The sequence below is a fragment of the Dendropsophus ebraccatus genome, chromosome 9, assembly GCF_027789765.1.
Source record: "Dendropsophus ebraccatus isolate aDenEbr1 chromosome 9, aDenEbr1.pat, whole genome shotgun sequence".
Lineage (NCBI taxonomy): Eukaryota > Metazoa > Chordata > Amphibia > Anura > Hylidae > Dendropsophus > Dendropsophus ebraccatus.
In genome coordinates, this window is record NC_091462.1 from 28,597,616 (window position 1) to 28,669,704 (window position 72,089).

The following is a 72,089-nucleotide window of genomic DNA, read 5'->3' on the forward strand; positions in this document are numbered from 1 at the left end:
GCCGCACAGTTACATAGTCTGAACCTGGCCTTAAACATATAGCCTGTAAATGAAAACAAAACAGAAAAATAATTTACTGTGCTATTATGTTAAAGAACAAGTTATATCTAAGGTCAGTGTCAGTCAAGGTAAATGCATTAATTTAAAATAAAAAAAAAAAAAACTGTACAATGGGCTCAAAATGACAAATTTCTTGACTTTTTGGTATGTTTAGCTATTCAGTTCCTCTTACTTTAATAGAAAATAATTTACATGTTTAGATAGCAAATAACAATTCATTTCCAGACCTTCACTTTTCAAGGCGTCTTTCTAGCTTGTCACTCATCTACAGCATAACGCATTCAGCCATTAAAATATAACATATTATTAGTTTCTTATCATAAAGATATTTCTTTTTGCTATTTTTTATTCTTAAGCAACTATCCATATACATAAAAAAAATCTGCTATTCATACTATGCTCTTTGAGGACACCCAACAGGCTCATGTTTCCCGTTTTCTCTAGCTTACCTTACAGATTTGCTGTGTAGACAGGGTCAGCCGTCATTTGATTATCTTTGGGGGTAGGGATTTAATGACAGGTGACAGCTCAACACAACTGTACTGCCGAAGGTGTAGATTTATTATAAAGGTGTAGCGTCGCCCAACTTGTTTCTTGTTTCCCAACTTGTTTTCTTGCACCACCGCAGTGGCTTTCACCTATTATTTAGGCTCTTGCCTGGAGTTGCTGCTGGATTACAGTTACCGTTTGGTAGTAGTAGAACAAGCTGGTTTTAGCAATGCTTTTACCTGTCTCAAGTATTTTCACTGACTAGTACCTTTCTCGTCAACTAATAAGAGTAGCTTTTTTACCCTACAAATTTCTGTATATGATGAGCATCATCAGGTTATAAGAGTAAAATGTCATGGCCTGGCACAGTCATTGTTTCTAAAGACAATCACTGTTTCTACTGCCAAAGTAGGCCGCCCTGCTATCATGATTGGGCCAGAACCAGGCCATGGCAGTTTACGCCTATACCCCTGATGAAACTCAGCTACCTTTGTCAGTCCTATAGACTGCCTCAGAGATCCTAGCCACTTTGTGGTCCTGTCAGTCCAGCTCTGGACAGGTACTTTCCTCACCATGGTATGGTCACCCAATGCCTCTAGTCTGGTAAGACATTTCAAGGCTTGTCTCACAGTGGCTTTAAACTGGCCCCCTGCTTTGGATAATATACAGTTGGTCCCTATAGCACTACACATGGTCACTGTTACTGCTCTACTGTCCTCCTAGCTCTCCTATCGGTCCCTTCCTATGCCTCAACGCCATGATGCAACACTCAATACCATGCATTGGTAACACAACGTGTAGACCAGGCATATAAAGCAGAGAGGACAACTTCACAAGGACAGAAAGCGGGGACAGAAACAAGTAGGAGAGATCAAGACAATACCATAAGGAGGAAAATAATGAACTGGAATACATAGGGTCCACCAGTACACAATATAATTGTGTATTAGTTTTATAGCTCTGTGCATGGTGTGAATGGTGTAACAGTTAAACACTCCAATCTCAATGCTCATCAGGGTTCAGCACCAAACCTGGTTTAGAAGCCAAAAATTCTCAGAAGGTCTGGGGGGGTTAACTTAGAACAGAATGTGATGGACTAAACATACATCTCAGTCCATCTCTTATATAGGAACTATGTCTGATTAAATATCATTAATAAAATAACTAGATATGAGAAAACTTTTCAAGGTCCGTTTGGCAGGTTCGACAAGCTTTGAGGCAAAAATTCAGTTCCGTCCAAACAGAACTTTAAATTAATTGCACTAAAAAAGCTAAACAACTGCAGGCATTTAGTTTTTAGTGTGGTTCAGCAAGTTCACTTATCTCTACTTACCTGTCTATGCTCCGCGGGTCTTCAATGTGCACCACAACCACCTTCAGCCCGCTTAGCCAATCACTAACTGAGACGGGATAGTGCTGCGGCCAGTTATTGGCTGAGCAGACTGTCACTGTCATCTCAAGAGGACATTGGGGGAGTGCAGACAGGTGAGCATACCCTTTTTTTGTTTCCTATATGAGTACTTTATTGTATGACCTCAATCTTTGCAAACTCTTTCCAAAGTTTGCAGAAGTTTTCATGAGATTTGGTTTGCTTATCTCTAGCAATAACCCAAAAAGTTTGGTACCAGCAGGAGGATAAAATGGCAGGTTTGCCCGTTTTTGTTTTTTTGTTTTTTTGTCGGGTTGTGTCATGTTTAGAGATGAACGAACCTGGAGCATGCTCGAGTCCATCTGAACCCGAACTTTCGGCATTTGATTAGCGGTGGCTGCTGAAGTTGGATAAAGCCCTAAGGCTATGTGGAAATCATGGATATAGTCATTGGCTGTATCCATGTTTTCCAGACAACCTTAGAGCTTTATCCAAGTTCAGCAGCCCCAGCTAATCAAATACTGAATGTTCGGGTTCGGATCGACTCGAACCCGAACCCGGTTCGCTCATCTCTAGTCATGTTGTGTAGCACACCTTTAGTACATATGTCGTATTACTAAACAACAGAAAAAAAATTATAAAAACCTGACAATTTGCTGCCAAAAACACATAAGTAAATCAACATCAATGGGCCTCATTTATTTACAATTTCGATCTTAAGCCGTTATGTGGTCGGTTGTGTCTGTTTTTCATGTGTCAAATTCATTAATGTCCTTAGTAAATCTGGAACGTTTTTTAGAGGACAAAACTAAAACCCGACCATCCCGCCACACTAGATGTGGCTGGTTTTTAGAAAAAAATGTCAAAAAATGATAGTTTGTTTAATAAATCTGTTGGTTGTGGTGGGTTTTATAGGACACCCCCATGACAAGCCCACAACATGCCCACTTTGCGGGTTTTTGGACAAAAATTAGGGGGGGGGGGTTAGTTTTTTTGTTGTGTTGTGTTGCACACATTTAAGAAAATGTGTCAGAACACAAAACCAACAGGGAAAATGGACAAAAACTCAAAAATTTGCTGCTGGGAATGTTAGTAAATCAGCCCAAATGTGTTCAATATATTTAAATACACTTTCAGGCTATGTTCACACTGCGTATAAATCCGTCCGTAGTTCGTACGCCGCCGTACATGTGCGGCCGAAACTACGGGTGTGGAAAAAATCGACATGCGGCCGGATGCGTACGAACCGCGAACATACGCCCGTAGTGCAGTAATGCTTCCCTAGCTTGTTTCGAAGCGATCTGAGGCAGGTCATTTACTTAGAAATCTTCGCCCAGCCCCGTAAACCACACAGATCCTTTTGGATCGAAAAATCAAGTTCAATTTGACTGAAATAAGTACTTCGTACGGGACCGCATGGAAATCCACGGCCGTTAGTTTCAACATTTCCGTCCTCAAACAATGGTCTTGTTAATTTTTCACGGCGCCGTATACGATCCAGCCGTAAGCTCATACGTAGTGTGCACTGTGAGGGCTTATATCGTATACTTTCAAGCGAACGCATCAACCTCAAAACTACGTGCGTATATTCGCGGTTCGCACTTCGGACAAATTCATACGCAGTGTGAACATAGCCGCAGGGTATAAACACACACACCGTATACGCAGCGTATTTACTGCTGCAATACGCAGCAGATACGCAACAAATACACAGCAGATTAAATCTACATAACTGAACACAGCATCAAATCTGCACCATCAAATCTGCTGCAGATCTGCTGCAGATCTGCTGCGTATCTGCTGCATATACGGTGTGTGTGTTTGTACCCTAAGGCTATGTTCCTACTTCCCATGCTGCTGTTAAATGACGGTCTGCTCTCATAGTGACAACATGGCTTCAAATGTATACATCATCCTTAGGCTTCAGTAACTAAGGTTGTGCCCTTCTTTTGTTACTGAGGCCTAAACAATTTAACATACCTTGAATAATCATCACAGGTATGATGTGAACACAGCCTTACAAATGTTACAGCACAAGGCCATGGTATAACACCAGCCGTTCTGTGACCTGGCCGGGTCACAGAACGGCCAGTGTTACTAAAGATCGTCCCGGCCGGTACTGCAGATCTTAATTTCTGATTAAGTGGAATGCGGGCGCACCTGTGTGCGGCCACATCCCAATTCAGCGCTGCACACAAGGGAGCGTGCAGCTGGGGCAGCACGCTGTATTGTGCGAACTGACATGTCTTCAATGAATAGAGGCCGCAGAAAACTGACAGGTCAGTTTTTCGTGCAACTGGATGGAATCCCATCCGGAGCATATACAATGGGGGAGATTTATTAAAGGGTGTTAAATTTAGACTGGTGCAAACTGGGCACAGCAACCAATTACAGCTCAGCTCAACTTCCAGCTCTGGTGAAAGGAAAGAGGAGCTGTGATTGGTTGCTGTGGCCAGTTTGCACCAGTCTAAATTTTACACCCTTTGATAAATCTCCCTCTATGTGTATACACTCCCCTGGGATTTCATTCATTCCAATACAATGTATGTTTAGCAAATTGCAACAACCGCCGTGATTTATGCTAGACATAGGTTGTGTGAACATGGCCCAAAACTGTTACATTTCCAAACTTAAATGTAGAAAACTTTTTTACAATTTCTTAGTGTGCCCATTTGTAGCAAGGAATACTGTAGCTATCATGCCCAGGAAAGATACTTCCAGTTCTCCCCGGTTTATCATAGGTCAGCTAACTGGTCAGGCTGCAGGCTGAGAAAATAAATACATTCCAAGTGCTTGGACAGGTTTAAGGAAGATTTGGTAACAATTTTGCACTGAGCACATTTCCCTCTCTTTCCGTTTTCTGCTTGAAGATATAACTGCAGACACCATGCATCCCCTTCAGCTGTGTAAGATGTTAATACATTCTACAGAATTGTCCAATATTAAGACTTAACCATTAAGGATAGTTCTCCAATATTTATGTCAGTACAGGTTAAACACATGACAACAGAAAGACATAAGCACACCAGTCATACATAAGTAGCAGGATTTAACTCATATTACAAACCAGCTTGATAACACAAGAAGCCGTACTTATTTTTGAGCACAAGTAAACTTAGGTTCAGCTGATCTTACCATCTCAGACATCTTGGCAGGGATAGTGTATGTTAAAACTCTTGTCTATTAGCTAAGATTAAAGTCCTTCTGTAAAGACCATTGTTATTCAGCCAGAGTTTGTGGTATAAGGATATACCATATGCACAGTGGCACTGTGTTGGTTGCCAGTACTGAAGAAAAGGCACATATTGCACCCCTAACCTGGTGAATGTAAAGTGATTGGGGGTGCACACAGTATATGCATCACAGTTCGTTTATTTGTTTGTTTGTTTGACATTGCCATTGTATACTTGGGATCATGTACAAATTATGTTTATTTTGATAAGTCTCATGTTGACACTTCTAACCTTCTAAGCCCAAGGGAAAGGCAATCATTTAGCCATGGTTCCCTAGAGGTTTCTCTCAAAGGGTGTTTTTCCTCACTTGCGCGATGGAGAATAACTCTTTGTTAGTGAAGGTTTTGTGTGTTTAGCACCATTTTTCATAGCTTGCTTATACAAGTACTCTAGCGAGAATTTAAAAAGGTAATAAAGTGCACTAAACTTTCTAATTCACATATTTGATAAACTGAAAATTTTATGAAAATGAACAGGGGCAGGGGGGAATATAATAAACAATCACTACTCTCCCTGTGCCTTTTGCAGCACTGACTTACTGTTCCAGGACCCTGCTGGACTTCGGGTTTTCCTTCAGCTGGAATGTCACAACCGGTTGATGGAGTGCCTGCTCAGCCAGTCCCAGCCCATGACATGGCACTTCAGGGGCATGAGGAGAGTTAAGTAGTGATTGTTTATTATGTTTTCCCCTTCCCCAGTCAGCTGAGAAATTTTTTAAATCACTAGACTTCTTGAACATGTAACTTTTACTGTATGCTGAAAAAAAATTCACCCCTTAAATATTAGGAGGGTGACAATAAAAATGTACCCTCAAAATGCATAATTGTCCCTTATGCAACTTATTCAATGGAAAAATATATATTATGGAGGGAATGGACAGTAAGGGAAAAAAAAATGGAATATGCAAGGCAGCGAGGGGAAATGAATTTACCCTTTTCCTTTTTGTAATGTAAAGTGATTCTGTTATTCTTATTGTTATTATTATTATTATTAGTTGTTGTAACAGTAAATAATATATCAATTACACAGATATACACCCCATATCATGAGTTTGTTTGTTTTTTAATCAGAAACAGCGCCACCTTTTTCTATAGGTTATTGCTGGTATTACACCTCAAGTACCTTCTAGTGGATGGTGTTGAGCTGCAATGCCACACAATGCTGTTGGAAATAACAGATAATTTTTTACTTTAGATATTGGTCCTTTTTTTAATATTATTACTCACTGTTATTATTAGTAGTACTACTGTATCTGACTTAACTTATTATATTGTACAATATAAGTCAGTATAAGTCGAATGTTTACGGAATGTTTTATTTCCACGTTCTTGGGGCCCACAGATATCCTGCGCAGAGGAATATAAAGCCGGATATAACCATACAGCAAGAATTGTACAATTTATTCTATTTATATATCTTTTCCATAAACAGCCTATTTAGATGTAAAAAAAAAAAAAGTTCTGGCCATTATTTGTGCTGTACAGAAAACTGCAGCAGTAATTAAGACTGAAGTTTTATGAAAGCCATATTGCCAAGTATTAACCATAATGATAGCTGTAATAAAGTGATTGCATGTTCAATCTCAACAGTACAAAGTAATCAACACAGAGTCCGTTCTAATTGTAATTTTCCCTGTGGCATTTTCTATTGCAAAGATTATTCTGAAAATGATTCTAGTGATATGAAAATGGTCTGTCTTCTTGGAGGAGGTTGTAATTTTCATAGCGGTAAGTAATTATATTATCTTGAGAAGCATGTGTGCATCTTGAATACCCATAGAAGATAAGCAGGACACACTGTAAGCAGAATAATGGGATGAATGGGTCATTTAGCAAAGATATATGATCAAATATTGAAAAAAAAAAATTTAAGCATACATATGTATGCCTCAGAGCTGCGTCTCCACTAAATGGTGCCTAAAGCTCAGGTTCACCTTTGGGAGACATAACCATTCCTTAAAGGGGTTGTTTCATTAGAAAACCCCCATTTCTTATTTCCTATGGGGGCTACTCGGGGCATTCATTTATAAGTTGGCAAATAGAGCCATTAGAAAGAGCAAAATTTATTTATTTTTCTATAGTGGCCACCTGCAGCTTTCCCTGAACACCAGGTGGGATAATACCTGTCAAGTTATAGGACTGGAGGACATGGAACAGGTGAGGCTCTAGGATACAAACGCTAGGTCAAGGGACACTCTGGTACTGAGGTTCTATCGCAGGCAAGGAAGGACACACAGAGGAGGATATTTATAGAGGCTGGAGTCCCAGCCCCAGACCTCTATACAAAGCTGACTGGCAGTGACGGCCGCCAGTCAGTAAGTGAAAATACATTACATCCAGGCCGATCAGCCGGGTCACAGAAGCTGTGGCAACAACAAAAGCGATGCCTCCACGTCCCTAGCAACTGGCCGTGCTAGTTGACAGGGATGCCAGCGGCACTCCTTGCCACCAGCCCTACTCTCCAGTGTATGCTTCGGCTTACGCATATGGGAGGCCCACCGTACGCTCTGGCGGTGCTGAGAGAGGATAATGACGACTGGCTCATGACAATGCCATTTAAATCCAAGTTCCACTGATCTGATTTCTACATTGCAAAAAATAAACATAATGACATCATTTCTTTCAAGTAGAATAGTAGAATATTCTAAAGTTAAGTATTGGGTATTCTAGATGAGATTTTTTTCTATTGAACAGGGCTAATCCATGGCCAAATCAACAGCATACAAGATAAAATTCCATAAGAGAAATTTAAGGTTATGGCTCAGTATTTTTCAGCTGAAGATTTCCATATTTTTTTGATGGAAGAACTTGTTGTGCAAACATCGCTGTAGCATACAGATATGACGCATGCCGATGCCATCATGGTAGTCCTACACTGCATTATCCCAGCGCTGGGACAGGTGTAAAAGTATGCTACTAAAATTGACAATTTAAAACTCAAAGGCACAAATCATGTCACACTTTTGGTGCCATTTTTGGTGCAAATTTGCAATTTTCCTGAGGGTAAGTAAGCACATACACTGTTTATGAATTATTACTGTATCAACTGTATTATCAGCTAGGTATCCTAAAGCAGTAATATCACCAGTCCGAAAAAAGTAACTTATCCTTGAAATAGGTTGTTCCACTATGAATACTCCCATGGGAATGAATTGGCTGTCACATATGCGCAGTTCCTCTGAATTTATCGTCTACAACAGCGCTGAGGATCTGAGCGTGGTACTCACCTATCTTCAACAGTCAAATAGCCAGTAAAAGAAGCAGCTGTGCAAGTGCGACCAACACTCCATTCTGAAGCATGAACCTTGTTCTCAAGATTTTAGAAGGTCAGAACACCAGCAATCATACACTTACCCTCTATCTACTCAATAAGGGGTAATGGTGGGAAAAATCTTCAAACTAAGGGCCAATATTTCAGAGCAAGCTAACGCCGACATGTCAGGTCAGTACTCACTTGCTCCTTATTCCCCGCTCACTGTTGGTGCTATTACATACACTGGTAACGAGCGGAAGGCCGTGGAAAGCAGCGGGAGGGCTACCCATAGGAGAGAGCGGTGGTCTCCTGCTGCCACTCCTATTACACGGAGCTACGACTAGAACAGACTGTTTCTACTGCTATTGGAATTTTAGGTCATGGTTTAAATCAACGATCAGCCGACATTATGCATGTCTACTGATTATTGATTTAAAACATGACCTACTACACAAAACAATTATCAGTCAGAACGGCCAGTAATCAACCAAGTACAGCTGATAATCGCTTCGTGTAATAGTACCTTAAAGGGGTAGTGCGGCGCTAAGAAATTATTCACAAAATAACACACATTACAAAGTTATACAACTTTGTAATGTATGTTATGTATGTGAATCGCCCCCTTCCCCGTGTTCCCTCACCCCCGCATGTGGACCCGGAAGTTTAGTGTACCATACATACCTGACGCGCGGGAGGCCGGCCGAATTGCTGCAGCCGCCCCTGATGCCGGCCCCCATCTGCCGCGTCATCAGCTGCTCTGCCGCGATTGGCTGAGCACAGTTATGCTCAGCCAATCGCGGCTGAGCAGCCAATGACGTGGCAGAGGGGGGCCGGCATCAGGGATGGCTGCAGCGATTCGGCCGGCCTCCCGAAGATTACGTAGTTGACAGAAGATGGGGGCGGGGACAACGCGAGTCAGGTATGTATGGTACACTACACTTCCGGGTACACCTGCGGGGGTGGGGGAACACGGGGAAGGGGGCGATTCACATACATAACATACATTACAAAGTTGTTTTGTGTTTTGTGAATAATTTCTTAGCGCCGCACTACCCCTTTAATTTTCCTACAGTAGACTTAGCAAGAACCTAATGCCCCCTGCATTGTTAAGCCTTTCTATGTTGCTATTCAGGATATAAGCCCATTCTTTTTTTTCCTTCTAGAGGTTTTTCATGTTTCCATCATCTCATATGGCTTATACATAGCAGCAGTTCACACAGTCAATCACCACTCCATTGAAACTCAACCTTACAGTAGTATGGTTGAATGGGGGACTTTGGACTCCCATTCTATTGATCGGTGGGGATATGAGCAATGGGTCCTCAAGGATTTATACTAGCCCACAGCCATAATTAAGGGCCAGTAGAGCCTGAAATGCGTTGGCCACTGGTGGTCTTGTTTTTATCCCTTCTATGTCACTTTTTATGTCAAGTTTAATTTTTACTGGATATGTTGGATCTCTTTTCGGTGTTATTACACATTTATCAGCTATCCTGTGGATAGATGATATATCTATATGCTGGGGAAAATCTAGGTCTGAAATATCAATTCTGATTCTCCTAATCTTTTCATTTCAAGAAAAGAAGTACTAGTGTATGGTAATGGTTTCTGCCTTGTTACTCTTCCAAGAATCCCATTGTATCCAAACCCATTTCTTACTGTGGAGTCATGAGCATTGACCTTAGCTAAGGCTAGAGGTCGGCAGCTCTTTGGAGATAATGGCTCTCACCGTGGTTCGATGGAGTTCCAGAGTCCTAGAAATTGCTTTGTAACCCCTACTATGCTGTTAAGTTTCACAATATTTGTCTCATTTCATTTGGACCTGAAACAAACAGCCCAAACCTCAGTGTGTGATCTTATAGATTAAAACTTTTGCTATTACTACTTTAGATGGAAAACCAGTTTGAGGGGGCAGTTACTCTTTGACATACATGATATGAGTGTTGGACAACTTACTTATGTCAATATGATAACATGATAGCCTTAAAGACAAGTGCATCTTCTATCTTGTAGAATACATAGTTTATACTGTTATTCATTCATAAAAGACTAGATTGGTGGCTATCAAACCATAATTTCAGCTCTTGCTTTTGTCGAGAGAAGCAAAGACAGAGAAAACCATCTCCACTTCTATCAGTAGTCCATTTATCAGGTAAGGGTCAGTGGGCTGGAGGTGACCCTCAGAGTTCTTTAGGCTTCATAGCAATTGCAATGACCTTGTCTATTATAACCCAACTAATTACGATGCTAAATCAAGTAATAATGTTTCTTCAGTGATGTTGCGTGAAGCCCTAACCTTTTATCTACATTTACATTTCAATGCTTCAAGCAGAACATTATTGTATACTACACTGTATTCATAAGTATAGTTGCTAACATAACATGATTAATGGAAGCAATCCATAAATACAGTGGGATGGTCCAAGGGAATTTGCATTTTCTACGGCTTTTCTTTAACTTATAAGCAACTGGTTTACGTCAATGGTAATCTGCATCCTATATGTAAAGTATTTAATAATGCAATGTGCAGGCTTTTATTTGCATATAGATACTGAAAGCAAATGAAAAATTCCTCAAGACTAGCTAATATTTCTTAATCAACAGTAATATATAAGGAAACTATTATCTGAATGATCACTGACACGTCTAACAACTTTTCTCCATTTGCTAGTCTATGTGATTCTTAACATGTTTGTAAAGCACTACATTTATCAAAATTGACTCACTTCACCCCCAGACTACAAAAAACTCAAGTCTTGACTACCTGACAACTCACTTCCATTATATCTTCTGTCCACTACTTGTTGTTACTCTTACTCTGTCTCTAGTAACAGAAAGATCAAGACAGGAAAGGGTCTTAGCTGCTGCTGTCTGCAGGAGAAAGAGGTGCTGCACTTTGAAAATACATGCTAAGTCTGTTTGCCTTTACCAGAGGGTCCACATTGTCACTGAAAGGTAATAATAGTATATGGTAATAATAATAATAATAATTCTTTATTTATATAGTACCAACATACTCTGCAGCGCTGTTGATCATTCACAATGGTCTCCTTCCTATGGGGGAATCAATCTAAACTCCAAATTGACCTACCAGTATGTTTTTAAATGTGGTAGGAAACCAGAGTACCTTGAAAAAACTCACACGAAAATGGGAAAAACATGCAAACTACATGCAGATGTTGTCCTTGCTGCGATTTGAACCTAAGCCCCATTGCTGCAAAGCAACTGTACTGACCACAGAGGTCTCTCTCTTAGTGTTGAGCGCACTTGTCAAACTGTTCGGGTTCAGCAATAGTCCCCAAACTTGAACGCTCATCGTAGGAATCCCGGCCGGAGCGTATACTATGTCCAATCTAGCGTATATTTTATATGAATCACTGTCGTTGGTCCAAATTGCAACAACAACTGTGATTTATGCAAAACATATGTTGTGTGAACATAGACATACACTGTATCCATGCTTTCCTGGTATTTATTTTCTGCAGCCATGGGGAATCAAATGCAGAGCATTTGGGTCCAGAGAATGCTGCCAAACCCAAACAGGTTGACAAGTCCGCTCAACAACACTCACTACCATAAGGTTCTGGGCAGCTGCCACTTGTGCTTTTTGTCCCTACTATTTTATCTATAGAGTGCTGCCTGCAATCTCCCCATCCCATTTGTATCGGCAGCAGTTTGGTGCTTATTATAACCGGTTGCTCTTCTGACAATGTTTCTTTAATTTTTGCTCACATGGCACCTTGCAAAGCCAGTGCAACAGTAACCCCTTTTTGCCCAACATGCTATCTATAATAAAGTACTTTGTAAATTATGTCCCAGCACAGTGCCAGCCTGCTAATATGTCACATAAAATACAAATAGGCTCACTTTCGTGCATCCTAAAATCTCTATCATGGTACCGATGCTTATACATGTAAACCACTTCTATGTTGGCTGATACTGTGTCTGAGAAGAGAAGAAGAAGAAGAGAAGAAGAGAAGAGAAGAAGTCACGTAGAGGTTTAGGTAGAATTTGGGACCTCTGTGCAAAGCAATTCTATATGTCCAATCTGGAGTTACACCTGAAACACCATGGGCCTTTTCTACCCAGGAATACATGGTATGACCCAGACTATCATACATTCCCAACTTCTAAACCCTGCTATGGGTCAGCCAACCCAAAGCTTTTCAAAGTCCCTGGTTGTCAACCAGGAAAGATAAAATATTTCACTGGTAACATCTAAAAATACCTGGCCAAAGACACATGTCACCAGGGAAGATGAAAAGCCTTCTACAAGAAACCAATTTAAAAAATCCTCATCGTGAGGGGACAGTGCTTGACACAAGGATCCTTTCTTTGGTTTGAGTCTTCTCACACATTTCAGGTATAACAAAGTGTATCAGTTTTGACAGAGAGTTAGATAATCCAGTTGTCCATCAGCTTATCGCTGGTTTCTCATGAAGTTGACTTCTCATGAAAAAAGTGGTTTTCCAGGGGAAAAAAAAATCCCTTGGCTTACTCCCAGCCCAACCCAATTTAATCAACAAGAGCTGTGTATGGGCAGCCGGAACCAGGTGAGTAAGTGAGAGAAGAGGTGAGTATACAGTATTTATTTTTTTATTTTGGTCCTGCCCCACTCACTAGAACTAGAAAACCCCTTTAATCTTCTTTCCTTCTCAAACAGGCCTACACATCCCTGTACAATGTCCCTTTAAGACTCCATCATCTCTGCGAAATTCAAACATTTTCCTAAGGACGTCAATGTGAATCTTTAAATGAGACCTGACCCTGAGATAGACAGAGAGGAAAACTGGATTCTAATTAAAGAATTATCTTGGTCACCCCACACCTGATGAGAAAAAATACTTACAAATTAAAGCGTTGGTTTGGTTAATACACGGATGGTCCCTTTCTCGAGGTTTGGGAATTAAGTTCCCACGAGGATTCGGAATCGGCTCTCCAGTCTACTTCAGAGTCATCTCATTAAGCAGACTGAACACATTACACCGTTCCGTATTAAAGATCGAAAATTACAATTGAAAGAAAACTAAGGCCGGTAGAGATGTCACAAGTCCGGCAGGATAAAGTATGTTAGGGAGGAGAGGGTGGTCAGCTGTGTCGACTTCAATTTAAATGGGGTTTCTCTGCAATATCTTAGCCGCCTTATTTGCATCTCACCCCTTTTGAAAAGTCTCATTATGCTTTCAAAAGTCTTTTCAGGCTCCTTTATATTAATTATAGAAATCATTAGAATAAAAAGTTAACATAATGGTTTTAAGAACAAGCTTCACAAGCGGAATATGTGCATATTTAATCCTCTGCGCTGATGAATTTTTAATCATTGTTCAAGTCCAGGTTTTTTATCTTAAAGCCTAACTTGATAACAAACCTAGCAATTGGTAGAACTAATTGGTACAGAATAAGTAAATAATTTATACAATTAGAAAAAAAAGTATGGCTGTTTAAAAGGTGTGCATAGAGCGGGCCTTTAATGATGGCAGAAGCAGCCTAGAGCAGGCAATGGACGCTGCTTTATGGTACGCTGCTGACATCCAGAGGCCGATGTTATACATGCTCCACTCTATTCTGTTTACAGATGATGCTAGCTGGGAGAAATTCTGAAAATCGCTTTCCCTTAAATTAGCATTAATTGGAATTCGTTTGCATTTGCTGTGTGCATCTTTAATAAGGGACAAAGGCTGCGGAACATGATAATATTTCCTAGTTTGTATGGTAGAGGAGGTACAATGGGGATTAAACTGCATGAAAGCAGTACAGTAATGATACTACTAGCCGGAAATTATTATAAAAATGCTGGCAAACATGTTCAGAAATGTGTGTGTATAGCACTGGAAAATTCTCCTAATCTGGCATCTAATAGTCAAGAAATTGTGATAATCCGCCACTTGTTTTGCAAGATAATGAAGTCCCAGAAGCAAAAATGGTGACACTTTATTTTAGCTTTTTATGCTTTTGTTGTTTTCCTGGAAGTTATCAATATCAATTATCGGATACATGTTCGATAGCAGTATCAATATTTTGGAATATTTGATACTTAAAGTAAATGTGCCACCAGGTACATTGCTTTGTTTTTGTTTTTTTATATTAACAGACCTCTATGAGATGTCAAAGTTAGCTGAGCAGTGTATATGGCTATCTTTGCCAACTCCATGTGCAGCTTGTCGCTCCATTCACAACATAGATTCAGGGCTTCATTCTTGAAATCATAGGGAGCCCCAGCGGTTGGACCACACACAATCCTATGGATTGGGAATAGGTGTTTTCACTTGGGATACCCCTATAACAAAAGGCATGTTTAAAATATTCAGCAGGGGTCCCCAGGTCCAGGAATGGGGTTGTGGAGGGTTTAGTGCCAGTCCACAGCTCCGGAGTGGCCCCCCCAAGAGTGTAATCCAGGGCAGTGCGCATCTTCCGTAGACCTACATGATGTCATTTCATCACTCACCACCTGTAGGAGAAGTCCTGTTTCAGCACTGCTCCAGCACAGACTGCAGTAGACCTTGCCAGTGCTGGAGCGGAGGAAAGATGGGATGTTTATTATATTTTTTGTTTGGCTATTTTGGGGGTGAAAGTGGGGTACCTGAGAGGGGGTGTTTAACTAAAACACTAGGGGCATCTGGTGGTGTGGAAGACAATGGCAGTGGCATCATGCGGGGTTATATACAATGCCAGGGGCATCATGGGGGGGTTATATACAATACCAGGGACATCATGGGAGGGTGAACTACAATATTACGGGCAGTGGGGGTTGGCACAATACTTTGCCTTGCCCTGGGCGCTGCCAGATCATGCTACACCCCTAATGGAGCCTCAGCGTACAGAGCTGCTACTTAGCACACACACACACAATGTGTTCTGCCAGCAGGCGAGCCTATCTTCATTCTACTTACAATCATTCTCCATCCTGATCCCTCCTTTCAACTGTCCCGAGCCATGGCTGCACAAAACACAAACATTGCAAGAAGCATCCAATGTTCATTGACTCATGCACTGTTCCGCTTTCAGCTGTCATGTGCGCAACAAGACAAAAGTGAATGGAGACATTGCTGGGCGGGCACAGCGCACACGGACAGTTGCCATTGGCTGGTGCGGAGGCGCCACACTTCTCCACAGCAAACAATAAGAGCCAGGACAACAGTGTCATACATGTTCAGCTCTTATTCCCCTCCTACTAGCTGTATTTTCCCTGCTAGTTAGGAGGGAAGGAGCGCACAGTAAGCCCTTGACTGGTCTCCCATCACTTCTAGATAGGACTCTCTCAGCAAGGAAACAAGGCCAGTGCTTCTACTGATTCAGGAGACAAGGCCAGTGCACCCACTGATTCTAAATGTATGGTGACTTGAGTGACAATAACATTATAAATGCCATCATTAAATGATAAAGTATGTACTAAACTTCAACCCCCTCCATAACCCTGCCCTCCATAAACCCATCCCCCATATGACCAAAGCCCCACTGGGCCATGGAAGAATGATTTTTTTTCTGAAGTCCCTGTGGCAAAAAAAGGTTGGGAACCCCTGATATAGAGGAAGCACATGTGGCTTCTATAGTACCCTCAAGAGTAGGAAGCCAGCATGGGTAAGTTTTATCCTTTTAACTACTAGGTGACAAGACCTGTAACTTTACTTTAGGAAGTGACCCAAGGTAATAGAAAATAAAGAGGGGTGCTGTAATCCCACCTCTCTGGACATCCTCTGAATGAGGAATCATGAACAGAGAGGCAGGATTACAGTGCAGAGGGAAGTGATTACAGCCCAGAGAGTAGTTGTCGGAGAGACACTGGCCACATGCCTAGTTATCGCTGATTTTCATACAGCAACAACATATAACAACATTCTTGGGGAGATGGAGGCAAAGGGAAACAAGCAGTTTATTCCTATGTATTTTTACGCCCCTATTGATTTCAACAAATTCACAGCAAATCTGAGCATGTAAAAATAAACCCTGTACCACCCCAACCGCTGGTACAGTTACGTTGCCGCACTCAATCCATGTCCAGTCCCAGGGTACAACTATCTCCTGGGGTCAACTTTTTCATTAAAATGTTCCTTAATCCGGCAGTGCCTAGAGCATCCATGCCCCCTTGGCCTGCACTGCCTCTCTTTTCTTGCTGCACCCTTCTTCTTATTAGCTACAGTGAAGTCATAGGGCATGTGTACTCTAGGCCCAACCTTATTAGCACAGTGCTGCCAGATTAAAAGATCATTTTTATAAAGAAGACAGCACCAGGAGTAGGTTGGGGGGGGGGGGGGGGCTACAGATTTGCTTTAAAGCAATTGGCACCGTTTCCGTTGGTGGGTGACAATACATTAAGGACAAATTACAGGAAATTCCTCAGATGTGTATATATGACTGACACACAACATAATGCACAGTGAAAGGACCATAAAGCAGCAAACATTACAATAATAAACACAATATGGTTTTATTTTATCACCTTTAGATAATTTTATTAGAGTATTTGTACATACATTTTCAGCACTGATTCTCGATATGTATCACCGGAGTATAATGATAGATACTCATGTATATGACTTGCGGCCACTTTGGGGGTTCACCCTTTATTACATTCTGGACAGAAGAAAAATATTTTGTGTTTTTACTCATGACACTGGCTTTTTCTTAAATCTTTTTGGCACCATGTATTTACAATGACAGTAATGTCCCAATACAGTGATTTCTATTTACAGTAGATCATGAACACGGTTAGAAAGTAACCCGGGTGCAGTAGTGCTTCAGGGTGCAGGGCAAGATTCCCTTGTTCAGCTGATGGAACTCAACAAGTTGTGTGAGATCTGTAAACCTTGTGTGTCCCTCATCTAAAGTATAAAACAGCTCTCCTCCATCTTCAATCTGTTGGGAAAAACACCATAGTTAGGAACTTCATAAGTGAGTGCCTTAAAGGGTACTACATTCTTCTTTCCAAGTCCTAGCTATTAATCTACGATAGCACATCTAAAAATGAAGAAACTCAATATAGAATCATGGAAAAAAATCTCCTATGTCTCCGTGGTAACAGACTACAGGAAAGACATTTGTAGTCTGGTCCATTAGACCAGGTCTTCTTATGGCTGGTGCGAGATCTAAAAATTTAGATCCATGCCAACACTGCCCAATAGCTTTCTCCCACTCATAGATAGTGGGCCATGTTGCTAGGGATTAGGATTAAACTGTGCTTGCAATAACTAATCTTTATAATAGCAAATCAGGAGCCATAACCATAAATACAAGTCTGCTAGTAAGGGAAATGAATTTACCAATCCAAGGATATAAAGTACAGAAGGCTGAAGACATGACTTACTGGAAGAATCTGGAAATGCTTTATCTTCTGTCCATAACACAAAGAAAGGACAAATGATTTTGGAGTACTTTGGCTGTCCCGGACCAAAAATACTCTAAAAAATTAAATATCAAGTGGTTAATACACAATAGGGATCATTATTCTTGAAGCAACTCAGACCACTCTGACCCCAATGAGCGTTAGGCTGTCAAGGCCACTGTCTATATTGGACCTGGTGATCCCATGATTGTAAGGTGCCCCACAGTCTGGCATTACAGATGGGATTTTCGCAGACTCAGGTCAGCCCTTCTGATGACTAATGTCATCACAAAGCATTGCCAAAAGTTACAGTGGAAAAAATGGTTTACATAATGGGTGACATTTATTAAGACTGGTGTACTCGAACACCGGTCTTAAATTAGGCCCCATACCCTTTTTCCCAGCCAAATTCTCCAAAAGGCAAATGCCTCTTACTGAATCCAGCCGGCCGTGACATACGCCCCAGGCATAATGCCCCCATTATGTTAAATAATCTAAAAAAAAAAATCTTAGTAAAAAAAAAAATCAATTCAAGAAATAAAATACCATACACTGTATAATAAGATACAAATTTAGAGAAAAAAAACACAACCCACACCAACACATCCCATTGCTATAGCCATTCACTGAAAGGCTATGTATGTCAGTACAACTAAAGCCAACAAGGAAACTTTCCAATCCACAGCCAGAGAGTACAGGTTTCGTATTCCCCCTCCATTTGTAGAAATATGTCTCTGAAATTAATCTTTAGTAATATTTATCATGAAAAAAAAATGCAATGGATCGGCGTATTCCGCTATCCCCCGAAAGAAGTGACATGTCACCTCTTTCAGCGGATAGCGAAATACGCAGGCCCATAGAATGGTGTCTATGGAGCCGGCGGAAAGGCGCGCGGTCGTGCGTGCAGACAGCCGACGGAATTCCACGGATATTATCCACGAGGATTCCTCAGTATGAACCCACCCTATCAAAATAAGTTACATAGGCCAAAAAAATCTAAACATTATTCCCTTTAAATCATCATATACACAAAAGCACAAAAAAAATGTTTGGTCATTAAGGGGTTAATCAGAAGCAATTATTGTGATTCATTAGGATCCGTTGTTGACTCTCATATTAAATTCACTTGTTATTAACTAAAAGCATCAAGAGTTTTACTTGAACAGTGGTTTCCAATTTTTTGTTTTTGTTTTTTCAATTTTTTTTAGCACTCTTACACAAGTCAATGCAAAATTAGTATTTCAGGAAATAGAAAAATAGAAATAAAGTTTTTACGCACAGTGTTTTTCTAATTTGTGCTATTTAAAAGAATTTGCATGCCATGCTTTTAAGGACCTTTTTTTTAAAGTGTTACTCGAGATACAAGACCGTCTTTCAATAGCACTACACGGCATTTTGAAAGTTTTAAAAGAATTGGATGGGGTTTATAAATAGAACTTCTTTCGCTTAGAAGTGGAAGGAGATAATACTGAAAAGTATGATTATGCTTTCAGTGAAACTTCAATGACTAAAGTATTGATTCATCTCTATAGGTCCAAGCTGTCAAGTTTGTGTAGTACACCAGCTGGCTTCCACTGCATAAGAGCTGAACTTCAAAACGTCTCTCTGATCCCGAAATGAAAACATTAACTCAGACCATTTCCTTACAAATTTTACAGTATATTATCCAACAGCAAGGCTTAACAAAAGATATGCCTATTTCTGGGAGAAGTGGTAAAAAATAACTTTTATCTATGTTTTGCCAAGTGTTCAGTAAACTGTATAACATGAAAATATGATTGTCAAAAATGGTCAAGGGTAAACAGCGTAATTTGTTCCCCACTTTGCAAAAACATGTACAAATCACCTTGCCGTCTGTTTATCACTTTATTTTGTGTATGCAAATTGCCGATGACGCCCCCCTTCCCCCCCATGACACCGTAGTCCTTTACAGATCCCTCCATTGGTGGAAACCTTGGTTAATTACCAGTTGGGCCAACACTCAAAAATTCTTCTACTACCTAAAACCATTTAATGGGTCCACCTTCCTGATTTGAGGATAAGAGGTTAATATTTAGCATTTAGCCAAGCATTTGGTCAGTATTTTTAGCCAAATCCAGGAGTGAGAACAATATAAAAAAAAAAAACTATAGAAATATTGATTAAAGTACTATGGGGGACATTTATGAGGGTCCTGCCCGAGGCATATGCTAGGGAGAAGAGAAGACGCACATTCACCCCTTCTCCTTGGTGTATGCCTGCCATATCCCCCGCTCGCCCGATGGACGGGTGGGGGGGGGACAGCAAGGCAGAGAAGAGGCGTGACCTTCTCCCGCACCTCATTTACCTTGCAGACGTATATCATGATATAAATCTACACCTGCTATAAGGTTTGTGCAGCCAGCCAGCCGGATTCACTAAGAGGCAAGCGGCTCTTAGTGAATCCAGCCATGGAAAAGGGATGGGGCTTAATTTAAGACAGGCATACGCCATACGATACGCCGGTCTTGATAAATCCTCCCCTATGTACTTTGTCTCCTTTTAGTGAAGCTCAATGTACACATGTACCTTCACAAACCTGGCGGATCCTCACGCGACTCAATGACTCAGACATAAATGCAGCTTCACAGACCTAATTGACATTAATGGGGTCTGTCAGATTTCTTGCTTGCTATGTTTTTTACTTTCATCGGTAATAAACCCTCCAACGCAAAGGTGATCATAGCGTAAGACAGTGTCTTCCAACTTTTCCCACCTTGAGGAACTCTTTGGAGAAAAATGTTACCTTGGGGCACCCCTAACAAACCTCACAGGTTTGAATTGAGGCGTCCACTTTCCCTTTTTTTCTTCATCCGGCTGAGACCTTCATTATTATATCTTCCAGCTGCAATTTATCTTTTCAGGACCTGACAGACAAATATCTTAGGTTCCGCACTTTTCCAGCAACTTCTTTCTTATTTTCGCTCCTGTAGAGTCCCAGACAATAGTAATTATGCAGTTTGGTGCAGTAAAGTGAATTGGCATGTGGCCTTCCCTCTGTATGTACTCATATGAGTAATATGCTGTGCCGCCATATAGTAATAATTCCCTCTGCTGTGCACCCCAACATAGTACCAATGCCCCCACTGTTCCCCATACAGTTATAATGCCCTCTGCTGTGCCCCCATTTAGTAATAATGCCCTCTGCTGTGCCCCATATAGTAATAATGCCTTCTGCTGTGCACCCCCACATAGTTCTAATGCCCCCACTGTTCCCCATATAGTATTAATGTCCCCTGCTGTGTTCCTATACAATAATAATGCCCCTGCTGTACCCCATAAAGTAATAGTGCCCCTGCTGTGCCCCACATATAGTAATAATGCCTCTTTCTGTCCCCCCATATAGTAATAATACCCTCTGCTATGCACCCCCACATACTTATAATGCCCCCTGCTGTGCACTCCACCACAAAATGATAATCTCCCTTGCTGTGCATAGTACCTCATATGGTAATGATGCCTCCTGCTGTAAAACTCCATATAATAATAATGCCCCCAGTGTGCCCTATATAATAATAATACCCCACTGTTCACTCCCCCACATAGTAATAATCTCCTTTGCTGTGCATAGTACCCCTATATGGTAATAATGCCTCCTGCTGTGAACCTCCATATAGTAACAATATCCCCTACTGTACACCTCCCACATAGTGGTAATGCCCCCTGCTGTACACCTCCCACATAGTAATAATGCCTCCTGCTGTACACCTCCCACATAGAGATAATGCCCCTTGCTGTGCACCTCCATACATAGTGATAATGCCCCCTGCTGTACACCTCCCACATAGTGACAATGCTCCCTGCTGTACACCTCCCACATAGTGATAATGCCTCCAGCTGTACACCTCCCACATAGTGATAATGCCCTCTGCTGTGCACCCCCATACATAGTGATAAGCCCCCTGCTTAGTTTGGTTGCCAAGCAACCCTATATAGTAATAATGGCCCCCTGTGGTGCTCAAACACAAAAAGAAAACTCATACTCACCCACTTTGTCATGAAGCGGGTCTTCCTCTCCTCTGACATTCAGCCTGTGAGACAAGGGACCGAGATCCTAAAGCAGACGCAATTATGTCATATTATTGTGTCTGCGGGGACGATTACATTCCATCATCTTGTAAGCTACAGCCTATGACAATGAATGGAGGAGCAGGACGCCTACAGCTCCTGCTCCTCCTTTCCCTTTAATGAACTGAACATTACAGTGAGCCGGGCATCCCTAGTGACATTGTCATCATACCCACAGGAATGTCGCGCCACTGTGTTTGGGAACGGCTGGCGCATGATGACATAGCAATGATGTAGAATAAGGAAACCCACACATTCCAGGACCCATTAGTTTCCCATCTGCAGTAGACCAGCTTCTTAAAGGGGTTCTCCAGGTTTTTTTTTTCTTTCAAATCAACCGGTTTCAGAAAGTTATATTGATTTGTAAATTACTTCTATTTAAAAATCTCCAGTCTCCCAGTACTTATCAGCTGCTGTATCTCCCTGCAGGGAGTAGTGGATTCTTTCCAGTCTGACACAGTGCTCTCTGCTGCCATCTCTGTCCATGTCAGGAACTGTCCAGACCAGTAGCAAATCCACATAGAAAACCTCTCCTGCTCTGGACAGTTCCTGTTTTAAGTAAATTACAAATCTATACAACTCCAGAAGACAAAGGGCAATGCCGCACTTGCTTATTTCTCCACGTTACTTTATTAAGCCATGTTCACAGAAGACAATACAAATGGTACAAAGTAGGAAACTGATGGGCTTTGATGAAGCGCAACTAAGCGTGAAACGTTTGTTGTCTACTTTGTACCATTTGTATCGTCTTCTGTGAACATGGCTTAATAAAGAAACGAGGAGAAATAAGCAAGTGCCGCATTGCCCTTTGTCTTCTGGAGTGGATATGGATTCTGTTTTGCTGAGGGCGCAGACCACTGCTAACACCACAGAGGTGTCCTGTGAGATTTTTGGTAGCGGTGATCTCCTGCATATTGGTGAGTAGATAATGCCGATACCCATTCCTTTTGAAAAAATCTATACAATTTTCTGAAACCAGCTGATTTAAAAGAAAAACATTTTCGCCGGAGTACCCCTTTAAACTTATTTTTGACCCTGTTGGTAATATAAATATGATAAATTATAGTAGCCAGTGTCAGTGAAGTTCATCCCGGCGGTACTGCAGTACCAGCCGGATAAACTTCATTTGTTTTTAATTGAGATGCAGGCGCATTTCAGTGTGCCCGCAATCCAATTACCAATATCTGTCAATGTAAAGGGCTTCCAGAGCCCTTCGTTCACCATATTAACCCCTTAAGGTCAAAGCCAATTTTCGTTTTTGCACTTTTCCTTTTTCCACTTTATGTTTATAAGTCCATAGCGCTTGCATTTTTTCACCTAGAGACGTATATGAGCGCTTATTTTTTGCGAAACCAATTGTACTTTGCAATGACAGGCATTATTTTTCCATAACATATGCTGCGAAACCGGAAAAAAATCATTTGCGCTGTCAAATTGAAAAAAAAAAGGAATTTGTTTTGATTTCGGGGAGTTTTGCATTTACGCCATTTGCCCTATGGTAAAACTGACTGGTTATGCATGTTCCTCAAGTCGTTACGATTACAACGATATGTAACATGTATAACTTATATTGTATCTGATGGCTTGTAAAAAATTCAAACCATTGTTAACAGATATATGTTCCTTAAAATCGCTCTATTCCCAGGCTTATAGCGCTTTTATCCTTTGCCCTATGGGTCTGTGTGAGGAGTCATTTTTTGCGCCATGATGTGTTCTTTCTATCGGTACCTTGATTGCACATATGCGACTTTTTGATCGCTTTTTATTAAATTTTTTCTGGATTTGATGCGACCAAAAATGCGCAATGTTGCACTTTTGAATTTTTTTGCGCTTACACCGTTTACCGTGTGAGATCAGGAATGTGATTAATTAATAGTTCGGGCAATTACACGCGTGGCGATACCAAACATGTTTGTTTGTTTATTTATTTATTTATATTTATAAAATGGGAAAAGGGGGGTGATTTGGACTTTTAATAGGGGAGGGGATTTTTTATTAATAAAAAAACATTTTTACTTTTATTTTTACTTTAACTAGAAGTCCCCCTAGAGATCAATGCTGTGTATATATACAGCAAAGATCGATGAGATCGGTCATAGATTGCTATTGCCGAGCCGGGATCAGCGTCATTCCGACGCTGAGGCCCGGCACGGGCAGAAGAACAGATCTCCCCCCCGCGATCGAATCACGAGGGCGAGATCTGTCCCACTAGACCCCAGGGACGTGAGGTCTGAAGCCTCTAAGTGCAGCTGTCAGGGACCCGCGCCGGCTAATAGAGGCACTGCCCGGCTGCACATGTAAGCCGGGATCAGCGCCCCCCACGGCACCATGACATATCAGATACGTCATGGGTCGCTAAGGGGTTAACACAGAATGATAGTCGTTATGCTACGTTTATACGAAGTGATAATTTGCCCAATCGATCATTTAACGATTTTGAAGAAAAGATTTAATTTTTATAACCATCAGCGTTTAGACAAATAAATCGTTAGAAAAATCGTAAGGAAATTCGTAAGAAACATCGTTAATGCGATCGTTTTTAAGATCGCTTAAGCCCATCTTTTACATAGGGTGAATCTTTGAAAGACTGTTTACACGAAGCGATCTGCGAATTTTTAGCGAACAATGAACGACGATTTGAGAACATGTTGAAAGATCAAAATGAATGATTTTTCGCTCATCGTTTGACCGTTTGCTGTGTTTACACGGAACGATTATCGTTTAAATGCGATCGTTATTGCGAAAATTCAAACAATAATCGTTCCGTGTAAACGCAGCATTAGTTACAATCGTTACTGCGATCATTTACTCCATCTGATCCTAGCAAAAGAAGGAACGTTGTGAAATTACACTGATTAGTGATTAGTGAACGAATGCAGAACTACAGCGAACAATTGAAAAACGATTAACAATGATTTCAGATATAAATCAATGATCAACGGCACACAAATGATTTTTCAATCGATGTCTTCAATTACATAGAACTATTATTGTTTAAATTCGAACAACATAACGATTTAACACGCGTTAATCGTCCCATGTAATAGGGCCCTAACAGCGCCATAAAGTAAAAACACAGACTACAGCTTTGCTCCGTGCATGAAACACAATGTCATCCCTTATCCTAACCTCCTCATATAAAATAACATACCCATTTACAAGTCCTTGCTGATGTATCAGTTTCTGTGCTTCGTCTCTTGATGTTTTATGGTGGAACCAGGGTTGTGACATATGGACTGCTGTATATCATAATAAAAATATTAGTATAGTAGTCATCAATAGGCAGGTAACCAGTCAAATCAGTAACCAAACATTATATCGTATGTAAAAATCTATACTTTATCAAATGTAACTTAAAGGGTTGTCCCAAAATTGACAGCAGTCAGCTATTGCTGAAAGGGGAAGCAGAGGACCCCTAGAGACCAAACACTTACTATCTTTTAGTTTAGTGTCTATATTAGGAAAATAAAATTTAAGGGATTTTGAACATTAAAAAAAAAAAAAAATGACTGCTTCCTTGGTCTGTGCTCAGCAAAGAAAACTAAATGTGAGATAGTGGTCACATGATCTCTGTCTCCTGAGGGGGAGGAGGCATAGGTAATTTGCATCAAACACATAACCAAACTCTGTTGCAACTGGTGTTCTAGATGTATTTTTAGTCTTGGTTGTATGCATATTACACACTTTACTTTTTATTATCTGAAGTCATTTAAAGCTACGTTTTATACTGAGGGAGTACGCTTAGGGTGTAAGTGGGCCCTTTGTGCCCTTTTGAGCAGTGTAATTAAAATAATATTAGAAGCCAGTATTGTTAACCTACTTACCTATGTTCAGCTTTGATGTTTGAGAAGATGTAGGGATACCGTGGACATTTATCCGACCGCAGCTTTTCCTCTGCATAAAATAGAATGCACATTGTAGAATTAATTTTACTTTTTATTATTTTATTTTTGCCAATGTTTTTCTTTTGTTTTTTTACTGAAACAACACCTGTGCCTAATATTGTGGCAGGAATCCTCTATCTGAGTATCATAGTGGCACTTCTGTAAAGACTTCAGAAGAGAAGGATTTAGGGGTAGTGATTTCTTACAGCATTAAAATAAGTCACCAGTGCAACCAGGTGGTAGGAAAAGCTTATTGTATGTTGGGCTGTATATATATATTAGTATGCTGGGCTGTATATATAATGGTATGCTGGGCTGTATATATAATGGTATGCTGGGCTGTATAGCTAGAGGTATAACAGCCCAGGTAGGTATAGAGGTAGGAAGAGGGAAATTGTGATCCTGCTGTAAAGAGCTCTAGTGAGACCACATCTGGAATACTGTGTCCAGTTCTGGAGACCTCACCTAAAAAGGATATTGATATAATAGAACAGGTCCAGAGATGAGCTACAAAAATGGTGGAGGGTGTCAGGTATAAAACATAACATAACAAGAAAGATTTAAGGATTTGAATCTGATTAGTCTGTAGGAAAGAAGAAAAAGTGGGCGGGGGGGGGGCATGATGGAAACCTTTAAGTATGTTAATGGATTAAGGGTTCAGGAGGGAATGTTTTTAATAAATAAAAAAAAAAACTGAATACAAGAATAAGGGGACACAATCTGAGTTTAGTTGGGGGAAAGATCAGAAACAACATTAAAATTACTTTACTGGAAGAGTAGTAGATGCCTTTAACAAATGCCCAGCAGATTGGTTGGTACATCTACAATAACAGAATGCAAACCTGCCTGGTATATACATATGTCTATCCTAAGATAATAAAAAGGGAAATACTAAAAGGGCAGACTAGATGGACCAGGTAGGCTTTTTCTGCTGGCAATCTTCTGTTTTTATGGATCAGCCCCATTCACTTAATAATTATTGTTATTATTATTATTATTAGACCACCCTGTGCAGGCCATGCCCCTCCCTTGCTCCACCACCCACCCAGTACAGGGAGCTCTTAAGCCAAAGCAATGCTCTTAAACCAAGTCAAAAATATTTCAAAACGCCCTCAATCCAAGTTACTGTTGGACCAGGGTACCACTGTATATATACAGTATATATATAAATAGTAAGCAGCCAGTGTGCAGTGTAGCTATCATACACACCCTCCATAAGAGTCCTTCCTGTACAGCAATAGACAATGCTTCAGTGGGATTTTCGATGACTCTGGTTTTATGGCCTGAGAAGTCCATTGCCACAAGTGAGTTTTCTGATATGCTTCTCTACAAATACAAAGAACTATGTTAGCGATTATCTCCAGTCATAATAATTTACTATTCCAGTATCACAAGATTAGACTCCATAACAAAGTAAAAACCAGGCTCTGAATCAGTGAGTAATATCCTACCATCATCGATTCACTACCACCTATGAGCCTATACTGAGTTTTACATGTATATTTTTATGAACTATACAAAGGAAACATTGTAGTTTATAGGAGGCACTACTCTATGAGGGGTTGCGTATGGGTCTCTAATGTGATAGCACCTGTGTGTTCCCGAACAACGTTCAGTTAGTAAATATAGGGTATTCTCATCTTATAATGTTACTGCACATTGCTAAGATATGGGTTACTGTTAAAGATAAGCGAACCTCGACTGTGCGCCAGTTAATTACTAATGGCTGAAGAACTTGGATGCAGCCCTAATTCTGCCTGGAAAACATGGATACAGTCATAGGCCATAGTCTGTATCCATGTTTTCATGACATCCCTAGGGCTGCGTCTATCTTTTCCACCCACTGGTAATCAAATGCTTTGGCTTGGACGAACCCGAGTGTTCTTAAAGCGACTCTGTACCCACAATCTGCCCCCCCCCCCCAAACCATATGTACCTTTGGATAGCTGCTTTTAATCCAAGATCTGTCCTGGGGTCCGTTCGGCAGGTGATGCAGTTATTGTCCTAAAAAATAACTTTTAAACTGGCAGCCCCGTGCCTAACGGCCGTGGCCTGGAATATCTGTGCCCTAACTTTGCACCAACACTCTGTCCCTCCTCCCCACCCTTTTCATCATTAGGATTGCCCCTAGAACATTCTCTCCAGTCTGAACATTCCACAGGTGCCTTAACGATCCAGCCCATGTGCCATGCTGACACAGGTGATGAATAGTAGAAAACCTGCCAGTGGCATTCCTAATGATGAAGAGGGTGGGAAGGAGGGACGGAAGGGTGGTGCAAAGTTAGGGCACAGATATTCTAGGCCACGGCCGTTTGACACAGGGCTGTCGGTTTAAAAGTTGTTTTTTAGGACAATAACTGCATCACCTGCCGAACAGACCCCAGGAGAGATCTTGGATTAAAAGCAGCTATCCGAAGGTACAAGTGGTTTGGGGGGGGTCAGATTAGGGGTACAGAGTCGCTTTAAGGTTTGCTGATCTCCAGTACATAGGCTATATTATTTTTTTTTTCTAGGCAGCCTAAGGGCTGCATCCAACTACCAGTAATTGAAGGCCACATGCCTGGGTGCAGATGAAGCTGAGCGTGCTCAGGGTTCACTCATCTCTAGTTACTCTATTTTATGACAGGTGGGATCCAATCTCTGGGATGCCCAATGATCTGAGGATGAAGGAGATGAGAATATTTCTTTAGATACTTTTTGGGTTCTGATTTAGAGATTCATTTTGGATTCAGATCCTGGTGCCTGCAATTAACCAAGCAAAGTATGTATAGAAGCAGGAGCTCCCGTCGAAACGTATTAGTACAATATATTGAGTGGCTAGGATAGGTACCCAGGAAATGTAGTGAGCGGGAGATGCAATGTAACCTCTGGGCTACTTACTGCACCGAAGCAGGGACAGGGGCAAAAAGATTCTGAAAAAGTTTTTTGAAATTTTGTGAAAGAATATTTTGTGTAATTCAGATCAAGTCCAATTTATGTTGAATAAATAGACTCATCTTTTCACTCCTAACTATCTGCTGTGCAGGGATTACAGTACATAAAAGTGTGCCTTAATATCCGTGACTCTTTGCAGGCCACCATGCTTAGCCCACACCGCTGCTCCTTCATTATAAGGACTACTGGCAGTCCCAGCAGTCAGTCCCTATTGACCATGAAGTAATGGCAAATGATCATCTTCCAATACTTCTAATGGTGAGAAAGTTCAACCAATAGCCCATCGGGCCACTATGCCTGAGTAAAAGGTATGAGGAAATATTTCGTTTTAGCCTTACATTGTATATTACCATAGAATAAATAAACTTGTTTTATTACTCTACATAGGCAAAACATATGAGAGCTCACACAGATCGGTCTATCACAGGCATGTCAAACTCTGCCATTATTTTTGGCCCGCCAGGCAATGCATAGTTTTAATTACATCTGGCCCGCCATGGCTACTATATAAGAGACTATGGGAGAAGGCTGGCTACTATGCGAGACTATTGGGGAGGGCTGGCTACTATGCGAGACTATTGGGGAGGGCTGGCTACTATATGAGACTATTGGAGAGGGCTGGCTACTATGTGAGACTATTGGAGAGGGCTGGCTACTATGTGAGACTATTGGAGAGGGCTGTCTACTTTGTGAGACTATTGGAAAGGGCTGTCTACTATGTGAGACTATTGGGGAGGGCTGTCTACTCTATGAGACTATTGGAGAGGGCTGGCTACTATGTGAGACTATTGGAAAGGGCTGGCTACTATGTGAGACTATTGGAGAGGGCTGGCTACTATGTGAGACTATTGGGGAGGGCTGTCTACTCTATGAGACTACTGGAGAGGGCTGGCTACTATGTGAGACTATTGGGGAGGGCTGGCTACTATATGAGACTATGGGGGAGGACTAGCTACTATATGAGACTATGGGGGAGGGCTGGCTACTATATGAGATTGTTGGGGAGGGCTGGCTACTATATGAGACTACTGGGAAGGGCTGGCTACTATACAGGAGACTATAGGAGAGGGCTGGCTACTATATGAGACTATTGGTGATGGCTGGCTACTATATGAGACTATTGGGGACGGCTGGATATTATATGAGACTATTGGGGAGGGCTGGCTACTATATGGGAAACTTGGGGGGCTGGCTACTATTTGGGCACTATTGGAAGGGCAGGCTAATATGTGGGGCAATATTGGGGGGTTGGCTATTTTATGGGTTGGGGTTTAATCATATCATAGCAATTTATCATGTCATGTCATTTATCATAGTGCACAGCGCTGGGAGACGCACGCCACTGACAGTGCCAGGAACACCGCACACTACTCTGACAGTGCCAGCACCGCGGCATTCGCGCTTCAATAATTATTAAGGTTGGCCAAAGACTTTGTCTAATTTTTTAATTTTGGCCCACTGTGTATTTGAGTTTGACACCCCTGGTCTATCATTTATTTAGCACCTAAAATGTAGGATCACAATGTGCGATCAGCATATAACGATCACAGAATGAAGTTAGTAGAAAGTTGCATTGTATTAGATACGTACCATTGCTGACAGATTGAGTCCGTTCGGGTCGTTTTTTTGGTGAGGTCTGAGATAATTTTGGTAAATCTGATTACCATGCTGAAAATAAACATAGATACTTTATTACTAGGGGGGAAAAAACTATTTATCCCATATACTGTACTGTAAATGCCCAGGTTAGGCTATTTTTACATTGCCTCTGTTTTTTATGATCAGAGCTAAACTGTACAGTATGTTGGGGAATCTTTATAATATACAACAAATAATAATCCAGCATTTATTCTTTTAAATAATAAATATATAAATAAATGTATATAGATCTATCTATCTCCTATCTATCTATCTATGGCAAACAGAGGGGGCAAGATCATCTGTAATGTCAACTTTTGGTGATGTTAAAGGGGATATCCAGGGAGCAGGAAAGGTCCTACCTTTTCTGCTCTCCATCTGTTCCACTTCCTCCCTCTGCCCATCCTTGCAAGTAACATCCGCAGTTTAGAGAGGGGTGATAGCATGTTGCGGAGACTGTGGGCATTGCCTGTACACAATGTCCAATAGCTGCCCAATTTCACTGTGACATCGGTTACACTGTGCTGTGGTTACTGCCTGCAACATGCTACACCCCGCAAAACCCCCCCACCCCACCGCACCCCACCCCACCACCTGCAGAAGTATCAGCGCAGACGGGCAGAGGGTGGACATGGACCTTTACTATATATCTTCTTAAAGTAGACATGGACCAAATGTTGGGTCAGGAAGTGGTAAAATGATATTTAAAAGTACAACCTGTCCCACAAAAAACTAAGCCCTGATCATTTGGCAGAAAGACAAATACATTCTGGCTTTTGGAAGCGTAAAGGTAAAAACATTGCCAAAATCGCTACAGGAGAAAGGGGCTAAAGGTATCCCATTATTATCATTTCTAATTGTGTTTCGATCATCAACCTGACGCACTCTGGGAAAGTCTATGAAGCGTATATGGCACGATGACACCCTCTGGTATACAGTTTATATTTCATGTCCTTCAGTTAAAAATTAAAGGAATGTCATTGAGCTGACTGTGGGGTCTAACAAATGGAATTCCAGAGGAGGCAGCACTGTGCCAAGCACAACTATGTCAGGAGGTGAATAACTATTTCAGTGACCATCAATCCCACAGATGAGGTCAAGATAATAAAGAGTCGGAGCTGAAATTCCAGAGCCAGGCGACAACAGGTCCTCCGATTATACAGGAATGGTTAGTCAGGTCTGAGTTTACTAATAGAAACCATTATTAATCCTCTATGGAGTGGTATAGACAGAAATGAACAGTAGTTTGCTTTTTAAAGGAAGCATAAGCGAAAAAAAAAATTCCCAGAGAGTGGGAATAAGCCTTTAAAATCCTTGTTCTCTATAGCAAACTGAACCACTGAGCGACCTAGTTGTGCCTGACGCGGCGCCGCAAACAACTGACATGTCAGTTTTCTGCGGCCACTATTCATTGAATAGCAGCCACAGAAAACCATGTCAGTGCATACTGTAGAGCGAGCATGTTCTAATGCGGGCACGCACGGATACCCCCTCATCAGAACACTGCGGCCAAAAAGATCATCACTGCAGTACCGGCCTGGATGATCTTTTCAGAGACCAGCCGTTCCATCACGGAACGACCGGTCTCATACATTGTATGAACATGGCCTTAGGGTGGATAGTACCATCTGAAGGGCTAAGGATCAGTCAATGAGTAAATGCTCATTCATCGGCTGATCACGTCTCTTTGACACGTCAAAAAATAATTGACGAATGGTTGATTGCCAGAAAGGACCAAACAAGTGATCACTGAACTAACTAGGCCATGTGAAGGCTCTGGAAATGTGTGGCGATCACAGAGATCAACAGTTGTTTACAGATGGCCTTGGGCCATCTAATAGGCCATCCCTGTATGAAAAATCTATCCATTGGCACCAAGAACTCATCTCTGCCACTTAGGGGCCTTAGATTGTATTAATAATTGTCACTGTGTCCACTTGACCAACAAAACTAGAAATGAGCAAATTTAGAGTAATAAAGTAATAAAGTTTCCCAGGACTGGATCCCGCTTTTCCAGGCACCCCGGGAGGAGCAGCATGGACTTCAAAGGCAGTTGGCTTCATCATTTACAAACTCAGCTCTGCCATTTCTGTACAATTAAATTGCACAATGTAGAAACCAGTTACCTTATACAACCGCATTGCTGTCAGCCAGCAGCTTTTACTCTCTTCACTCTCGGCGCACAGCATTTTCATCTCCTTGGCTCCTCCTGTCTTGTTAGGCTAGAAGGCCACAGCACATTTTGATTAATGTATGTCCTGCAGGCAAAACCTGTTGAAATAAAAGTCACTAAAATCCTCCTATGTAAACAGCCAAGACACAAACACACACTGTCTTTTAACAAAATTTAGCATTAGGTTGGATTCACACATGGCAGATTATGTCACTTTGTGCTTTTTACATGAACAGACTGGAACCAACACGAGGATGCCGATGCCGCTGTCCTTTTTTTGAACCGCCGCCCAGTTCCCGCCTACCCGCTGGGCATGAAGCATTGGGGGCAGGCCCGTGGGACCCCAGTGTGACGAAACCCCTCCCCTCTGTGAAATGGTTCCATTAAAATCAATGGAGCCACATCTCGAAAGGGAAGAGAGATCATCACATTGGAGGCCGGCGGGCCTGCCCCCAGTGCTCCAGAGCGGAGTGCTCGGGAATAGACCGGGCTGTGTGCAAGAATCGGGTGTGATTCGAAAAAAAGGCCAGTGCCACTGGTATGCCTGTGCCTGTGCCAGGGCCGGTCTGTTCATGTAAAAACACAAAATAATGTCCCTGGTGAAACATTCGCTTTATGTTGTTGCCAAGTACATAGGTTATTGCAAGTTCAATGCAGATGAATGGGATAGCCCCAGAATTAAAAAAAATCTGCCACTTGTGAATCTTTCCCTTTGATAAGACCCATTGGGGGAGATTTATTAAACATGGGGGGAGATTTATCAAACATGTTGTAAAGTGAAACTGGATCAGTTGCCCCTAGCAACCAATCAGATTCCACCTTTCATTTTCCAAAGAGTCTGTGAGGAATTAAAGGTGGAATCTGATTGGTTGCTAGGGGCAATTGAGCCAGTTACACTTTACACCACGTTCAGTGTTGGACTGGGCCACCGGAGGAACGGAGGATCCTCCGGTGGGCCCCTCCCCTACTCCCACTAACCGACCGGCAGCTTCTGGTGGCGGAGGAACTGGTTGGAACTGTATGTGCTGGAACTCCTAATGAGCGCATACAGTTCCTACTGGGCCAGGATGTGATTGACACAGCATCAGGAGCCATTGGCTCCTGGCTGTGTCAATCCTTCTTGTGGCCGGAAGCAGTATTATGCCTCCAGACACAAGAGGCTGCGCTCCGCATCGGCGCACGCCCCCCGCACTGCCGCGACCACCCCACCCCCCCCTTTCCCCTTCTCTCTCTCCTGCGACCGCAAGCAAGACAGTGCTTGCGGTCGCAGGGGAGAGAGAAGGGGAAAGAGGAAATCCCGCCCCCGGCTGATGCTTCGCTCCCTGGGGATTCCCTGGCAGCGCACGCATCAGGAACTTAATGTGCGTCGCTGGGACTTTAGGTACCGGAAGTCCTGGCCCGGGCGCACACTGAGCTTCCAGATGTGTGCGCTGCCCGGGAATCACCAAGGGAGTGACGCGTCAGCCGGGGGCAGAAGAGGAGAAGAAGCAGCGACAAGGGAGCGCTTGTTAGGTTGTTTGTTGAGTTGTTTGTATGTTTTTTTTAATCTGCTCTGCAAGGGGCCATCTATAAGGGGAGAATACCGGGGGAGCCATCTATAAGGGGGGAATACAGGGGGAGCCTTCTATAAGGGGGTAATACAGGAGGGAGCCATCTATAAGGGGGGAATACAGGGGGAGCCATCTGTACGGGGGGAATACAGGGGGAGCCATCTATAAAGGGGGGAATAAAGGGGAGAGCCATCTATAAGGGGGGAATACAGGGGGAGCCATCTATAAGGGGGGAAATACTGGGGAGAGCCATCTATAAGGGGGGGAATACAGGGGGGAGTCATCGATAGGGGGAATATACAAGGGGGAGCCATCTATAAGGGGGAAATACAGGGGGAGCCATCTATAGGAGGAATATACAGGGGGAGCCATCTATAGGGGGGGATACAGGGGGACATCTATTAGGGGCGGAATACAGGGGGAGCCATCTATAAGGGTGGGGATACAGGGGGAGCCATCTATACGGGGGGATATAGGGGGAGCCACCTATACGGGGGGATACAGTGGGAGCCATCTATAAGGGAGGAATACAGGGGGAGCCATCTACAAGGAGGGAATACAGGGGGGAGCCATCTATAAGGGGGGGGATACAGGGGGAGTCATCTATAAGGGGGGATACAGGGGGAGCCATCTATACGGGGGGATACAGGAGGGGCCATCTATAAGGGGGGAATACAAGGGGAGCCAACTATAAGGGGGAAATACAAGGGAGCCATCTGTAAGGGGGAAGTTCAGGGGGAGCCATCTATACGGGGGGATACAGGGGGAGCCATCTATAGGGGGGGAGTACAAGGGGAGCCATCTATAAGGGGGGAATACAGGGGGAGCCATCTGTACGGGGGGAATACAGGGGGAGCCATCTATAAGGGAGGAATACAGGGGGAGTTATCTATAAGAGGGGATACAGGGGGAGCAATCTATACGGGGGGATACAGGAGGGGACACCTATAAGGGGGGAATACAATGGGAGCCATCTATAAGGGGGGAATACAGGGGAGCCATCTATAAGGGGGGGATACAGGGGGAGCCATCTATATGGGGGAGGTTCAGGGGGAGCCATCTATATGGGGAGATACAAGGGGAGCCATCTATAGGGGGGGAATACAAGGGGAGCCATCTATAAGGGGGATACAGGGGGAGCCATCTATAAGGGGGGGAATACAAGGGGAGCCATGTATAATGTGGTAATACAGGGGGGAGCCATCTATAAGGGGGTAATACAGGGGGAGCCATCTATAATGGGGTAATACAGAGGGGAGCCATCTATAATGGGGTAATACAGGGGGAGCCATCTATAAGGGGGTAATACAGGGGAAGCTATCTATAAGGGGCCAATACAGATGTGCAGTCTGTAGAGAGATGAGGATGGTGACAGAGTGAGAAGCCTAATATGTCTTTCTGGCAGATTCTGTGGATTCGTGGCTCGGAGAAGTTCTCATAACGTCCCAGGGCAAATGGAGAAGAAGATGAAAGGGAAGAACTCTGATGAGAGTAGACGTCCCCTGTGAGTCACTAAATATAACTTCACTGTAATTTATATAGTGTACAGAACCTGTGTAGAGCTGGGTACCTCTATATGACTGGATGAGGTGATAGTGATATGTGTACCAATATATACCAATAGCATGCGCTTGGTCAAGGAAGGGGAGGTCCAAGTTGACAGTCTGCAGCCCTCAGGATATGCTGGGAGTTGTAGTACAGTGTAGACAGATGTATTGCTGGACCTTCAGGGCTGATGGTTGTCACCCACAGATAACAGCCACCAGGAGACTCTGCACAACCTTCTTAAAAGGTTGTGTCCTCAGAAACTACAACTCCCAGCATACCCTGAGAGCTTTATAAATATAGGGGGTTCTGAGAGTTTTTGTTCGACTGAAAATGTTGTTCACAAGGGATTTGTCACAGATACAGATGAATCCAGGGAAGGAGCGGGGTCAGCATGTCGTGTCTCACTAGTTCTATGTTGGTGGGCTCCAAGGATCATTTTCTCTGGTGGGCCCCAGGTACCCCAGTCTGACACTGACCACTTTTCATAAATCTCCCCCATTGTCCCTAATTAAAGGGATAGTTTCATCTCATTTAATATACAGTCCTAGGATATAACATAAACTTCATAATTCTCCAGCTCTCACTTATCAGGAAAATCAGGGTCTTCTGACTTCTTTGCCACTTTCTTTGACAATATATAAACTTATACATAAACTATATGGTGCGGGAAACAGACCAACATTGCTCAAAAACATACAACAGTGGAAAAATGTAGATAAAGCGGGTGTCGAACTGGAAAACACTCAGCCTTATTTTGTGAAAGAAATCTTTATTGATAGCAAAAAGTAAATAATACGACAAGATAAACCCCCCAGATAGTTAATCAAATGAATCCAGTATAATAGTCATATAAGGTAGATACCTCCCCAAGAAAAAACATGACAGAGCATAAATATAACAAAAAAAATAAATATTTACAGCAACAATATGCCACAATATACTTTAAAGGCTTTGGGGGAGATTTATCAAACATGGGGTAAAGTGAAACTGGCTCAGTTGCCCCTAGCAACCAATCAGATTCCACCTTTCATTTTCCAAAGAGTCTGTGAGGAATGAAAGGTGGAATCTGATTGGTTGCTAGGGGCAACTGAGCCAGTTTCACTTTACACCATGTTTGATAAATCTCCCCCTATGTTCCAACACTGTATTTTTGCTCAGTATTTTTCAACCAAAACCAGGAGTGGATGTTCACACTGTTGAAATTTAGTAGATGTCGGCCATTTACCGGCGAATAACGTCTGTTATTTCAACACAACGGCCCTTGTTTTGAAAGAACAGACGTTATTCGACGTTAAACGATGCAGCAATATGGGGCATTGGCTCAGCTTGAGATTCTCTAGCCCCAAATTTATTATTTTTCCCTAACTTGCACCTACCCTATAGGCTACAGTTAAATGAATAGAAGAAACTAACCTATATATATATATATATATATATATATATATATATATATATATAGGGACACAATGCAAAAGGTAACGTAGAATCCCTCCCCACAGAGAACAATTTTACCATAAATAGCCAAACTATGATAGGAATGGTGAAAGTATGGTAATGTACCTTTAGGCAAAATCCATAGTCTGTGGGTGCTCCATACATCTTCCTTGCAGATAGTAACATATATATGTTACTCTGGCTTAAGTCACTGAAGAACTGCAGGTGTCTGGGGTCCTAAAGAGAAAGAAACCTCAGCTTAGGGCTTGGTTTCACATGAGTATATTATAGACACAGTTTTGTGTATGTATCATAAATGCAATCCCCAGTCTAATGTCCCAAACTGTGACCCTTCAGGCCAGGATTTACAGTCATAATTCAGACATAAAATGCCTCTGTAATGTGTTCGTGTGAAACCAGCCTGTCCCTGTAATACTTATGTGATCACTGGCAGTCCTCCAATAGTACAGCGTGTCTAGCAACCAGCTATAATGTGCAGAGAAATTGTAAAGCTAGTGTTCAATTCCCCTGCAGCACCTCTACAGGGCAAATGCAGAACTACACAATTTTCTTTATTATTCTACCACCTACAGGAAAAAAAGCCCTTAAAGGGGTATTCCACCCTGACATAACTTTTGATATGTTTCTGCCCATGGTGAGACTTATAATTCCTTTTATCATACTTGTTATTATCTATTCAGTCTCCTTCCCCCAGTTCTCAGCTGCTGCTTTCTGCTGAAGACACAAAAATCTGTGTGTGAGCTTTTCTCTTTGTCTCCTCCTCCCCCTCCCTTCTGAGATGGCTGATAAACAAGTCTTTTGCAGGCTTTATCTGCAACATTGTAGCTTCTTTATAATGCTGGGAGGGATAATCACAGTCAGTTCATCAGCAACTTGACCTCATGATAACCCTCCCAGCATTACAAAGAAGCTACAATGTTGCAGATACAGCCAGTCAGTGACTTGTTTACATCAGAAGAAAGGGGGAAGGGGACAGTAAAGCTCACACACAGATATTTGTGTCTTCAGCAGAAAGCAGCAGCTGAGAAATGGGGGAAGGAGACTGAATAGATAATAACAAGTATGAAAGAAATGGTTAGTCTCAAAGTTATGTTATCCAAAGTTATGTTTGAGTGGAATACCCCTTTAAATAGCCTCACGACAAAGTACTAAAATCAATATTTGTATTAATCAAAATAACATAAAGACTCATCCAAACATCACAAGACCATTTAAAAACATTGAGGAACACATCTGTCTATTACAGTCAGACCAATCTATCCATGCCGGCATTTTCATTCCACTCATTCGGAGATCTGGGTACATACTATCATTGGACCAACCAGCCATTGTACTAATGATATTACAGCAATCTATAGGGGGTGCCAAAATATTCACACGCTTCTCCACTCTGCGCTCTGCTTTTTTCAGGAGCAATATTGTCATGAGTATGTGTGTAAGTGTATCAGTCTATCACGAAAATAGTTTTTAAGAAATCAACAGGGGTCATGATCACAAGCAGTTTTTCATGCGTTCTTTTCTTCTTTTTCATGCTTTCTTTTTTTCAAGTTTTCTATGTTTTAATCAATGTTATACATATAGCTAAACTGTGGTCTATGCTCCCTCTACGCTGATATTTGGTCTTTTCTCATCCAACACAGGAAGTCCCTGTCTTTTGTGTTGTTGTGTATTAACTGAGGGTAATTAACTTAGGCTAATTATATTATTAACCTTTGCTAATTATATTATCAATTCTACATGCTTATCATGAGACAATGCTCTTTGTTATGCAACAATTCAGTCAGTTTAATCTCACTATGTGATTAAAGAGGTTTTGCCGTAATGTGACAGGAGAGCTGACCATACAATGTGAGCACCCCCAGGATTCTCTGCTACTGAATGTGGGCGCGCAGCAGTTGTACACATGCACAGTGAAGACTTGTTGTCCCGCTTCATGCATGCTCAGAAATGGCTATAAATCAATACCAAGGCCTGTCTGTGAGCAAAGGACTGGGACTTCCTGTCTTTGGTCTCTTTTTTTGAACAGAGAAAAAAACAAATATTGGCATGGATGAAGCATATACAGCAGTTTGACAGGAAGGGAGACACCTAGTGGCCATATGTATAACGTTGATTTAAAGATTAAAAAAAAAACAATTAAAGTATATTGCAAAGCTGCTTGCAATCATAACCCCCCTTTATTTCTTTTTTTTTAAATAAAGTGAGTTGCCTCTTTTTTTTTTCTTTTTTTTTTGTAGGTGTTAGAGTTAGGTTTGGACCCTGAATATTTTTGATAATTTTTATGGCACAGATGCCATTCTCCTAAATGAGGCTGCTATCTATTTGCTTAAAAAAGCACTAAGAGTGTCTGACTATAACACCAGCCTTTTAGAAATGTATAGAACAGCAATACAGCAATGCAAACATATCAGGTATTATATGGAGACATTACGTAGGCTCGAAAAATGGGCAAATTCAAGAATTCCCAAATCACCAGCCCATTCCCTTAGACACAATCTCGGGCAGACCTACAGAAGCTATGATAAAATATACATAATTTATAAAGTACTTATGCATCTATGTGTGTAAGTAAATAAATAGATGGGTTATTAGTTAAAATAACAGAGTTTTCCAGAATATACAAGTGTGAATTTCCATCAGTCGTAGAGGAAACAATGCTGGCTGACTCTTGCATAACCCTGGCTCCATGGATTATTAAACAGGCAATAAGCATTGTTTTCTGCCAAGTTTGGATGGTAATAGGGCAAAACATCCCTCGCAGTATTATGTATTCATGTTAAAGTTTTACTAATAAAGTTTGTGGTCATGTTTTACTCAACTTTTACCCTCTTAGGCAAAGACAAGAAACAAAAGATCAAAGTGGCTTCTATTCCGTGTACCATCTGGAACCTACTAGTATGTACACAGTAACGGGAATTACAATGTACGTTTGGTAGATATTCATGTGAGAACCACAAAACAAGTAGAAGAAATACTGGAACAGACAATTTACACAAAAGTAAGATTTTACATTTTACTGTTCAATAGCAGCTCCAGCAGAAGGAGTAATTCTTATAAGAAAACCAACCTATAGGTCATTAACCTTAAAGGGGTACTCCAGGGGAAAAAAATAGTTTTTAAATCAACTGGTGTCAGAGAGTTATACAAATTTGTAAGTTACTGCAATTACTGCAGCTCCGCCCCCTTGACTAGTTACCATACGCCGAGACCAAGAATTAAAGTAGAATTTTTTGACATTTCCGCCCAAACGGCAGTTATAAGGCACTAGGGCTGGGTCACACTCCCTCGGGGAGATGATTGATTCCCTTTAACTTTTTTATCAATACAAATAATAGTAATGCTTTAGTTAGGAAATAAAATATTATAGATATTATAACTACAGATGAGCAAACTTGTCAAAAGTTTGGTTCGGCAGGTTGGCCGAACTTAGATAAAAAGTTCCGGTTCGTGCCGAACCAACGTTTAGCAAGAATCTCATTATAGTTACATGTCTGTGCTTCCCCGGGGTCCTTCTTCTCCTTCTGGTCCCGTCATCTTCTCTGGTGAAGGCCCGCTCAGCCAATCACAGGCTGACTTGGATGGGACAGCTCTGCAGCCTGTGATTGGTTGAGCCGGCAGTCACACTTTAGAGTGACAGATTGCTCAGCCAATGAAAGGTTGTGGTGCTGTCCCATTGATGTCTGCCTGTGATTAGCTGAGTGGGCTGTCACTCTTGTGTCAGGAGTAACATCCCGCTCAGTCAATCACAGGATCACTGGGACAAGACAGCACAATGGCCTGTAATTGGCTGAGCGGGCTGTCACTCTAGAGACAAAAGTGACAGCCAGCTCAACCAATCACAGGCTGCAGAGCTGTCCCTTCCCAGTCAGCCTGTGATTGGATGAGTGGCCTTAACTGGAGAAGACGACCCAATGGGACCGGAGAGCCGCAAGAAGACACAGAGAGAGCGTGGAAAGGTGAGAATAACTTTTTTGCTTGTTTTTTTTTTTTTTTGAGACGTGCGTCTGCTCTTCCCGATTGCCATGGTCAAATTTACCTTAGACGTTCCTTTTGTGGAAAAGTATAACCCAGAGCGTCGTAGCACAAAAAACTGTTTCTTCCATGACTTCTTCCCTTTCTCTGACATATACAAGTAGCTGTGGATTTCAGGGTATGTGGTTGTACTAAGAAACATCTAGACAAAGAACAAGGTAGATGAGTTAAGTTTTGCTATGGGTCCCTGCTCCCCATTGTATTCCATGGCAATGACATTGCCTGCAGCATGTACAGTAGGTGTATGTGGTCATTAGAGTCTAGTTTTATAGGTTGGACGACAAATATTCCATTAAATCCTATAGATAAGTGCTTCTCAATTCCAGTCCTCATGGCCACCAACAGGACATGGTTTGAGGGTTTCCTTAGTATTTCACAGGTGATATAATTATATTCATGGCAGTTCTTTGCATGGGATATCCTCAAAACATGACTTATTGGTGGCCATGAGGACTGGAAGCATTGGTATAGATGATACAGATGTACCCAGTGCCAACTTAATAGTTGCCGTGTTATATTTTTCACAAAGCCTGGTATCAGTCTGAAAGGTTCAATAATTTCCTGACTTGCTTTTCTGAGTGGACACCCTTCGGGAAAAATCCTGAAGGGCTTCAATAGAACTCTATGGGTCAGGAAACCTGGCCAGATTTCCTGATGAGAAATCCGGACAGATTTTCCTGACGTGTATAGGGGCCTCATGCAGCACTACCTCACTGTATCCAGGAAGAAAAATTACCTTGGCACTATTTACCTGGTATTTTGTCTATCAGATGTAGCAAAAATACTCAAAAAATTTTCAAATTCAGTGGTGGTCAGCACTCATTGTAGTAAGCATAGCAAACATAGTTCTTTTCCAGGGGTAAAACCAGGAGCGGCACTCAGCAAGAATCTCCAAAAAGCTTTACTCCATTCACACAGTCAGACAAACAATAGGGTAACAGCACAGACACACACATCCTCTGTCGGTGGTTGTTCGGAATGGCCCCATACACGTTCGATTGACGGCCGAATCTGCCGCGATCTGTATAAGATGTAAGGGGACACTAACCCCTTGTTATTGCGGTGGTACAAGAAAAGGCCTGGTGCAACAAAAATGGTGCTCTGAGGCTGGGGCAGCCAAAAGCTGGTGTTATTGGGGTAAAAAGGGCAAAATCCATGGCTATTCCCTCCGTGGTAATATGAGACTGCTGCCACTTGGTTTGTATCTGGTTATCAAAAAGCAGTAGAACCTTTTGTTTGTTTGTTTATTTAAATAGATAAATAGTCAACGGTAAAAACAACAAAAATTTTGACAAAATTAAAGGTGGACATGTACGTGTTCTGTATAGGATGGAGAACAGGTCTGAAGAGTCAATTTCTCTGGTTGCTCCAAGGAACTCAACTCCAACACTGGCGCACCTTGCTTAAGGCTATGTTCACACTGGGTAAGAGACCGGCCTTTCCGTGACCCCGGCCAGGTCACGAAATGGCCGGCCTCTGGCCGGATCATCTCGGCCAGTACTTAAGTACCGGCCGGGTGATCTTTCCGGCCGCAGAGCTCAGCGGAGCATCAACGAGCGCCCGCATCAGAGCTTCCTATAGAAGCGAGCGGCCGGAGCCGCTTGCTTCACTGTGTGAACTGACAGGTCTTTCTGCGGCCGGAATTCAGTGAATTCCGGCCGCAGAAAACTGACCTGTCAGTTTTTTCCGGCGCCGCATGAGATCCCGGCTTGAGCGTATACGATGTGTGTACGCTCCGGACGGGATCCCATTGCACATAAAGCTATGTTACACACCGCAAAACTACAGCCGTAGTTCTGCGGCGAGAACTACGGCCGTGGTTTTACGTAGTGTGAACATAGCCTAATACTGTATGATCTAAAAGAGGGACTATTTCTTTCCATAGAGGACAGAGAAGTCCACCTTTATGCAGGGAGAAGTGCTTTGAGGAAGCAGACAAAGAGAACCCCCTGTGATCTTAGCTTTGTGGGACCCCTGGTTAGAAATATTTTTGGAGGAGAAAGGTTAGCCTAACTCCAGGTAAGAAACCTGAATTTCCATCTTTTGACTAGAGGCTTACTTTAAGGAACCACAGAATAAGCAGCTGTGATATTGAAAAGCCACTTCTCTCCTTACCTAATATTAAGTACAGTTAAGTTATTTCAATGCTGTAAAAATAGCTGGAAATAGATAAAAAGAACGGAATAGTGCACATAGCCTGAAAGTAAGGAAAAAAATAGATGTTCTTGGGAGATCATTACTCACCTTTAATACATCCAGAGACTTGGCTGTACCATTAACTTCATTGGAAGACAGCATTAAATCTGGAAAATAGTCCTATTAACATGAAATCATTAAATGCAAATACAGCAATGTCTCGGCTATAGGTTTACACATACACAGATATACAGTATAAGCAAAATAGTCTTGTACTGTAAGCTAAAAGCTGACGAATACAGACGAACCGTAGAACGCAAAACAGCTGTCTGTTGAAAGTGTCTGGTGTTTTTGCCATCTGGTTGGTGTTTCTCAACTCCAGTCCTCAAGGCCACCAATAGGTCAAGTTTTGAGGATCTCCTTAGTATTTCACAGGTGATATCATTATACTCAGTCCATCAGGTATTATCACAGGTGTTCTTTTAATGGTGTTCTGTTGGTGGGTCTTGAGGGCTGGATCTGAGAAACACAGATGTAGGTGGAGATAGGTGTGGTATCCCACCACGGGTGTTGTATATGCACCCCAGTAAGTCATTCACTCAGATAAAACAAGTGGGAGATGAAGTGACTTGTTTTCCCCATTAGGTGTCACTATTGCTTTTATGTCTCTTATACACAGCTGAGGAGTAATGGGTAAATTGTTTTGTGTCATGTGTTGTATGCGGACCAGTTGCAGGTGCTCTTTCCTTCTGTCCTGTCTTATCTCCTTTTTCTCTTGCACACACTCAGCCCCACCACTCACAGGAGGGTTTAGATATAGCCCCTGTAGGAGGAGTTAACCTGGTGGAGGAAGTGAGACAGTTCAGTCTAGTCTTTCAGCGAGAACAGATGACACAGAAGCTAGCTTCCAGAGAGATTTTCTTTATACAAGCAGCCACTACAGTTATGAAGTGCTAAACTCCAAGTAGGAGAAAGAATTCACCTAGGATCACCCTAGCCAATGTCAGGAACATGTCTAAACCATGCAGGGCGATCTCATGAAACCAAAAGAATCGACCTTAGTAGGACAAAGCTATCGGAATAGGTCTACGTATCCTACTGCGCAGTGCAAGACGACAGGGTAATCCTGGAAGTCTGCTACACCCAGATAATCGAGGACTAGTGTTCGTGCTATCCACCTATGCAGCTAGGGGAAGAAGGTGGTCAGGCTTAGTCTATAAGTGAGTAGGAGTATTATTTATCACTTATCATGGTCTTACCATGTGATCATATTTCAGTTTTATTCTGTATGTAGTTGTAATATAGATGCCAAACAGACGCATGAGGCCTCTACTGTACTCCATATTGCATTGGTTTCATATAAACTATGGCATATTCCATTGTTGTAGGTATTCTCCATCTAAGGCATTGATTCTAAGGGACAATGCCTGTAGGATAACACACTGAGCTGTATAGGTCCCATGCTGTTATTCCTTTCCCATGGGAACACAATCATTCACAACAAACCAAGTGCCCATGTAAAGGTCCCTATGCCTCTATGAGCCTTGTCAGCTGTGAGACCTTATATAGACAGGGCTGTGTCTTTCCATGATTAAGAGAGATGGGGGAGATGAGGCTTAATGTCACACGTCAGAGGAAAGGCTCAGAATTAGGGATGGTCCGAACCTGCCGAGGTTTGGGTTCGTACGAACCTGAACTCTCGGCAATGACTCCCGCTTTCTTCCACCTCCGTGGAGAGGGTGGATACAGCCGGAGGACCGCCTGGAAAACTGGGATACAGCCTATGGCTGTATCCTAGTTTTCCAGGCAGTCCTCCGGCTGTATCCCCCCTCTCCACCGAGCGGCCAGACAGCGGGAATCATTGCCAAGAGTTCAGGATCGTACGAACCCAAACCTCGGCAGGTTCGGACGATGCCTACTCAGAATACCTATGTTCATGTGAAATTTTAGTTTTTGCTTTTTAACAATTTAAAAAATTCTGTTTTCATGTTGTGATTAGAGATGAGAGCAATTCAAGTACGCTCGAGACTGATCATTTGGCATTTGAATACTGGTAACTGAAGAAGTTGGATGCAGCCCTACGGCTGCCTGGACAACATAAATACAGCCGTAGGTCATAGGCTGTATCCATGTTTTCCTGGACTCCCTAGAACTGCATCCAACATCTTCAACCACCGGTAATCAAATGCCGAATGATCAGACTCACGCATGCTCGAGTTGCGCTCATCTATATTTGTGATTATTTGGTATTAAGTGCAGGTTTTTTTTTTTTGTTTGTTTTTTAAATAACAAAAAGTGAAAAAGGTGAAAAGGTTTAAAGGTGAACTATCAGCAGATTAGACAAATCTAACCTGCTGATGTCTCTCTATTGCACAGAAGGTGCCAAGGAGGAAGGTATATTACCTTCATGCTCTGTGCTGTTCCCACCCCTGGCTGGCCCGCTCCATTGATAATCACAAGGGGTGAACTGGCTGGAGGGGGGGGCAGATGGGCACTATGGGGGTGGGCAGTGCTCTTTAAGGTGCCCTAGTGCTTTTAACGATCTTACCGGACTGTGGAGTGAATGACTAAGTGCACAGGAGCGGCACCATGGATGAAGGTAAGAGACCAACTTTCCTCCTCGTCGCCTCCTGTGCAGTACGGAAATAGCAGGCTAGATTCATCTAACCTGCTGATAGTCCCCCTTTAAAGACTTTCTGAATGCATTGTAATAAAAACTTTATATAGTGACAACATGTTCTGCATCATTGTAAGTGCTGTGCCCCGGACACCAATGGGTTAGTGCACAAGTGTCATGGAAAATCTACCAGTTGCAATACTACAATTCCCATTATGCCTGGACAGCTAAAGCTTTGGCTGTCCAGGGATGATGGGAATTGTAGTTTTGCAACAGCTGGAGGGCCTGAGTTTATGACCCCTGGGTTAGGGCATCATGTAAGAATTCTCCAATTTATATGTAAGGCTGTGTTCACACGTAGTAAGAGACCGGCCGTTCCGTGACCCGGCCAGGTCACGGAACGGCTGATCTCCGAGAAGATCATCCCGGATGATCTTTAGCGGCACTGAATTCTGATGCGGGCGCATCCATGCGTGCCTGCATCAGAATTCCCCACTGCAAACAATAGAGTGTGCGGCCAGAGCCGCATGCTCCATTGTGTGCACTGACAGGGTTTTCTGCGGCCGCTATTCAATGAACAGCAGCCGCAGAAAACTGACATGTCAGTTTTCTACAGCGCCGTTAGAGATCCCGGGCGGAGTGTATACTATGTGTATACACTCCAGCCGGGATACTATGTTTTCACATACAGATGTACGTGTGTGCTGTATAGATCACGGCCATTGTTGCAATTTGCAACAACGGCCGTGATTTCTACAACACATTATGCTTAAACATGCAAATGTCCCATCCTGTGAAGTATTTTTCTTTTTCGCACGGCATAGGGCAACAACATAGATTCTATCATTTTAAAGGTTAGACATTAAATATTACAGTACGTATCATGTATAATATTTGTTCCTATGACCAGTGATATGTAAGATCTCAGCTGGTGTGCCTCCTTTAGCTTCGTCCTCCCCATCGCCTTCCCACCTCTCCTTGAATAATAACCTTTCTTCTCCTTGTCCTTGGAGGTGCTGGTAATTGGGCTTCATGCTATACTTTTTCTATAGAACTACATTTGTACAAATCAGGTCACCTTTGCAATGGAAAAATTATTAGAAGCCAAATCTACCAGTGTTAGAAAGAGCAAAAAAAAGTGCAGATGTGACAAAAGTAACAAAAAATATCATGATCTCCTCAAGGCTCACATGAATACGAATGTAATGGGGACAAGTGATAGAAAAGAGCAGGAAATACAGATGAACTGATATGGGAAATTCAAGCTCTTCTGTGATAAAAGTAAATGTGATGCCGTCCTATGTGCTACAGTAAGTAAATCCCTGTTCTGGTCCATAAACCCTAAATTATATAAGATGAAACAACGGTGAATCAATATAGCCGGACTATAAAACTGGGCAAATAGGGACGTTCACTCAACGGTGGACTTGTAGCAATAAGCTGGATATACCAGTACCCTGTATATAATGTGAAGTTGTTCTTAGCTTTTGTTTGATACAATAAACCAGAAATTAATAAGAGTTGATAGGAAGGTTTTTATTGCAAACATGTTTTTTTTTACACTGAAAGAGCTTAAAGTGGTAGTTCAGCAAAAAAAAAAAAAAAATTTCTTTCAATTCAACTGGTTTCAAAAAGTTATATAGATTTGTAATTTACTTCTATTAAAAAAAAAGTCTCAAGTCTTCCCATACTTATCAGCTGCTGTATGTCCTGCAGGAAGTGGTATTATTTTCAGTCTGGAGAGCAGGATTTGTTACTGCTCTGGACAGTTTCTGACAAGGACAGAGGTGGCAGCAGAGAGCACTGTGTCAGACTGGAAAGAACACAACACTTCCTGCAGGGCATACAGCAGCTGATAAGTACTGGAAGACGAGATTTTTTTTTTTTTTTTTTTATAAAACTAAATTACAAACTGGTCGGGTTTGGCAACATTCTCCGAACCCGAACGCTCGGCTCAGTGTTGGAACTCTTGATGGGGACCTAGCCATTGTAGGTTATATGAGGACGTCTCTGACTGTCTATTTACTCTAAGACAACAGATATAAATACAGCGTCTATTGTAACAGTCTCTAGTGCTGACCAACAATTGTTCCCGTAGAAGACATTGTTGGTAGCTTTGTTACTTAATATAATCAGACATTGTGAAGTAGAAGAGCACAACTGGTCATTTAGCTAGATGCTTTTTGCACCATTAAAATGATAGATAACACAAAGTGATATAATGGCAAAAAGTGCCAACAACCGTTATGGCCAATAATCGCTTTGTATAATAGAAGACAATGATCAGCCAACATACACAATGTGGAAACAACGATCCCGATAGTGATATGCTGCCGCCACTCCACGGAGCAGGAGCAGCGGCAGCAGACTGGCAGCGGGCCTCACAGCTCTTATCTGTTTGCTGCCGAGGGGTGTAATAGTCAGCGGGAAACAAGGAGCAAGCGAGCGCTAACCTGACAGGTTAGCGCTCATTTGCTCCTCTTAATCGCCCCGAGTAATAGGGGCTTAAGGGTCCTTTTAGATGGGCTGCTTTTGCAGTCATTGCAGAAGCAAACGAACATTGATCAGAAAAATAGGTGCTCATTTGCAGTGCCTTTCACACAGTGCCATTTAAATATACTACTATTAGCCACACATCCCCCTGTTTACACAGACAGATGTGCGGCCGATGGTGATAAATTTTATGGCCGCACAAAAAAAGCCAATTAGCCAAGTGAGCCAGTGACTCATCTGGTCACTGAAAGGTTTATTGACCAAATGAGCATTTCCAGCATCGCTCATTGATAAAAAGTCGTGGAATACAGGAATAAGGCAGGCATGGACAGGTGGACCCTAGTCTGGAACCCGCCCCTCCCTGTCCATGCCTACTTACCACAAACTGCGCTAGGCGGCAGCAGGTAACTGGGCGACTGTCCCTGCACTGGGTAGGTGTAAGACTGAACAAGATAAGACAAACACAATAAGACAAGGTCGACAGTTCAGGTAATAACAGGCGAGAAGCAAAGGTACAAAAACAAGAACCAGAGAATTGTCAGAAATAAAGCCAAAGTCACAACTAGACCCCAGAGGTACAAAGAGTCAGAGGCAGGTGGATGAACATGTCACGAGCAAACAGTCAGGGCAGGTGGACAGCAAGGATAGTCAGGGTACAAATGCAGAGGGTAAGAAAAGCCAGAAAGTACACAGGAGAATAGAGGGTTGCTAGGAAAGCAAGGAATCTAGACTGAATAACTAGCAAGGCATAGGCAGACACTGATCGCTAGCGATTGATCGTAATAGCGGATCTTTAAACGATAATCGCTACATGTACTACAGGCTTTACTCAATATTCTGACCAACTGCCCCAAATGTGCTGCCGTTACCCTTTCATGACAAGGTTTGGTCACAACAGATGTTATTTATACCATATTACAGAAATCCTTTTCTCCAACAAGAATAATTTTTAGATGTTATATTGAATGTGATTTCATGTTTCCAAGTCTTCGACAGTAAGTGAGGACCCTACCTCTGGAGTCTTGAAAAATTCATATTTTGCATAATATTTCCTGAAGCAAAATCTGCAGTCTTCCTCCATGTCCCACTTTGATTGCACATCGATCACCAGCTCATGATCTTCTATAATTCTTTCTGGAAATAATAATATTTTTGTATTATTCCCTTGTTAGTGGCTTCTACAATTGAGCAAATCTCGAGCAAACTGAGAATTTTTAAGACCTGAACACTCGGCATTTGATTACTGGTGGCTGAACAAGTTGGATGCCCTAAGGCTGCCTGGAAAACATGGATACAATCATAGGTCATAGGCTGTATCTATGTTTACCAGGACTTCCTGGGGCTGCATCCAACATTCAACTCCAGTCGTTGGTAATCAAATGCCGAGCGTTCAGGTTTGAATAAAACCAAGTGTGCTCAAGATTTGCTCATATCTAATGGCTACATACCTCACAGGTACCCTTTAGGAAGTCTATCTGTACCACAGGTGGTACTTGTGATTCTTTTCTAGGGTCCCCACACTGCTCTTATGCTGTGCTGTGTATCCTTGGAGGTACTTTGCTTTGAGTAGAGGGTTATTGGCTCAAATACATTGCTCTTATCTTCAAAGTATATGAAGGAAGCCTACTACCTACTATGAGCCAAGGTAAGAAAAAATAATAAAAAATGCAGTTGCGTTTTGGTATTTTCTCTGCTACATAAAACATGGCCACTAACCTAGACACATGGTGGGCAGCTGCTCAAAAATGGTCCAGTTCTGGTCATCTATATAATGGTTCTTTTGGATCAGAAGTTGGCACACGTTCACAGCGGTGGTATCGTTTGGCACCTCCAAGGCTCTACTGGTCCCATCTTCACTGAAGACTTTAATCACCTGCAATGATATCACATAATGGAGGGACAGTCAATGAACTCCTACAAATCAGAACTTTTACCCACCGGTAGGAAAGCAGTTTTTACCTTCATTATATTTGCAGACACCACCTCTACGGCTGAGCTGCTGTGCCTGTGTAAACAATGAAGATTAACTGTGCTCACAGGACTTCCATACTACCTGCACTCTGCTGATCGGTTGGGTCCCAGAGGTCGGATTCCCACAAATCAAACATTGATGACCTATTTTTAAGCTCTCTTCACATTTCATTTCTAAAGAAACTTGGAGTTATACATTAGCAACCTCTTAAGTTATGCCAATGTATACCCCAGTGTACTGGCAGCAGGTCCATTGAGTTGAATAGACCAAATATAAGCAGCTAGTGACTTATAATTTTCATCCCGCAACATATAAGAATACATACAGGAATTGAACCAAAGGTAGTCAATAGGTGACTGTCAAGAGCCGGGTCACACGCTTGGCCACCTGACAGCACCGACGGTGTCCCTTATTAACCTGCCCGGCTGGTTGCTGGGGGCACGCCGACGGCATCTCTTATATACCTGCCTGGCTGGTTGCTGGGGGCACGCCGACGGTGTCCCTTATATACCTGCCGGGCTGGTTGCTGGGGGCACGCCGACGGCGTCCCTTATATACCTGACCGGCTGGTTGCTGGGGGCACGCTGATGGTGTCCCCAGCTACCATGCGCCCAGGTTGCTAGGGGTGCGGAAGCGTTCATTCATTCTGTCACAGCTGGGGCTACCTGCCCCCGGTTGAGCTGCACAGCTGCTCTGGGTTTTGATTAATTGGCGGGCGACAACGCCAGTTGATCTGCACTATGTGTCCTGGGGCTGGAGTCCCATTCATGTGTTCCTTGCCTGCAATAGAGCCTAATTCACTTGTGTATCTTGACCTACAGTAGCATTTCTTGCATTTTTATGACTTTTCTCTTGGATCTCATTTTGTACTGCACTACCCTCTTGTTGCTGGACCTCTGACTCTGTTATATTGCGTTGTGTTTGTCTTGTCTCTGTTCCACATTCACTTATATTATATTCCGGGTTGGTGGAGTGCACTGTTGGAATGCATGACACGTAATTTCCTGTTGCCTCAGCGTTCACATCCGGTTTGGTGTGCGGTCCGGCTTCGGTTCTCCTCGCTTGATATGTCAGTATATGTTTTTAATATAAACACACCACTGTACATATCACTTGTTTGGCTTGAGAAAGGCAGGATTGAACTTGCCAAAACGAGTTGCCTTTGGAATAAACATACTTGCAGATAAAACCTTCTAAGATCAATGACTTGGTTTATAACATCTACATGCGTCCAGGAGGGGGATCGCTTAAGCCTATCTCGCACATTGGTTAAATCGGCGAACGACTGTTCACACGGAATGATCTGCGAATTTTTTGAGAATGACGATTTGATAACATGTTGAAAGATCAAAATGAACGATTTCCTGTTAGTCGTTTGATTGTTCGCTGCGTTTACACGTACGATTATCGTTCGAATTCGATCGTTATCATGCAAATGCGCACGATAATCGTGTAAACGCACCTTAAAGGACAACTCCCGCGGGACCCCCCCAAAAAAAAAAAACACAGACACACACAGACACCATACTCACCATCCCTCCGGTGACGATCGCCACTCCATTCGCCCGCCGTCCGCCTCACCGTCACCGCCGTCCGCCGTCCAGCGATGTCTCTGATTTCCGGGTAGACTGGAGATTTCCGGGTAGACTGGCAGACTGGAGATGGAAAAGTCTGCCAGTGCGCTTGCGCACCGGCAGCCTTTTCATTGGCTGGAGCGCATCACATGGCTTCCAGCAACCTCAGCCAATCAGGGCTGACGAAGCTGGAAGCCATGTGATGCGCTCCAGCCAATGAAAAGGCTGCTGGTGCGCATGTGCACCAGCAGCCTTTTCCGTCCCATTCACTCTCTATGAAGACACCGAGGAGGAAGAAGACCCGGACCGCCCCCCGGCTCTGACGTCGTCGTCACCAGATGCCGCCCAGGAAAAGAGGACCGTGACGATCGTAATAGGTAATGTATATATTCTTTAACTTCCGGGCGGGGGGGTCGGGGGTCCGAAAGTGGGGGAAGGGGGCCAGACCGGGTATTTAACCACATTACAAAGTTATATAACTTTGTAATGTGTGTTAAATAAGCTAAAAAAAAATTTTGTGGGAGTTGTCCTTTAAGTCTGTCTATGGTATTGGGTCTCTGAGCGCTATTTTTCTATTGTTTTGCATACGTTCACTTATATAGGATAGGGACCATCGACCAGTTGTCCGCTGCCATTAGGTCTGTTAGGCAATTAGGCAGGGACAGTTGCGGGTGCCAGCGTCAGGGCTACACCTGTCTTTTGTTGTCCTGGTCCCATATCCTGACAGTGACTCTGTTTTTCCATTAAACCCAATGGGCCTGCTGCCAGTACACCAGGGTATACCTTTTTAACAGGTTGCCAATGTTTACTTCCAGCATACTGGAGAAACAAGATGTGAACAGATTCTAAGAATATGTTGGTAAAGTTTAAAAGAAATCCCTTTATGCAAATAAAACCTAATTACTATACAAGTGGAAACTTATGCAACTGTAACATCCGTGCCCACAGGCTTAGCGCCAGTATCTGTCTGTAAAGTAAGGCAGAGAATATGCTGTTGACCGTGACTTTGTACATATATTGTATTTTGTCTTGCACTGGTCTGCATTCTGCTCTGTTTCATTCTTTGCTGTGTTGGATTCCACCACACCCATCTGTTTCTCCTGATGACTTTGTTCTGACAGTTAAGCTAGTTGTGATTGACAGTTCCTCTTCACCACTTATATTCCTTCTTTGACCATCTGTGATCTGTGTGGTCTGGATGTCAGAGGACTCGTCCAATCATGCCCTGGACTGGGACTCTGACATAACATAAGAATACGTCTGGCCCTCTATTCAGTGCTTGCTATACGTCAATTTTGAATTTGACTTGTATTTATCTGGACTTTTTGGATTTTCTGGTCTCTTTCTTGTTCTTTTCTGACGTTCTTTTTCTTTGCTGATTTGGTAATGCATTTACTACTTGATTTTCTGACCCATTTCTGTATGAGCACTCTTCAGTTTTTGCCTTGTCTTGTGCACTTTGCCATAGGAAGGGACGATCGACCAGTTGTCACCGACCACCTAGCGTCAGATGGACAAGTACTGTAGGTAGGGCCAGTTGGGGGGGCCTAGAACTAGGGCTTACTGTCCCTACCTCCCTACCTATCCTCCCTGGTCATACGTTCCTAATTGCAACTTTCTACTAAACTCTTCAGATTATCCTGCTCTAAGCTAACAAATGGATATAAATATATCCAGGTTTGGGCTGTGTAGCTCACTAAGGATTGCCTAGATCAAGTTGGAATTACTTCTCAGCTGAGAACAAGATTAAGTTTGTACAGGGTTTGCTGCAGCTAAATGTAAGAATGTTCTCATTCACTGACATCAAACAGATTGAAAAAAAAGTTGGGAAATGGGATATGGCAATCCATTCATTGTCTACGGGACCACCAAAGATAGCCCGGTTTGCAAAGAGTCCTGTTCCTTACATACCTTCTGTGACAACTTACACTGTTAGCATAAGGTACCATGAAAACCATAGCATAGGCACAGGTCCTGAATGCTTTGTGGTGAGACCTCAAACAGTAAGCCAGAGATGCATATAGCATCACTGGCTTACTGTACCCATGAACTGCCATGACACCCAGCTTTTGAGAATGCAGACAACTTGGGTGATGGTCGGTGGCTACAATGATGGCATGGTTAGTCAAATGGACCCAACCCAGAGACTCTGTACCACCACCTGTGCTTTATGCAACAATAGCTTAGTTCGGAACCCAGGCAACAAGTCTTTAACAATAAAGCATAAGGCATCACCAGTCTATTCTGGGGGGTGGCACAGATTCTCTGGGTCAGGTAAAGAGCACCCAGGCCAAGGAATCTAATAATAGTAAGCCAGTGACGCATAAAGCATGACTGTCTTACTGTTATATAAGTGTATTCTGTTCTCCACTTACAAATGTTTCCTCACATTCTACATTGTTTGTATATGGTGCCACAGTATCTACTATGTACGTGACCTGCTATATGTACACATTGCTGGTCATGTACACAACTCTATGCAAAGTCAATAGTGTCAGCACTGACTAAAATGAATGGACAGTGAATGGAGGGTAGTGGGCATACTCGACCACCCACTCAACCATACAGACAGCTTGGGGATCCCACCCTAAAGATCGTAGGGCACTGCAGTGGCCAGACACCCCATGATTATACACTTACCCCCTATACTGTGGTTAGGGGATAGGTATGAATGATGTTCCAACTCCTTTAAATAGAAGACTCCCATTAAGAGATTGTTGGAGGCTATGATAATATGTCGCATATGCCCGCTAATCCAGGTCACACCGACCCTATAGACGCTTTTGTACGAGTATAATTAATTCTTCAAAGCTGACTTATAGTAAGATCCAATCCTCCATATGCGGACCATTTACTCTTCAGAAATTGTGTACAGTTGTCATTAACGTCTTCCATTCTCTGACCTTCACATTCTCATTTCTCAACCCCTGTCATTGCTATGGATTTCCTTGAGAACATCACAATGCAGCCCTTGTTTCGTCCTAGTTCCGGGTGACATGTATCAAGCAGGGAACGGTATAATTACTCATACTCCACACACACTATAAGCTTTTTATTGCTAAAGGTCTTTTTTTTTCTTTTTAACGTCTTCTTTTGTTTTGTTTAACTTTGATGATTAGATGTTTCTGGACAAAACTTCTGTGTTTCCATCATTGTTTGTCTTTCCTCAGTTTAGACGGTTAAGTAAAGTAAAGCATATTATTACATTATTTGAGGAAGATAGTACACCTAGATATCCAGCACTAAAATAGGAACACCCATGTATATAAACGGTGATATAAGAGATAATTGTTGTCTGTTACAGGTAACTAAAAGGAAAGTAAAACTGCCAGATAGGCTTCTATTATGTTACTATAGGGAACAATATGATCCTGTTCTGATCAAACAATGGCTATGTTCACACATAGTATTTTGGTCAGTCTTTTTTTCAACCAAAACCAGGAGTGGGTTGAAAACACAGAAACTGTGCACATCTTTCCATTATAATTTTGCCCTGTCAGTTCCACTCCTGGTTTTGGTTGAAAAAAGACTGACGGAAATACTATGTGTGAACATAGCCATTTACTGTGTTCTAGCCATATATATTACTAAGGGGTCTTTCTTGAAATGTTTGCTTTAGGGTGCCTTCACACCTACCGGATCCGCAGCGGATCTCACTTCTGCGGATTTGCAGCGAGATCAGCTGAGGATCCAGTATCATTCACCCCTAGGATAGCACATACTCGCAGCGGGATTGACATCCCGCTGTGACTATGTGCTTTAACCCCCTGGCGCCAACAGCCCCGCCGCTCGCATTAGCCCTGGCACCGGCATCCTCTATCCCCGCCCCCATCATCCCCGCCGCCTGCATTCTACATCCCAGCCCCCCATCAGCATCCTGCAGCCCGCCGCCGAGAGCATACATTAGCTGCTCCTCGGCACGGCTGCAGTGAGCCTCCCAGTCCCGCTCAGCCGATCAGTGTTGCTGTGCGCTGATTGGCTGAGCGGGACCAGAGCCGGGAGCCTCACTGAAGCCGTGCCACCGAGCAGGTAATGTATGCTCTCGGCGGCAGGCTGCAGGATGCGGGCGGTAGTGATGGAGGATGGTGGCGGCGGGGATGATGGGGGCCGGGATGGAGGATGCGGGCGGCGGTGCTGATGGGGGTCCGGGATGGAGGATGCGGGCAGCGGGGATGATGCGAGCGGTGGGGCTGTGGGCGCCAGGGGGTTAAAGCACTTACGCACAGCGGGATGTCAATCCTGCTGCGAGTATGTGCTAACATAGGCATCAATGGTACTGGATCCGCAGCTGAGAAGTGAGATCCGCTGCGGATCCGGTAGGTGTGAAGGCACCCTTAGAGTATTAGGGGTCGCTCACATTACAGAATTTTCACAGGATTTCAAGTGGAGTCCACAGCTGGGACTCTACTTGAAGATCTGCCTGTCCTATTCATTTGATAGGACGTCTCATGCACATTCTGCCATCTTCCCAGAGAATTGACACGTCCTATTGGATCAGTGGGACAGATGGAGGTTTAAGCAGAGTCCCCGCCATGGACTCTTGGACTTTCCATAGTGTGAACAGACCCTTATGCTCCAGCTTCACCGTACTCAATTTTTAAAGCAATACCCCTTGTATCAAGCCTGTATAGCTATAGAAGGTAACATTAGTCATAGTTGCTATCTCTGTCTACCTGTGCAGATTCCCTTAAGTCCTCATAAACCAAAGGGAATATTCACATCAACACCTTTTAGACCAGTAGGGATGTTGTTGACATTGACCTCTTTTCAACCCTAGACCAGCAGGGCTTTTGGTTTTTACCTCATTACCCCAGACCGGAGTTTTCGTTCTGCTGACATCTCTGGCCGAGACAGGAACTGTCTAGAGCAGGAAAGGTTTTCTATGAGGATTTGCTACTGCTCTGGACAGTTCCTGACATAGACAGAGATGGCAGCAGAGAGCACTGTGTCAGACTGAAAATAATACACCACTTCCTGCAGGACATACAACAGCTGCTAAGTACTGGAAGACTGGAGGTTGTTTTTTTATAGAAGTAATTCATAAATCTGTATAACTTTCTGACACCAATTTATTCTTATGGAAAAACTAAGAACTGTCTGAGAAATCCTGAAAGACAGTCTTCCCCATCCATACAGAATTATTAATATCTCTACTCGTCTACAAACTCATACAAGAGAAGCTGTCAATCACTGTATGGTGGTGGAGGGGAAGGTGGTCGGGTTACAGATTTTCTCTATGTGCAGGTGGGGGAAGGAACTTTTAAATGTCTTTGTCAAACCAAAAATAAATATTTTAAATAAATAATATAAATAAAATCTATTTACCTATATATCCCCGAGCTTGCTATCTCCCCTCTACTATAAGTTAACTTTAAATACTGCATCATGGGAAACTACTTTTTTACTCAGATAAATGACTCCTTACTTCCTGGGATCCGTAAAATGTAAGAGTTGCTTTACTTTATGGTGCGTTTACACAGGCAGATTTATCTGACAGATTTTGGAAGCCAAAGCCAGGAATGCATTTGAAAAGAGGAGACATCTCAGTCTTTCCTTTATGACCTGTTCCCTGTTTATAGTCTGTTCCTGGCTTTGGTCTCAACAATCTGTCAGATAAATCTGTCTGTGTAAACGCACCATTAGCTATAGCAGTTTGGGGCTTACTAGAATTTATAATAGATGATAAACCTCTTGGGGTTTCATCTGTGATTTACAACACTCCAGGATTGGAGAAATCGCTATTCCTGGCCTATTAACCCCTGTGATGCCACAGTCATTAGTTAGTGCAGCACCCATTGCCACCCCTGATCCTAAACAATACTCTTCATCATGGTTTAAAGAAACACTATATCCTTTACTATAAAGTAGATACAGGACCAAGGGCTCTTGTCTATTGCTGCCCGGTAGGTACAGTACTGTATGGTGTCAGGTAAAGTGCCAGCCCGTTGGCACGCCGGCAAGCCGGCACCCTATGATTCCCTGATTTTTTGCCATCAGCATCTATATCTGTACATGGTATTTTATAGTATTATATTCCATGTATAGGCCTACATACTACATACATTATGCCCCATGCTCTATATTTTATCTTCTGTGCACATTGTCCTGTGTAATATAATCTTCCCACTGATATGTTTGGTATACTGTATATACTGCTCTATATGTATATACCACAGGTGTGAAACCTGCAGCCCTCCAGCTGTTGCACAACTGCAATTCCCATTTATCTACAATTCCCATTTATCTACTATGTATTTGCACAGACACAATGACTACTTTCATATATCTCATATATAACATCTCCTATGAACAATCTTTTTCAGTATGAGAAGCGAGGTACCACTGTACTTTGTACTAGATCACCGTTCTATGTACTTTGTTAACAAAAGAAGACTCAGCGGGGAGATTTATCAAACATGGTGTAAAGTGAAACTTGCTCTGTTGCCCCTAGCAACCAATCAGATTCCACCTTTCATTTTCCAAAGAGTCTGTGAGGAATGAAAGGTGGAATCTGATTGGTTTCTAGGGGCAACTAAGACAATTCTACTTTACACCAGTTTGATAAATCTCCCCGGTTCCCACACAGCAAAATAGTGTATAGTATATAGTATAGTAACAACTGAACCACTAAACCAGGGATGGGAAACCTCCGGCCCGCCAGCTGTTGCAAAACTACAACTCCCATCATGCCCGGACAGCCAAAGCTTTAGCTTCAGCTGTCCGGGCATGATGGGAATTGTAGTTTTGCAACAGCTAAAGGGCTGAAGGTTCCCCATCCCTGCACTAAACAATAATAAAGCAGCTTTCTGGGATTACGATATTGACGGCTTATCCTTCGAATAGGCCATAAATATAAGAGCTACCGAGACCAAATTTGTGGCAGCATATCCTTTTAATTGTATGCAGCTGTGCCTGACCAGACCAGCAGCTGTGCACACCATTAAACTGAATAGCACTAAGCTGCAATACCAGGCAACACCACTACCACATGTATGGCGCTATGTCTGACAAACAATAAAGTGGACACAGCACTCGTCGCAGCCGTATTACAGTCATCAGAAGATAACTTATCACTATAACCATAGATGTGACCACAGAATAGTGAATTGTGATCTGTACTCATCAATCAAATGGTTACAATATAGAATAATTAATTTTTTCTAAATTCTTATTAAATCCAATTTTTTTGTGCAATTTCCAAACCATTATTGCATCATGCTGAGCAAGTTTTACTACCACTTTTCACAGGTGGAACTAGTATAGGAGTTGTTAATGATATTCGCCAGTGAGGTATTATAAGGTAATGATGAACCAGCTCGGAATCATTCATATTGTTACAGATCAGTAATGGATATATCCAGATCACATGGATCAGACGTGTTATAAATCTGAACCAGAAAGCCCGGGCACCCTTCAGTCCTGAGAACGGATCACTTCTGCTCCAACTGGATATGTAGGAGAGATCCTCTTTCTATCAATGCCCCAAAACTATAGGATGGGGAAGCATGTGGAGATGTCCTTAAAGGGAAAAACCCTTTAATAAATGAGGTATTCCTATTACAACATGCTATCTCCTGTGCACTTTTCAGGGGGGTCCCAGAACGGACAATAAACAGAGAACAGGTCATAAAGGAAATACTGAGATTTCTCCTCTTTTCAAATCTATTCCTGACTTTGGCTTCAAAAATCTGTCAGATAAATCTTTCTGTGTAAGGGCACTCTTAATTCCAGAATGTTCTAATGTTTCTAAAATCCAGACCCCTATTTAAGCCACACAGCAGCAGATCAATGTGAACTATCACATGACCAGAAATGAAATACTGAGAGATGATAATGCTTTGTAGCAGAGCTGAGTTTGTTATTTTAGCCTGTCACACTGCTGTAGCCCTGAATTAAAGCGGTAGGCTCATTTGTATAAAATATGTCAAATAACAAACTCAGCTCTACTACGTCTACACAGTAACCCTCATTGAATTTAGCTGTATTCCACAACACCTACTTTGATATCATAATGAGTTGTTCAAAATGACAAAGTCAGCTCTGCTACGCCGGAATCATAGAAACAATATACAATAACAATACAAAGAAATAACTACAGTAAAAAGAAGAAAAAAAGGGACTTTCTGTTTTTTTTCTGTAAAATCATTGACAGGACTTGTTATAGAGTTAAACCAAGACAAATAAGTCAGCCGTCCTACCCTTTTCTGGAGCACCAGGGGGGTGATTGCCGGCAGTGTTACTCTCCTTGCATACAGACTCATGTTTGCGCTTCATAAAGTAGTTTACACTGGGAGTAATAGTCCAGGATGTGCAGTCACGTCAGATAGGGCACCAACACTGCACCACTCAACTACTCAGATCCTAAGTCTACTCCAAGCCAATTACTAGTAAGTGTGGGAGAGCTCCACATCCCGGCCAATCACAGCCGGCTCAGCGCTCCTCTTTTGTCCTTGGAAGCACATTCTGATACTTTTGTTTATAATTCTTAAGAAAAGCAGATGACATTCACCGCTGTAATATCAAAGCCTCATTGTCACCGGCAGACAGGCAAGTAGTGTCAATGGTAGGCTATTAACCCTTGATGTGTATGAGGTGGAAAAATGTCACACATTGTCATACATTAAAGGGATTTTACTGCACAGTGAAACGGTTAACAATGATATAAGAACAAAAAAAAAGTCCAGCACGGATAGCTAAGCTTCTAATTAGAACATCACTTTTATTGCATCATATAATAAATTCATCTCATCCATAGGGCATAAGCACAGAAACTGAAAAACTAACGTGTTTCGCCTATGGAGCCCTAGTCATAGATGACAATCAAAAGAGTAATACCTAAAGGGGTACTCCAGCACTTAAAAAAACTTTTGTATAGTGCTCCATTTATATAAAAAAGTATGAACATCTTATTCTCACCTTACCACCCTGGCGTCCTCCTGCCATGTTACTGGGTCCTCCACTGACCACTGCCATCGCCACTTTCAGGGGGAACTCGTTTCTGCAGTGACAGGCCGCTCAGCCAATTACTGATTGAGATGGGACAGCACAGTGGCCAGTGATTGGCTGAGCGGGTGTCACTGCCGAAACAAGTTCATGCCTGAAGTGGTGGTGGCAGCAGTCAGCGGGAAAACCCAATATATTGCATGAGGACACCAGGGAGGCATGGTGAAGTAAGAATAAGATGTCAGTTATGTTTTATATAAGGGCAGCGTTATGTCAAAAGTTTTTAAGCACCGGAGTACTCTTTTAACCAAACCCTTGCTGCAGCGGTGCTGATTCTTCAATGATATCCCTCAGTTCTCAGCAACAGTGGCAGTGCCACTGCGACCTGGCCCGTCCTTGCCACCGCACTGCGCAACCTCCCCCCGTTAATCACTCTTTGTTTCGTCCTATCCCCGGCAGCGCCGCACATCAGTGAACTCCCTATGCGCCAAGGGCCCTAACTTCCGGCACAGGAAGTGCACCTCAGAAGAGTCCATAGGGAGTTCACTAATGCGCGGCACTGCCGGGGATAGGACGGGACCAGGAGGTGAGAGGCTTGACGGGGGATCGTGTTGTTAGGTGAGTTGTGTTTTTTTTTTATCTGCTTTGCATAGAGGGAAGAGGGGGCCATCTATAGGAGGGGCATCTTTAAGGGGGGGAGAGGGGGCCATCTATAAGGGGGGGAGAGGGTGCCATCTATAAGGGGGGGAAGAGAGGGCCATCTATAAGGGGGGAGGGGGCCATCTATAAGGAGGGGGGCGAGGGGGCCATCTATAAGAAATGGGGGAAGAGAGGGCCATCTATAAGGGGGTGAGGGGAGAGGAGAAGGGGCCATCTATAAGGGGTGAGGGAAGAGGGGGCCATCTATAAGGGGGGGGGAGAGGGGGCCATCTATAAGGGGGGACAACATGCAGTGGGGGGCCATCTATACGGGGGAAGAAGGGGACATCTATAAGGAAGGGTTGGAAAGGGGGCCATCTATAAGGGGGAAGAGGAGGCCATCTATAAAGGTATAAGGGAGAGTTGGAAAGGGGGTCATCTATAAGGGGGGAGCAACATGCAGTGGGGGCCATCTATAAGGGGGGGAGAAGGGGCCATCTACAAGGGAGGGTTGGAGAGGGGGCAACATAGGGGAAGAGGGGGGCATCTATAAGGGGAGAGGGGTCCGTCTATAAAGGGGGGCAACATAGGGGGAGAGGGGGCCATCTATATGGAGGCAACATAGGGGGGCATCTATAAGGGGGGCACCATAGGGAGCCATCTATAAGGGGATAACATGGGGGGATCTATAAGAGGACAACATGGGGGGCCTTTTATGGAGGGGCATGTATAAGGGGACAATGTAGGTGCCCATATATAAGGGGACAACACAGGGGGGCATCTATAAGGGGAACAACACAGGGAGGCCATGTATAAGGGGAACAACACAGGGGGAGCCATCTATAAGGGGGACAACATAAGGGGGCCATCTATAGGGGGGCATGTATAAGGGAGACAACATAGGGGGGCCATCTATAAGGGGGACTGCACGGGGGGGCGTATATAATAGGGCATGCATGGAGGGGAGCATCTACTATAGTGGACTACACAGTGGGCCATCTATAAGGAGGGGCTACAGAGAAGAGGGCCATATGCTATAGGGGATGCGCAGAGGGTGTCATCTACTATAGGGGGACTACACAGAGGGGGGGCATATACTATAAAGGGGTCACATAGAGTCATCCTACCCACTAAACAAGGGTGTAAAGGGGACAATACAGATACAGTATGCAGTTTGTAGAGAGATGAGAATGGTGAGAAGTGAGGAGTCTAATATGTTTCTCTGGCAGATTCTGTGGATTCGTGGCTTGGGGAAGTTCTCATAATGGCCCAGGGCAGAAGGAAAATAAAATAAAAAGGAAAGAACTCCGATCAGAGAAGACGCCCCCTGTGAGTCATTAAATATATCTGCACTGTAATGTATATGGTGTACAGAACCTGTGTACAGTTGCGTCCACCTCTATATGACAGAATGAGGTGATAGTGATCTGTGTACAGTGGATTATTCAGTAGCCGCGGTGGTGTTAGTCAGTATGTGGTTATATTAGTCAGTATATGGTGGTGTTAGTCATTATGTGGTGGTATGAGTCAGTATGTGTTATGGTGTTAATCAGTATGTAGTGGTAATATTTGTTACTTTTATCTGGTACTGTGTTTTATTGGTCTTAGTATACTGGATTTGGTCAGTAACAACATGGTGGTGATGGTAGTGGTTGTGGTGTGGTGGTTATATATATATATATATCAGCAGCAGCATTACTTGATCGTGAAAAGAGGGGGGGGGGGGCAAATTGACTGCTCGCACAAGGACCCAGGAGACATTAGCTACGCCCCTGCTCAGCAATATTGTGTCGTCTCAACAATCTCTTGATGTTGTAGTGACCTCAGTGGCGTCATTGTCACAACTTCAATAACTTTGTCCGTGGGCACTCCATGTCATAAATGGGATCTAGTAGGGGACAGGACTAGCAGGGGATTGGTAGGCTGTCTTTTACCCCTATGGTTATTTTATACCGTTGTCAAAAGATTTCATGCGACCGGAAAACTTTTTTAATGGGCACTGTCACTTTGGCTGTCCAGTTATGATGGGAATTGTAGCTTTGCAACACTTACAAGTGTCAAGGAAGTGTGGCCTAGAGTCCGCCAAGCCCAATACCCGTAACTCCTCTTAGGGCCAAATCCTCGCCCTCATGTATATTGATTGGCAGGGCCCAACATGCTGCACATGTGCTGCTGTATCCAATTATTTTGCAGGCAGCCATTGCAGTAACAGCCTCCCTTGTGAACCACCAGAGAAACAGGAACGCCATTTTGGTGGCACACACATGGTGAGGCTAACAAGGGAGGCTGCCGCTGCAATCAGATACAATGGATGGGCTCTGCAGTGTAAGCCGGGCCCTCCTATCGATATACAGTACAAGAGGGCAGGGACTCGGCGCATAGAGGAGTTGCAAGACAAGGGTATAAGAGACCCTAGGCCATGCTTCCTTTACACTTTTACAATTGTATGGTCCATAATATGATGATTGGGTGGGGTTTGGGACTCAGTTCCATTGAAGTTAATAGAGGTTATTTGCTAACCACACCTGAACTGGAGACAAGAGAGGGGGAAAAGTAGCCATTTTTTTCTAGCGCTGAATAACCCCTTTAATTTAGCCTTATGTTAGCTGTAAGTCAGTGGACTTTTATGAAATGTTTGGTGTTTTTTTCAGCAAAATCTAGCATTTCTCCCCCATAAAGTTCAATGAAATGTCTTCTGTTAACCTCTTAATCACCAAAGACAAAAAAAAATCCAGTCACAAAGTCAAAAACACCAAAACAAAATGCCAAAATAATCTTCAGTTTTTCTTTTTTTTTTGGAGGCCAGAAAAACGGAACAAAAAAGCTGTGTGAGAGGTCACCCTCAGGGCCCATTTATACGGGTTGATGTTAGGTAGGAAACACATTTGCAGAGGCCCAATAAGGCCGGATTAATCGTGTGGCCGGGCCGTAAACGTTCATGTGGTCATTTAAATGCATGTAATAACTATTTATATGGCCACACAAGAGATGAGTCTGGAGCAGCGATTTCCTATGGGCATTGGACTCATCTCTTCTCATATTGAGTTAAAAAAGACAGGTGGGTGGTGATTTCTCCACGGCAGGATCGGACGCGGGAGTGGGAGTGGCAGGAAGGGGTAAATATCAGGGGCTTTAATGAGAGGTCGGGTGGGTTCTGCCCCCGGGTGCTGGGATGACAGGTTCCCTTTAAAACCCTAACTAGAATTGAAGATCCTGCTTACTGGACAGCATTGGATTCATGAGTAACATCTGTGATGGCTTTAATCTTTAAATGTGCGGACAAGAAAAGTAAGTTTTCGTCTTAGCAGAAAATATCTTTAGTATCTCTAATCTGTTAAACACTGTGGTGAGTCAGACATATTCTATGCAGGAACTTGTCCTAATGGCCATAGCCTGGTTAATCAAAACGTACAGATGGCGGATCTGCAGGATAAGTCATTAATACCAGATGAGTGGGTCACCGACACCTGGCACCCCCCACCCATCAGCTGAGAATACACAAAGAAACTGGGGCAGAAAAAAATGCCTACATACATTGTGTAGTGGTTGTGCTGGGTTACTGCAGCTCAGCTCCCATTGGAATGAATGAGAGCTGAGCTGCAGTAACCCTGCATGTCAATTATTTGGGTGGATGGCAGAATCTGCCCAAGCATAGATTGAAGTCTATGGCATGGGTGGAGAGTCAAGCGGAAGCACGCGGGGGCAAACGGTGGAATCTGCTGGATGCTATCCGTGCGGATTCTGTAATGTGAGTCACAGCTCTAGAAAATAGCTAATCGACAGGAGTGCTCTGGGTACAGTAAAAAAAACATGACCCCTTTCTTCCAGAAACAGCGTCACTCTTCTCGTCAGGTTGGCTGTGGGTTTTGCAGTTCAATCCCTTTGAAGTGAATGGTGCTGAATTGTAATACCACATACAACCTGAGGACAGGGGTGGAGCTGTTTTTAGAAAAACGAAAGTAGCTATGCCTTTTCTAATCCCGGATGTCCCGCTAACTGCTTTCTTTCAGAAACAGCGCCACTTTTGTCCACAGTTTGTGTGTAGAATTGCAGCTCAATTCAATTTGTAATACCAAACACAACCTGAGCACAAGAGTGGTGCTGGTATTAAAAATGTTAGATATATATATTTGTCAGCGCTTTTCATGGATAACCTTTTTAATTTTCCTAACATCTACATCCAGTGTGAAGATTAAACACTTTTCTGAAGAAAAAAAAAACTTTTGTGCTTGATGATTTGCTTTAGAAGGAAAACCTTATAAAAGAACCCATTGTACCTCCAAGTTTTCTGAAAAATAGAGAACATCCTCGAATGTTTTTTTTTTTTTTTTTTAAAGATCTTGTCAAAGTCCAAAATTATCATAATAAGAATCAATTCCATGTGTTGTTTTCTCTTTGTCCTTCAAGATTTTGTAGAAAAACCTGTGCTAAGAATACTTGGAATAAGATGTCATTCTACTGCCCTGGCATAGAGAACGTGGAGCTACAGAGCCATAGAAGAAAGATCAATCATCATATAACACTGCAACAATCAGAAGTCATTACGAGACTTATTGGAGTTGGGTGTTACTCCTTACAGGGATAAGTGGATGGGCAGCGACCTCTTTACCTAAAATAGTTTTATCATCAGGCCATTGTAATACCGAACAATCGATCCTTTCTTCCAAAAATTAGGTGTCAGTGTTCTAAATTTCCTACAGCAGAACAAATCCCATATTGTTAAGAATATTATTTGGAAATGCACTGCTTAACATTGACATTGCAACACCGAGAAGAAAAAGTTGTGGAATTATAGAAATCACAGGGTCGAAACACATTAGTGATATGAAAATTATAACTAAAGGGAAGCAAAATATCTAGTTTCTAGACAATGATGTCTTAGATGTGCTTGATGGCAAGAAAGTTGGAAGATACCACAGGCCATGGTAGCACATTTAGGCCATGCAGGCCACTTGTTGGAGTATGGGCAATATATGGCTTTGTGTTGTCATGTTACAAAAAAGTCCCTAGAACACTGCAGAGCAATGGCCACACCACTGGTTCCATAACCAAACCAATATAATGCCGCACAATTAGTGTAACTGGAATGAAGACAAGAGGGGTCAGACTACTAAAAATGATGTCATCCCACATTAAAGTTCCAGGAGTAGGACCAGTGTGATGTTCCCTTGTGAAGGTCTCTTCATGTGGTCTTCAGATGACTATCCAGCTGTCATTGCATTCAAGACAAAAGCAGAACTTGCTGAAGAAGATAGACCTCCATCACAGCCTTGCTCTGCACCATAACTTTATGTCTTGTCCTTATCTCCCATCTCCAAAGGCCGCTGTCTTGGGGTCACCTTTGATTCTGCTCTGTCATTCAAGCCACACATTCAGACCCTGACCACCTACTGCCAGTATACCACCTTCACCTCAAAAACATTTCCTAAGCCTGACTGAACAAAACTGCTGGTACATGCTCTCATTGTCTCCTACTTGGACTACTGCAACATCCTCTGGCCTTCCATCTACCACCCTCGCTCCTCTCCAGCCTATCCTCAACTCTACTGCCTGAGTAATCCACCTTTCCCCTCACTCCTCCTCTATCTCTCCTCTCTACCAATCCCATCACTAGCAAACCATTTTCCAACAAGTTCATTTTAAATTGTTGACCATGACATACAAGGCCATCCACAACCCGTTCCCTCCGTATATACCGCTACTGTCCCTCGCGCAACCTCTGTTCCTCACAAGACCTCCATTTACGACCCCCTTCCTTGTTCTTACCTCACTCAACCGCCTCCAAGATTTTCCCTGAGCCTCCCCCATACTCTGGAACTCTCTACCCCAACCGGTCCGGCTCTCATCCACCATAAAGACCATTAAGAGCAACCTAAAACCCCGTCTCTAAACTAGGCTACAGCCTACAATAATTCTGCACCACACTTTGACTAGCTGCCCCCTTATCTACTGTCTCCATGCCTTACTTGTAGATCAGGGATGGGGAACCTTCAGCCCAGGGCAGTTTCTAGGTCATTTTGACAACAGGGCGGATCTTGATAAAGACGCCCCCCCCCCTCACTTAGTTCAGCCCTGGGGAAGGAAGGGGGGGCTTTTATCAAGATTCGGGTTATTAGAAAGAAGCAGTGTGTGTATTGCGGCATAGGTCGGTGTTGCACCCCTGCCAAATAATGTTCCACTGAATACAAAATCATTATACAGGGACTCACACGTGACATCTTCTGTGATCTGACGGTCACGTTCCCTTTTCCTCTCCATCCGGCCCCGGCCTCCATGACGGTTTCTTGCAGCTACAATTCATCTCTTTAGGACCTGCCAGACAGACATCTCAGGCTCCGCACATTTCCAGCAACTTCCCCTTTTCCCACTTATAAAGTCCCAAACTATATGCTGGGAAAGCTGAATGACCTCTATTACACTGACATACAGGATGCTGGGAAAGCTGATGACCTCCATTATACACTGACATACAGGATACTGGGAGAGCTGGGTGACCTCCATTACACTGACATACAGGATGCTGGGAGAGCTGGGTGACCTCCATTACACTGACATACAGGATGCTGGGAGAGCTGGATGACATGTAAACTTTGGTGCGGGGGCGGGGCTTATCGCAGGGGCGGGGCTTATCGCGGGGGGCGGCATTATCGGGACATATCGGGGCTCCCTCTGTGCAGGATCCCCCACCAGATACTTACCTCTCCCCCTCTTGCCTCCTGCTCCTCTTCTTGGTGAGTCCGTCCTCTTCTGGCTTCCGGTGCAGGCAGCCACCTGTCATACAGAGCCGCCTGCACAGGAAGCCGCTGTCTCTGCCCCGGCTGCTGTTTCCTTTAGCTGTGCGTGCTGTACGCACAGCTAAAGGTCGCTCTGGCCAGGGGATCTGGAACTTAGATTCCAGATCCTCGGGCCAGTCCTGATGATGCGGGGGCTGCGGGCCGGGTACTGTCGGGTGCCGCAGAGCGCCCCCTAGCTGTGGGCGCCCCGTGCGGTAGCCCGGCTCGCCCGCCCCTAGAAACGGCCCTGCTTCAGCCCTCCAGCTGGTGCAAAACTACAATGTCCATCATGCCTGGACAGCCATAGCTAAAGCTTTGGCTGTCCATGCATGACGGGAATTGTAGTTTTGTAACAGCTGGAGGGCCAAGGGTTCCCCATCCTTAGGAACTCTATCCCTATGTAACAGTCTGTCATTTACTTTATTCATGTCATTTTTTTGTAACATTCTGTATGTTAATCCTTATCGCTTGTATAACGCTCTGGAATCAAGGAAGGATAAATAATAATAATAAATATCATAAATATTGGGGCCATTTAATAACTATAGGTGTGATTTTACATAATTGTAATTCCCACGAGAAATTGACTTGAGAATTTCCTCTAAGAAAGAGCAAATAAAAAAGAATGTCAACAGAACTAGTACATGGAGGCAGATTAGCTGCAAAAGATGAAGCACGTACCACCCCTGGCACAATGTATGGAATCACTGTGTGCCCAAGACGTTCTCCCAGCCGTTCTATCTCACAGCAAATACCAACTGCAGATATCTCACAAAGCAAGGTTTATTTAATAGCTCAACTGAAGTACAGACTTCACGATGGATAAACACTATTAGACATTAGATATTCCTAGCTACACTAATATAGTTAAACTTGTAGGACTCATCAAGTTAAAGGCGTACTCCAGAGGAAAAAAAAAAAAATTCACTGGCGTCAGAAAGATATACAAAGTGTAAATTTCTCTATTTAAAAAAAAATCTCCAGTCTTCCAGTACTTATCAGCTGCTTTATGTCCTCCAGGAAGTGGTGTATTCTTTCAAGTTTGACACAGTGCTCTCTGCTGCCACCTCTGTCCGTGTCAGGAAGTGTTTAAAGCAGGAGAGTTTTCCTATGGAGGTTCCTATGCGTCTCACAATGAATCCAATGGGGGACATGGGGGTGGGGATTATGTTAAAATCCCCCATAATGTATACATACTGTATAATATATCAATGAGCTGTCAACAAAGCGATGACAAAAGTGGACATATTAGGGGAAGGAGACTAGTTTGCTAATTTAATGTATTTGACAAAATATTTAAAGGAGTATTCAAGGGGAAATTAACTTTTCCACTCTCAACAGGATAGGGGAAAAGTAGGAGATCGCGGTGGGTCCAACCCTTGAACCCCCCGGTGATCTCTGTATCAAACCCTCTGTTATGAATAGAGCCTCGGGTCGGCATGTGACCTGCAGCTCTATTCATTCCTATAGAGTGTCGAAAAGAGCCGAGTATGCGCTGTACTCTGCTCTTTCTGTCTCTCCATAGGAATGAATAGAGCCGCAGGTCTCACATGCCGGCCAGGGTCTGATATGGAGATCGCCGGGGGGTTCAAGGGTCGGACCCACCGCGATCTCCTACTTTTCCCACTATCCTCTGGATAGCAAAAAAGTTCATTTTCCCTGGAATACCCCTTTAACTTGATGAGTCCTACAAGTATGGGTCCAACTTTCTCAGAGATTGACAAACAAGCCATTCAGCCAGCACTTCAGGTGCATTTCTTGCTTTATTTCTTTCTTGTTTTACAGTGTAACATATAAGCATTGGTGAGTATATTGATCACAGTCCTTCATTTCTGTGGTATCTTTAGATGTAGAGATGATGTAACAGTGACCTGAAATTTGCCTTTCAGAAAAAAGTCAGATAAGGAAGAGAATTGAGTGTAAATCCAAAGGTGCCAGGATGATGATCTTCACTCTATGTTCTGCTCTTTGCTCGTGTTGCTGTCTGACGCCTGCTGTTCCTAGGGTATACACATATATTCTCTGTGCCTCTTAAAGGGGTTATCCAGGCTTAGAAAAAAATGGTCGCTTTATTCCAGAAACAATACCACTCCTTTCAACAGTTTGGGTGTGGGTATTGCAACCCTGTTCCATAGAAGTGAATGGAGCTAAATTGCAATACCACCCACAACCTGAGGACAGTTGTGGTGCTGTTTATGCAAGAAAGTAGCTATTTCTTTCTAATCCTGGAAACCCCTTTGAGGAGCCAGTATTTGTACCCTGCCCCATCCTATTACCTTTAGTCACCTGGTATATCAGGCAGCCATACCTGCTCCACCTTGCCTGAGCACAGGTTACTAGCGAACCAGTGAAGGTGTTTTGTGCATGTGCCTCTCCTGTGTATGACTAGGCCTCATTGACTATGAACCTGTGTGCTGTCTGCAATACTGCCTGCTTTAGCTTCGGCTGTCCAGGCATGATGGGAATTGTAGTTTTGCAACAGCTGGAGGGCCGAAGGTTCCCCATCCCTGGTCTACTCCTAGACATCAGTCCTTGGACCATCCAGGGAATCCTCTAGTACTCACTCTTGCTATCTGTAATCAGGGCCGCTCCTGCCATGAGGCGGAATGAGGATTCCGCCTCAGGCGGCAGATTCTACGGTCCTGCAGGGGGCGGCAAAATGTTTCATTTTAGTTAGGTTACACTTAACTAAAATGACAGCAGCCCTGCAGCCGCTCCCCTGTCCCACCGCAGCCGTCCACGCTCACCGCTGTCCCCCAAATCCCGCCGGGCTTCCGTGACGTCACCCAGCAGCTCTCATCCTCCTCCAGGATGTGGTGAGTGTCCGGGGTCGGCGGGGGTCGCATTATGGCGATCGGGGGGGGGGGGGGATGGTGGCGGCGGTATTCAGCTTGTTCCGGGGGTGGGGCTGCGCGCTAGTGAGGCGGTGGCCGCCTGAGGTTTTGCCTCAGGCGGCAGAGAACCCAGAATCGGCCCTGTCTGTAATGGACCTTGCGGTCTACAATGTTGATGGGCTTGTTGCTCAGAAGCCATTAGGGGGAGATTAATCAAACAGGTGTAAAGTAGAATTGGCTCAGTTGCCCCTAGCAACCAATCAGATTCAACATTTAATTTTTCAAAGAGTCTGTGAGGAATGAAAGGTGGAATCTGATTGGTTGCTAGGGGCAACTGGGCCAGTTCTACTTTACACCAGTTTGATAAACCTCCCCCTAGATGTTAATAGACTTTAATTTGATCTGTTTGGCCGGCCTAATCCCTACCTCAGGCGGCCGAGCCTGATACACCACCAACAATCCCGTAAGTATCTGCGTCATATTGGACATAAAAGCCATTTCTCATTATAAACCATGTAAAGTCATATATTTTATGGGCTCTGATTGCTATTTGCAGTGTTTAATATCTACAAGTTTCTGGCGCCTCGGAGACCTAGCGGCCTATTAATTAGATAAACAAGCGGAGTGCTGACTGCGCTCACATGAGGACTTACCAATTCATCATCATTTCATGTTAAAGCCAAACATATCGGAAAAGATAAACAGCGCACAGCAAACATATATTCATTTGTCGGTCAACTTGGAAATGTTCTGTGTCATTTATTTATCCACAGTGAACGGATCCAGGGCCCGAGATCTGATTTCCCTCCTCCGGGCCCTGTATTTATAAAACACTTTTAAATAATATTTGACGGCTGTTCAAAAACTACAAATGCTACAAAATAAATGCACATGTAGCAAATGGCTAATCTGTTTTCATCCTTGAAATGCTTAAAGTAAACTTGGCAGGAATGATCGGGCCCGCTGCCAGTTAACACTGCGCGTTAATGAGACTCATTTCTTTCCCATTTTCCAGGAACTGAAAAAGTTAAAGAAAAGAAAAGATTATACAAAAGTCCTTAAAAGTCCTTGTATTTGCAGATAGGA

The 72,089-nt window shown here is 43.1% G+C and overlaps 1 protein-coding gene across 1 annotated transcript; it reads right to left on the minus strand.

The window, feature by feature from the left end:
• Positions 1 to 16,823: 16,823 nt before the first annotated feature.
• On the minus strand, positions 16,824 to 60,172 carry GRB14 (growth factor receptor bound protein 14). Its single transcript, XM_069982831.1, has 13 exons — positions 60,013 to 60,172; positions 49,985 to 50,141; positions 49,281 to 49,402; positions 43,267 to 43,338; positions 41,027 to 41,164; positions 37,096 to 37,206; positions 32,391 to 32,486; positions 30,217 to 30,294; positions 26,902 to 27,018; positions 25,633 to 25,702; positions 24,960 to 25,047; positions 17,705 to 17,798; positions 16,824 to 17,256 (listed from the first exon to the last, which is right to left on the minus strand). Exons 1-13 carry the CDS (start codon positions 60,073 to 60,075, stop codon positions 17,110 to 17,112), a joined length of 1,353 nt encoding a protein of 450 aa, XP_069838932.1. The 5' UTR covers positions 60,076 to 60,172; the 3' UTR covers positions 16,824 to 17,109.
• Between the last annotated feature and the right edge of the window lie 11,917 nt (positions 60,173 to 72,089).

What these genes read in the sequence shown, in the direction of transcription:
- GRB14 (XM_069982831.1), bottom strand. Translation starts at nt 60,075, where the DNA reads ATGAGTCTGTATGCAAGGAGAGTAACACTGCCGGCAATCACCCCCCTG. An exon ending in CAGCAATGCGGTTGTATAAG is followed by an intron (nt 30,295 to 32,390) that starts GTAACTGGTTTC and finishes GTTTATTTTCAG; the next exon opens with CATGGTAATCAGATTTACCA. An exon ending in AGCATTTCCAGATTCTTCCA is followed by an intron (nt 17,257 to 17,704) that starts GTAAGTCATGTC and finishes TTTTCCCAACAG; the next exon opens with ATTGAAGATGGAGGAGAGCT.